This window comes from Apodemus sylvaticus, chromosome 2 (genome assembly GCF_947179515.1).
Source record: "Apodemus sylvaticus chromosome 2, mApoSyl1.1, whole genome shotgun sequence".
Classification (NCBI taxonomy): domain Eukaryota; kingdom Metazoa; phylum Chordata; class Mammalia; order Rodentia; family Muridae; genus Apodemus; species Apodemus sylvaticus.
The window spans coordinates 157,863,548-157,935,636 of record NC_067473.1 but is presented as its reverse complement, the minus strand read 5'-3'; the positions used below and the strand labels follow the sequence as shown (position 1 = coordinate 157,935,636).

The 72,089-nt window shown below is 37.1% G+C and overlaps 1 protein-coding gene across 1 annotated transcript; it reads left to right on the top strand.

The window, feature by feature from the left end:
• The first annotated feature begins 13,143 nt into the window (after positions 1-13,143).
• LOC127678099 (vomeronasal type-2 receptor 26-like) lies at positions 13,144-53,391 on the top strand. Its single transcript, XM_052172903.1, has 6 exons — positions 13,144-13,361; positions 14,528-14,825; positions 20,335-21,144; positions 32,590-32,814; positions 37,537-37,660; positions 52,499-53,391. The coding sequence occupies exons 1-6, from the start codon at positions 13,147-13,149 to the stop codon at positions 53,389-53,391; spliced, it is 2,565 nt and encodes an 854-aa protein (XP_052028863.1). The 5' UTR covers positions 13,144-13,146.
• The last annotated feature ends 18,698 nt before the right edge of the window (positions 53,392-72,089 follow it).

The window sequence follows — 72,089 nt, the reverse complement described above, 5'->3', positions numbered from 1 at the left end:
TCCACTTCTCAGTGTGTATATACCACAGTTGTTCTTTTGTGACTGAGATACCTCACTCAGGAAGATATTTTCCAGATCCTTCCATTTGCCTTCAGATTTCATAAAGTCATTGTTTATAATAGCTGGTTAGTATTCTATTGTGTGAATGTACCACACTTTGTCTATCCATTACTCTGTTGAGGACCATCTGGGGGGTTTCTAGCTTATGGCTATTATAAATATGGCTGCTATGAACATAGTGGAGCATGTGTCCTTATTACATGTTGGAGTATGTTCTGTGTATATGCTCAAGAGTGGTATAGCTGGGTCCTTAAGTAGTACTATGTCCAATTTTCTGAGGAATGTCCAGACTGATTTTCAGAGTGGTTGTACCAGCCTGAAATTCTACCAGAAATAGATGAGTGTTCCTCTTTCTCCACATCTTTACCAGTATCTGCTGTCATCTGAGGTTTTGATCTTAACCACTATGATGGGTGTGAGGTACTTCCTGTTATTTTTTGTTGTTGTTGTTAGACATAGAATTGTATATGTGTGACTATCTTCTTTTGGGTTTCTTTAAAGAAGATTTATTTCTTACTTTATTTAGGGTGTAGTTTCCTGTCTTGTGTTACAGTTTTCCATTCGGTATTCTTTGTAAGACTGGATTTGTGGAAAGATATTGTGTAAATTTGTATAGTAATTGAAAAATTTGCTGGGTATTATAGCCTGTGATGGCATTGATATTCACTTAGGGTCTGTATGACATCTGTCCAGGCTCTTCTGGTTTTCATAGTCTCTGTTGAAACTTTTGATATAATTCTGATAGGTCTACCATTATGTTACTTGACATTTTTACTTTTCTGCTTTCAATATTCTTGTTTTGTGCATTTGATGTTTTGATTATTATGTGATGGGAGGAATTCTTTTCTAATCCAGTCTATTTGGAAATCTGTAGGCCTCTTGTATGTTTATGGGCATCTCCTTCCTTAGGTTAGGGATATTTTTTCTACAATTTTGTTAAAGATATTTACTGGACCTTCAAGTTGGGATTCTTTGTTCTCTTCTATACCTATCATCCTTACATTTGGTCTTCTCATTGTGTCCTGGATTTCCTGGATGTTTTCGGTTAGGAGTTTTTGTATTTTGCATTTCTTTCATTGTTGTGTCAATGTTTTCTATGGTATTTCATGCACCTGAGACTCTCTTTTTTATCTCTTGTATTCAGTTGGTGATGCTTGCATCTGTGGCTCTTGATCTCTTTCCTAGGTTTCCAAACTCCAGTGTTTTCTCCCTTTGTGAGGTCTTTATTGTTTCTGTTTACATTTTTAGAACTTGAATGGTTTTTGTTCAATTCATTTACCTCTTTGGTTTTGTTTACCTATAATTATTTAAGGGATTTCTGTGCTTCCTTTTTAAGAGCTTCTACCTGTGTTCTTCTGTATTTTTTTAATGGGGTATTTCTGTCCTTCTTAAAGTCCTCTATCATCATTATGAGGTGTGATTTTTAAATCAGAGTCCTTCTTTTCCAGTTTGTTGGGATATTTAGGGCTTGTTGTGGTGGGAGAACTGGCTTCTGATGAGGCCAAGTAGCCTTGGTTTTTGTAGCTGATATTGTTGCCCTTGACTTCTGCCATCTGGTTATCTCTGGTGTTAGCTGGTATTATGTCTCTGACTCTAACTTGTCCCTCCATGAATCCTGTGGGTCAGCCTTTCTGGGAGACAATTTCTCTCTGGGAGGAAGTTGTGTATGGCAGCTGTGCAACATGATCAGCTCTGGGTCACAGAAAGAAACCAGGAGTATCATGACCCTGCCTGTTCCTTGGTTCTTCTTTCCTGATGGCTTTGGGAGGGTCCCTCTTTGGCCTGGAATTTGAGCAGAACTGGTGGTTTCACTAGCATGTATTATTATTTGATGTCTTAAACTTAGAAATTCTGACTAGTGTAAGACAGAACCTCAGAGTTGTTTTCATTTCCGTTTTTCTGGTGACTAAGGCTTTTGAAAGTTTCTTTTTTTGAAAGTTTCTAAGTTTTCCATGGCCATTTGAATTTTTTCTTTTGAGGATAATGTCTCAGTTTTTAATTGGGTTATTTGCGCTGTTTAACATCTTGAGTTCTTTGTAAAATTTCAACATTAGATCTCTGTCATGTGTAGGAGTGGTAAAGATACTTTCCTTAAATGTTGGTTAACATTTTATCCTATGGACATTGTCCTTTGCTTTATAGAAACCTTGCAATTATATTAGTTTCCTTTTATCAATTTGTGATCCTAGATCCTGAGTCATTGGTGTTCTGTATTAAAATCATATCAACAGATCCTTTGTTTGGGGTGGGGAGCTTTTAATATCTACTTCTTTTATTTGGTGGTTATAGGGCTATTTAACTAGTTTAACTGATCTAGATTTAACTTTGATAAGCAGTATTTGTTTAGAAAATTATCAATTTCATAAAGATGTTTCCAATATTTGGAGTAGAAGCTTTTGAGGTAAGACTTAATGATTCCTTAAATTGCTTCAGTGCCTATTGCTATGTCTCTCTTTTCATTTCTGATTTTGTTTGTTTGTATTCTGGCTCTGGATAGTTTGGTTAAGTGTTTCACTATCTTGTTGATTTTTGTTTCATTGATTCTTTGAATTATTTTCTTTGTTTCTAACTAACTGATTTCAGCCCCGATTTTGATTATTTCCTGGCTTCTACTACTATTTGTTCTGCTAGCTTCTATTTTCTACAGCTTTCAGGTGTACTTTTAAACTAATGGTATGAGAACTTTCTAATTTCCATTTTGGGGCACTTCATAGGTACTATGAGTTTTCCTGTCAGTACTGCTTTCCTTTTAAAAGTCCCATTAAGTTAGGTATCTTGTGCCTTCATTTTCTTTTTTCTAACATGTATTTTTACTTTTTTCCTTTATCTACATCTCAAATAATATCCAATTTACTTATTGCTCCTACACAAGCACCACAACCCACATCTGCCCTCTTCCCCATCCCCTTTGCCTCAATGAGGGTTTTCTCCCATACACTCACCTTCTCCCTCCTCACTGCTCCAGTATCCACCTATGAAAGGGCATCAAACCTCCACAGGACCAAGAGCCTCCCTTCCCTTTGTTGTCAGACAAGGCTATCCATTCTATTTGCCTCTGTCTTTATGGAGAAATTAAGTCTATTGATGTTGGGAAATATTAATAAGCACTGATTGTTATTTTCTCTAATTATGATGATGTTGTGGTGGTCGTGCTGGTGGTGGTGTGTATGTGTGTTTCTTTATGTTATGTTTCTTTTGTTTTTTCTGGTATAAAATTACTTATTTATTGTGTTTTCCTGGATGTAGTTATTCTCCTTGGGTTTTTCTAGTATTTTCAGTAGGGCTCATTCGTGGATAGATACTGTGTGGATTTAGATTTGTCTTGAAATATCCTTTATTTTCCATCTATGATGCCTGAGAGTTTTACTGGATATAGTATTCTATGTGGCCACCTGTCATTTTTCAGAGGTTGCAAGCTATCTGTTCAGCTCCTTCTTGTTTTTAGAGGCTCTGTTGAATAGTCAGGTATCATTCTGATAAGTCTGCCTTGTATGACCATATTCCCCTTGCTGCTTTTAATATTCTTTCATTGGTTTGTATGTTTCATGTTTTGGTTATTATTTGGTGGTAGGAGGATTCTTTTCGGGTCCATTCTCATTGGTTTTCTATGTATGTTTACAGGCATCTCCTTTGGTGGGAAATTTTTCTACTATGATTTTGTTGAAAATGTTTTCTGGGCGATGGAGGTGGGATTCTTTTACTTCTTCTATTCCTAATATTCCTGGGTTAGGTCTTTTCATGATATCCCAACTTTCTTTTCTAAAAAATTGTATTTATTGAATATCATATTTATTTACATTTCCAATGGTAAAACCTTTCCCAATTTCCTCCCTCAAAAACCCCCAACCCCTCCTCCCATCCCCTGCCTCCTCTTATATGCCCTTCCACAGAATCCACTCCCACCTCCCTGACCACCATTGATTTCCCTTTGATGTGGTATCTATTGAGCCTTAACATGGCCAAGGACCAATACTGCCACTGATGCCCAACATGGCATTCCTCTGCCATATCTTTGACTGGAACCACGTGCACCCTTTGGTTAATGGTTTAGTCCCTGGGAATCCTGGGGCATCTAAGTGGCCAAAATCATTGTTCTTTGCATGGGGCTGTAAACTCCTTCAGCTCCTCCAGTCTGCCTTCCAACTCCTACACAGGGGACCCCATGCCCAGTCCAGTGATTTAATGCTAGCATATGCCACTATATGTTTAAGACTCTGACAGGACCCCTCCGGAGTCAACCATGGCATGCTTATTTTGGTATACACTTCTTGTCATTCATAGTAGTGTTGAGTTTTGGTGACTGTTTATAGGATGAATCCGCAGGTAGTTCAGTCTTTGTGTGTCCTTTACTTCAGTCTCTTTGTTGATTCTTTGTATAGTTTTTTTTTTTTTTCATTTAGTTGATATCAGCTGTGAGTTTGATTATTTTCTGCTATCTACTTCTCTTGGGTGTATTTGCTTCTTTTTGTTCTAGAGCATTCAGGTGTACTGTCAAGATGTTAGTATAAGATCTCTCTATTTTCTTTTTGAAGGCACTCAGAGATATGTGTTTTTCTCTTAGCACTGCTTTCACTGTGTCCCATAAATTTTGGTATGATGTGTGTTCATTTTCATTACATTCTAAAAAGTCTTTATTTTCTTTCTTTATTTCACCCTTGAGCAAGCTATCATTGAGAAGAACGTTGTTCAAAGTCCATGTGTATGTGTTTTCCATTGTTTTGTTTGAGCTTAAGACCAGCCTTAGGCCGTGGTGATCTGATAAGGTCCATGGAATAATTTCAATAATTCGGTATCTGGTGAGGCATGTTTTGTGACCAATTATATGCTAATTTTGGAGAAGGTACAATGAAGTACTGAGAAGAAGGTATATTCTTTTGCTTTAGGGTGAAATATTCTATAAATATCTGTTAGATCTATTTGTTCCACAACTTCAGTAAGTTTCACTGTATATCTGTTTAATTTCTGATTTGTCCCTTTTGGAGAGTGGGGTGTTGAAATCTCCCACTATTTTTCATTGGGGTGCAATTTGTGCTTTGACCTTTATTAAAGTTTCTTTTAGGAGCATAGATGATCAGAATTGAGAGTTCATCTTGGTAAACTTTTCCTTTGACCAGTATGAAGTATCCCTCCTTCTCTTTTTGGACCACTTTTGATTGAAAGTCAATTTTTTCCTATATATAAATGGCCACTCCAAATTGTTTCTTGGGACAGTTTGCGTAGAAAATTGTTTTCCAACCTTTGACTCTGAAATAGTGACTCTCTGTGTAACTGCTGTGGGTTTCTTGTCCACAGAAAAATGTTGGGTCCTGTTTACATATCCAGTCTGTTAGTCGATGTGTTTTTATAGAGAAATTGAGACCATTGATATTAAGAGATATTAAGGAAAAGTGATTGTTGCTTACTGTTATCTTCTTAATTAAAGGTGAAATTCTGTTTATATAGCTACCTTCCATTGGGTTTGTGAAAGATTACCTTATTGCTTTTTCTACAGTGTTGTTTCTTGCATTCTGTTGGTATAATCCATACATTATCCTTTGTAGAGCTGCATTTCCGGAAAGGTATTGTGTAAATTTGCGTTTGTCATGGAATGTCTTGTTTTGTCTGTCTACAATAATTGAATGTTTTGCTGGGTATAGTAGTCTGGGCTGACATTTATGTTCTGTATAGCATCTGTCCAGTAGCTTCTGGCTTTCTTAGTCTCTGGTGAGAAGATTGGTGTAATTCTGATAGGTCTGCCTTTAAATGTTACTTGACCTTTTATTATTCTGCTTTTAATATTCTTTTTTTGTTTATTGCATACGTTTGGTGCTTTGATTATTATGTGACAGGAAAAATTTCTGCCCTGGTCCAGTCTGTTTGAAGTTCTGTAGGCTTTTTTCTATGTCCATGGGCTTCTCTTTCTTTTGGTTAGGGGATTTTTCTTCTATAATTTGGTTGAAGATATTTACTTGGCCTTTAAATTGTAAATCCTTGCTCGCTTGTATACCTACAATCCTTAGATTTGGTCTTTTCATTATGTCCTAGATTTCCTTGATGTTTTGCCTTACAAGTTTTTTGCATTTTGGATTTTCTTTGACTGTTGAGTCAATGTTTTCTATGGAATCTTCAGTGTCAGAGATTCTTTCTTCTATCTCTTGATTTCTGTTGTTGATACTTACATCTATGACTCCAGAATTCTTTCCAAGAAATTTTATTTTATCTCCAGAGATATTTCGCTTTGCAATTTCTTTATTGTTTCTATTTCCATTTTTAGATTCTGTATAATTTTGTTCAGTTCCTTCACTTGTTTGTTTTTTCCTGAAATTCTTTAAGGGATTTTTGTGTTTCTTCTTTAAGGGCTTTTTCCTGTCATCCCATGTTCTCCTGTCTTTCTTTTAGGGAGTTTTGTGTTGCCTCTTTAAGGTGTCCTACCTGTTGACCCATGGTCTCCCAAATTTCTTTAAGAGATTTTTGTCTTTTCCCAATAAGAGCTTCTACCTTTTGATCTATATTCTCCTGTACTTCTTTAAGGGATTTTTGTGTTTCCTCTTTAAGGCATTCTACCTGTTGATCCATGTTCTCCTGATTTCTTTAAGGGAGTTATTTATGTCCTCCTTGAAGTCCTCCATCAGCATCATGAGATGTGATTTTAAATCTAGCTCTTGCTTTTCTGATGTGATGGAGTATCCATGATTTGCTGTTGTGGGAGAACTGGGTCCTGATGGTGCCATGTTGTTTTGGTTTCTATTGGTAATAATCTTGTGTTTGCCTTTGGCAATCTAGTTATCTCTGTTGTTAGCTGGTTTTACTCACTCTAACTTCTCTGTCCTGCATGCCTATGTGTGTTTCTGTACTCCTGGGATTCCCTTTCTCTCAAATGCCCTACATAGAGCTGTTTTTCCAGAAAGTATCAGGAGATGAGCTCTTCCCTGTGGTAGTCTTGGTAAGGGTTGAATGCCCTGCAGGCTGTTAGTTCTCAAATATCCTGCTGCTGGTGATTCTTGAATGCCCTGCTCCTGCTTGTTCTCTAGAATGTATCAGGCTGTGAACTCTTTCCCATAGCAGAAGTGGCATGGGTCTACCAAATCTGAAGGAACGGGCAGTGGTGGGTGTTGGGGCAAGAGCAGCTCTGGGCCTCTAGAAGTACAGGGTGATTCTTAAGGAATGCCCTGCTGCTGCCAGTTCTCTAGAAAGTATCAGGAAGTGGACTCTTCCCTGTGGCAGAAGTGGTATCAGTCAACCACATGTGAAGGAATAGGGTAGTGGCAGGGGTGTTCTAAATTTTAATAGCCTCATCAGAGACTCTTCCTTTCAGTAATATGAAGAGACCCTTCTTTTCTGTTCTGAGTAGTTTGGTTTGAGGTCTGTCTTATCAGATATTACATTAGCCATGCCTGCTTGATTCTTATTCCCATTTTCTTAAAAATAATTTTCCATCCTTTTACTCTAAGATGGTATCTATCTTTGGTTGTAAGACATATTTTTTGGTTCTATAAAGGGGATAAATTCTGTTTTCTAAGCCATCCTGCTAGTCTCCATTTTTTTTTTAAGTTGGACAACTTTTAGTGATAGTAGTCAATAGTAATATATGTTCCTGTCATTTTTGATTTTGTATTGTTTTCTTGGACCTTTTCTTAGTAACTCTCCTGATAGTGTTCATTTATCTTTGGAGACCTATTGTATATGCTAATCATTCTCGTCAGATTTAAGCTTTACTTCTAGAATCCTGTATAGAAATATTTAGGTATCATAAATTCTTGGTTATTTTTATCATGTAATGTTTGTATTTTTCTTTCAAATATAAGGCATAGTTTTACTATGCAAAATACGCAGGTTGGCAGTTCCGATCTTTCACATTTGGAATTCAAATTCCAGACTCTTCTGCTTTAAGTGTTTCTACTTAATATACAGTCTGTTATTTTTCAGATGGACATGTCTTTATAAGTGACATTACTTGTAACTGTTACAGATTTTAATGCCCTTTATTTTATATTTCAAGTATGTTAGTTATGGTATGTCATGTGAAGTTTCTTTTCTGGTCCTGTCTGTTTTCTGTAAGCCTCTTCTACTTAATTGAACATCTCCTTCTGTAGATTTGGAGAATTTTCTGCTATTACATTATTGATAATTATTGTTACGCTTTGGTTTTGGTATTGTTCTACTGCTTTGCATCTAAAATATACAGATTGGGTGTTTTAATTGTGTTACAAAGTTCTCCTCTTTTGATATTAGTATAGAAATGTGAGTGGTGTGGTGGGGTGTGTGGGAGGGGGGACTGAGGTCTGGGGAAAATGTCTAGTCCATGGCCAAGGGGAAAATGGAGCTCTCATTGCTAGTAAAAGGGATTGTTTTTACCTTTGCAGAGGCAGGCTTGGTGGCTATTTGTGGCTAGAAGTGCATATTGGCCTTATAATGGAGATTAGGCTGCTGATCTGTAGGCAAAGGTCTTCATGACTCTCACAGCAGTTCTTGGTGAAAGAGACAATTCCTGATTCTAATCAGTTTATTTTCATGTGGAAAATGCATTTTTAAAACCATACCTGACTTCTCAGGGTGGGCCTGAGATTAAATACTTGTTGCAGGGAAGAATATCTGGTAATGGAAACTTATTGGCTAAGCTCTCTGGGCCTCTAGGTGCCTCATTACCATTGAGAACTCTATCTTGAGCCTACCTGACCATATGACACTTTCTTCTATGTAAGAACCATGGCACATGTTAAAAGCCAGGAGTCTGGCAAGGCTTGGGAATCACCTAAGTCTCAGGTATGGGCCCACTGAGCCTCCTAGTTGTGATCTGCTCTACCTAACCAAACTTCTGGCATGAGTTAATCTCCCACATGCTACCATAGTTTTAACCATTCTTTTAAATATTTGCTTATATTCTTTGAAATTGTTCTAATTGGGAGTAATTACTCTAGAATATTTTGTTGGTGATTCTTTATACTACCTTTCTATTTTTCAGTCAGGCATTTACAATGTTCAGAAAGTTCAGAGAGTTTAGTTAAGAGTGAGATCTTCTTTTCCTACCTGGGAATTGTATTTAAGAATCCAAACTCTACCCCTAGTTTCTCTCTGAAGTCAGCTACTGTCTAGTGTCAGTTCTACCCTAATCCCTGGTTCATAGTTTGTGGCATTAATTATGGGTGTCACCATGCCTGTGTATCTCCACTGTTTCAACTCTCAACTTCCCCATTGTCCACAGCTTCTGCTCTGATTTGTGAATCACCTTGAATTTGTGTGCCTATACCTGGGTCAATTTTTCTTTACTCCTTGGATCCACAATTTGTGCTGTGTGTTATAGAACTCCACAGCCCTATATCTTCTTCTCTGAGTCAGCCTCAGTTTCCTCCTGGGTTCTGCACTCAACTGTGAGTTGTAGACCTTCCCATACCTCTGAGGTACTCACACTTGATCTACTACATTATCCTATGGGTCTGTTGCTTTCTCTATCAATTTCGAACTCATCATACCTAGATGACTTACTCTGGCCAAGTTTTTTTTCCCTAGGTTTGTAACTACTGCCATTTGTTACTGAATCCCCCAACTCTGACACCTCTTCCCTTTACCTTAGGTCAGCACCCTTTCCTTACTTGACACCATGGCTTCTGCCTCATACTGTGGAGATGCCCTCACATGACTCATCTATCCTGCATCAGCAGTAAATTCTCTTTGCATTGTGGAACACATTCACCTGAGTCTTTGCCCGAGATGGTCTCTGGTCAATTCCCAGTCACTATATCTTTTCCAAAATTATGTTCATTGTATCTTATAGATTAAGGTACATTCCATGTTCTTTCCATCTAACTATCTTTATTGTATTCCTTTTCATGTTCTGTACTCATTTAATTATTTGTTTCAGCTTCCTATTGTTGCCCTTATTACTTTCTTTGGGTACACTTATAATCATTCCTTAGAATTCCTGTTCTAAAATTTTGCCTAAGTCATTTTCACCCTACTGGTGCTTTTGCATTGGGATTTTTGCATCTGGATAGGGTGTTTTTGGCCAACCTTCATCATCTAGTGGCAGTTTGCAATGATTTTCAGTGAGAGCTATAGAGCTGAAGAAAAAAGAAAAGCCCTAGCATTAGGAAGGGAAATGAAACAATCCTATTTGTAGATGGCTTTATCTCATATAAAAAAGACCTTAAGTTTCCACAAAAACTACCAAACCAACAAAGAAACAAAGAAATAAAACCTCTAAGATATGATAACCCATTAAGTTCTTAAGTCAGCATGCATATCAATACCTTGTCAGTTATAAGCATATTTGAGAGAGAAGTGAGGAAAACACTTTTACTCACAATTGTTTCAAAATAAACATGCCCAAATTTTTGTTATAAAGGAACTAGAAGCAATAAAAACTGTAGATATTGTGTTTTGTTTAATCAATTTATTAAATATTCTACATCAATTTCTAATCTTTTTTCTCTTCCAAGTTTACTCCAACTAATACCTCTCTCCACTCCTCCTTCATTTTTTATTAGAAAAGGGCAGGCCCTTCATGGTTAGTAACAAGCCATGTCATATGAAGTACATTAAGAATAGATATCTTCTTTTTTTTTTACTAAGGCTTCACAAGACTATTCAGTAGGGGGAAAGGGTCCTATTTGTAGGGAACAGAGTCTGAGACATCTCCTGCTCCCAGTGTTAGGAGTCCATTGATGATGAAACTACACAAATGGAACATATGCAGAGAGCCTGGGTCAGTTCCATGCAGGTTGCTTAGTTATTTGTTCAGTTGTTGCCTTTGACTACTATGTTAGTTTATTCTGTGAGTTTTTCATTATAGTATTCTTGTTCCCTCTAACTTGCCACCTTTCCTTCCCATCTTCTGCAGGATTCACCAAGCTCCTTTTAGGAATTGGATGTGGATCTCTGCATGTGTTTCCATTAGTTGCAAGGCAAAAACCCCTCCCATAGCAACTGAGATGTACATCTATCTATCTATCTATCTATCTATCTATCTATCTATCTATCTATCTATCTATCTATCTTTAATATAGATATATTAATATATCCAGTAAAATACTAATAGGTGAAGGAAATTAATAAGTCTTTTCAAAACCTGAAAATGGATATAAAAACAATAAAAAATCCTCACACTATAGATGAATCCTTGAAAGGAAAAATATAAGAAAACAGGAATTTCAGATGCAATCGTTACCAATAGAATTCAACAAACTGAAGAGAGAATCTGAAGTATAGAGGCTATGATTTATAAAATTGGTACATTTTTCAAAGGAAATGGTGAACATAACATGTTTCTCACATAAACTTCCAGGAAATCTGGGAATGAATGAAAAGATAAAACCTAAGAATAACAGGAAGAGAACATATAAAGATTCACAGATAAAATGTCCCAAAAATATGTACAATAAAATCATGGAAGAAAATTCAGCTTAACTAAAGAAAGGGTTGTCTAAAAAGGTAAAGAAGCTTACAGAACACTAAATAGCTTGAGCCAGAAATTAAAATCTCTCTATCACTTAATAATGAAAGTATTAAATATACAGAAGAAACAATATTAAAAGCTACAAAGAAAAATGATCATGTAACATATAAATTCCAACCTATTAGAATTATACTTTTCATCTTTACAGAGACTCTAAAAGACAGAATGGTCTGGAAAATTGTCATTGAGACTTTAAGAGACAACAGATGGTAGTTAAGGCTCCTATATCCAGCATAACTTTCAATCACCATAGATGGAGAAAAGAAAATATTTCATGAGAAATCTAAAACTAAACATCCTTCCAGAAATCCATCCTTACACAGAATACAAGAACAAAAATTCTAATCCAAGGACATTAACTACATGCACAAAAATGCAGGAAATAAAACACTGCATGGTAGCAAAGCCAAAAAATCTTGAAAGTGCACACGCACACACACACACACACACACACACACACACACAGAAACACACACCACAGGTGCAAACACACACCCCATACCCAAACCTACACACTATCACCACATATATGAAAACAAGAATTAACAATTGATCACCAAATGCACACACTATGTGGATGCCATTAGTTCATGCTGACAGGATCCTGATATAGCTGTTTCCTGATAGTCTCTGCTAGAGCCTGACATGTATGGAGGCAGATACAGACATCCATTCAACTGATCTTAGGGTCCCTAATGAAGGAGTTAGAGAAATGACTGAAGGAGCTGAAGATGTTTGCAACCCCTTAGGAAGAACAATAAATACCAAGCAGAGTCCCCAGAGCTCTCAGGGACAAAACCATCCAGCAAAGAATACTCATGGAGGGAATCATTGCTCCAGCTGCATATGTAGCAGATGATGACATTGTCTGGTGTTAATGGGGGAAAAGGCCCTTGGTCCAATGAATGCTTGATTGCTCAGTGTAGGAGAATGACAGGTCAGTGAGGTGGGAGTAGGTGGGTGGGTGGGGTAGCACACTCATAGAAGTATGGGGTGAGGGGATAGGATAGGACAGATCTGGAGAGGAATCCGGGAAAGGGGATAACATTTGAAATGTAAATACATAAAATATCCAATAAAAATTGGAGTTGATCTTTGACCCGATATAATAAACAGAAATAATATATTCTAATGTAACACTATTTATTTTCCTTAAATACTCTAAAATGATATTGATGTTAAATAACTCAGAGTCTAGTTCTTGCCTAACAAACACTGTGCTCTTTGATGCCTCCTTCAGATGACTCTTCATGACTTAATTTTGTTTCCACTGGTTAGTCTCATCTCAGTGAGTGTACACACCCCACAGGTGTTTTAGAGGACTTCACACATTTTAATTGTGTGTTTTCCTACTGAGAATCAGGATGTCCAGGTGCCAAGTGAGAGATTTCTGAGCCCTAGGAGACTCACAGTGACTCCGTGAAGGGGATATAATCTATGGCTATAATGGTATAAAGTAGATTGGACTCCAGGGAACTGAGGGAGTATTTGGATACTAGTGGGCCTGAACCAGGACAAAACAATGCTTCATAACCTTGATTCACATGGATCAACCAGACAACTTTTACCAGTTTGTTCATGTGCTCCCAGGGATGAATAGTCCAAGATTCTCAACTGAACATATATCTGGGTTTTATCTATTATTTATCAATGTTATGAAATTATGCATTGCTTTCTCTCTCCTGATTGTCCTCATTGAAATTCAGGAACAAATTTCTTGTTTCTCCTTAAGTATACCTGCTTCTCCTGGCTACTATCAAGATGGGCATTTTGTTATTGGAGGACTCTTTTCCCTCAGAGTGACTGCTAGAGACAATAGAATTAAATTTGGCTTTAATGATGCAATGGCTATACCGGAAGCTGTTATTGTGTAAGTGTTTGACTTCTCTCTTAAAAAAAAAAATAGAGTTTCAGGATTTCCTACATATAAATGAAACATATTGATCTGACTATACTCTGCTGTTTCCCTTGCAATGTCTCCTGACTTCAACTTTATGGGTTCTCTCTGTCTGTCTCTCTTTCTTTCTCTCAGCCTCTCTCCAATTTTAACATTCATATAGGCATGCCAGTACTGCAGGAGTATAGGACATTATCTAGAATCTAGGCCAGCTACTAGACTAACCTCCTAATGAAACTGACTGTCCCTACCCCAGTAGCCACCAAAGGCCAATAGCTACTCAGCCATGACTCTGTGTATCTTTCCCCTACACATGCTGAATTCTCTTAAATATGTAAGAAGTTTTTGAAAGCACTTTGCTGTCAAAACAAATTTGTCTTTTTAGTTATTTAGTGTAGTTTATTGAGAAGATTTTAGTGTTCCTTTTAAATTCACACTTGACACTATTTTTTTCAGTTGCTATCGTTGATCAAGCACTGTGTATTTTCCTGAAGTTTATCTTAATCTTTGAAGTCTGCATAAAAACTAAGTTTTAATATTTGCTATTTCCCACATGCTTTACTCTTCCATTATATTTCTCAGACACAAATTGTACAATAAATATTGAAAAATGTACATTTGATAGTATGTGGTGTTGCAAAAGTTTAATCCCAAAACTTGAGGAGCAGAAGGAGTGTATCTTTCTGTGCCTGAGTTTAACCTAGACTACATAAGGAGTTTAAATTAAACCTTGGTTGAATAAGCAAGATGCTGTCTCAAAAAAATTCAAAAACAAAATAATCGATTTAATAACAAGTAGTATTATGAACCTTCTTTTTAGCACAATTATCTCTATATTGTTAATATTGAGTAGACTGCCTGTTTCTTGGAATATCATGGACAATTTTATATGAATTAAGTTCTTATAAATAAAAATTCAGAATTTGAGAGGTAGAATGAAAGGAGCTACATAGAGAAAAGAGGGGGAGGTAAAGAATGTAGTTATATATTTTATTTATTACATTAAATATATAAATTTATATAAATAATAAAATTTTATAAATTAATATAAACAATAATTAATATAAACAATAATTAATATTAACAATAATTAATATAAAAAGAACACAAAAAATGATCTTTCTAATTTTTCCTCCCAGGAATCTCACCAAAAATTATCAGCACATGTTGGCAATGTTTTTTGCTATAGAAAAAATCAACAAGGACCCAAATATTCTATTCAATATGTCCCTGGGATTCTATCTCTACAATGTTGACTTTTTTGAAACAAAGGCCATGGAAAGTTCTATGGCTTTGCTCTCAGGAGAGAGTCCCCCAATTCCTAACTACAGCTGCAGGCCTGAGAAGACTGATAAGCTGGTTGCAGTGATAGGAGGCATTTCAACAGGAATATCAGCTCAGATCTCCAGAGTTCTAAGTCTCTACCATGTCCCACAGGTACACAAAGCATCTTGCTTCCTAGGATAAAGATAGTAAGACAGTAATAAATGCTAATTAATCCAGTTATTGATTATTGATATGTATGAGACTGCTTAATAATTTACTATTTTGTTATCAATTTTAGCTCTGAAGTATAATATATTCTTAACATGAAATAATATTAGTAAAATAAATTTAATTTCAAAACTTTAAAATTGAAAAAAAATAAGTAAAAGTAATAACAACCTGTATTCTTACCACTCCAAGAAAATTTCTTTTGCTCTTTACCCTTTTTAATACTGTCTTTCTTTTGTATCCAGTATTTGAGCATCACAAAGCATGAAGGTTATAATAATTCTATGCACATATGTACACAGTAACTACTATGAACATATTTCTGATTATTTTACTGTGGTATCAGCTCAGATTGCCATATCAGATTCTTTTATACTAAGAAGCATGGGTCTGACTTACTCTGGCTGGACATTTGGACTGTTTGTAATTTTCTCCTGTTAATAGGAAAGTGTTTACTTTTGTCTTTGCTTAAAAATCTTTCTATTGATCAGTAATTATTTCTTATAAACAATGCTAGATAGGCAGCATTTATAAGATAATTGAATCTTAATTAGTCATAAACATGGAAAGGTTTACTTAGAAAGTTTGCAAATAACAGTGATCCAGTATTTAATGTTTCCTTCTATCCTCAGTGAAGTAACTTAAATCTTAGTAAAATGAATGAGGCTGCCATGCTGTATAATTTTTATTATCAATTTTTACCTAAAAAAATTGTTTTTTGTTTATTTTTAGATACATTCTTACTATGCAAATTTGCCCAGTCTTGAACTTCCTTTGCAGCCCAAGATAGCATTAGGGAGATCCTCATGCCTTTGCTTGCCCAGGGCTGGGATTTTAATCATACTCCATAATGCTTGAATAGACTTTTATTTTTATAAGATTTTATGACTTATTTTTTAAAATATTTGTCATTTTTATTTATTTACATTTCAAATGTTTCCTCCTTTCTCAGTCTAAGCTCCCCAAATCCTTCATCCCATCCACCTTCCCCTTTGACTCTAAGAGGGTAATTCTGCAACCACCCACCCCCTCTGGCCTCACTCCTCTAGCATCCTACTTTACTGGGACAACAAGCCTCCACAGGACCAAGTGCCTCCCTTCCCTTCGGTGCCAGATAAGGCATTCCTCTGATACATATACAGTAGGAGCCATGGAACCGCCCATGTATATAACTGTGTCCATGGGATATATGAGGTGTCCAGTTAGTTGATACTGTCCTTTATAAGGTGTTGCATCCCTTTCAGCTCCTTCAGTACTTGCCCTAACTCTTCCACTGAGGTCCCCAGGTTTAATCCAATGGATGGCAGTGAGATTCTGCCTCTGTCTTCTCTAGGTGCTGGCAGAACCTCTCAGAGGACAGCTATACTAGCTTGAGGGTAGTTCAGTGATGCCATCCCTCTACTTGGGGCCCTGTCGCTTTGGATAATTCTAATTCAAAGGAATTCTGTAGTTTTTGGCTAATATCTATTTATCACTGAGTATATACCTTTTGAGTATGTTCTCTTGAGTCTGGGTTACCTCAACCAGGGTGATATTTTGTAGTTCTGTCCATCTTCCTGTAAAAGTCATGTTATCCTCCTTTTTAATAGTTGAAATTCAAATATTTTTCTTTCATCTATGGCTAGCTGGTTGCCTGTGGCTACTGAAACTTATGCACATAGCCTAACAAAAGTTAAATATACTCACAATGTCCTGAGACATTTTTATCATTTTTTTTTTTTTTTTAGTAATCCCCTCACACTTCTTAAGCATGAACTGTGGAACAGGCAGTGCTGTATTGTAGACCATATTCTATTCATGTTTCTTTGATTTTATCATGTTGGCATTTTTGTTAGCGTTTTTCTATGTAGAATAAGTACACCATTTCTAGTGTATGTAAATGAATCCCCAATATATGCAAATCATTCCAACTTTACCTGTGACAGTTAATCCCTTCTTTCAATTTCCTCTCCAGCCTAAGTACTGTATGTCTGTTCACATCTAGTTCTGTGTGTTAGGTCCTCTGTATGCTGAATCTTACATCTTTCTTTCTTGACTAATTTTCACATTTTCAGAGCACATTCTTGAGTTGAAGAAAATTTACAAAGGTTGTTCTGTGGCGGGTTTTCATTTGACTTACCTGGATAGTAATTCTCAGCAGGTTTATTTAGTTATCTATTTTTACTTTCAGGTTTTTTTCTCCACATTTTAAAATTTCTCCACCTAATGCTGTTCTCTCTCTGAGTCTTCCTCTCCCCCTTTCTGTCTCCATCTCAGTGTCTGTTCCTCTCTTTTTCAGTGTGTTTGCCTGTGGGTTTGTGTATGTGTACATGAGTGTGTGCTTGTGTTTGACCATGTGTGTGTATGTGTGTATGTGTGTGCGTGTGTGTGTGTGTGTGTGTGTGTGTTTGTATGTGTGTGTGTGTTTATATGTGTGCATGCTCATGTGGGTATGCATGAGAGTATGTGTGTTTGTGTGGTATGTGTCTCATATATGATGTATGTCAGGACTGTGTAGGTAGGTATCAGGACAACTGACATTCTTCCTTCATCACTTTCTCTACTGTTGTTTGAAATCAGATTACTGAATGAGAACCTTGAGATTTTGAGCTGATTGTTCAGACATTGATTCTCTTTTTGCATGTACCTGCTTATGTGAGCATTGTTTATGATTTTTTGTGAATATTGGTTACTCTGTGCAACATATGTAACTCATGCCATTTTTCTTATTCTCTTTGATTTCTAATACTGAGGATTTATGGCATCATGGAGGTTCCATAGTTGTTGTTCTGTCTCTCTCTGAGTCTCCCTCTCCCTCTTTCTGTCTCTATCTCAGTGTCTGTTCCTCTCTTTTTCAGTCTGTTTCAGTGTGCCTGTGGGTTTGTGTATGTGTGCATGAGTGTGTGCTTGTGTTTGACCATGTGTGTGTATGTGTGTATGTGTGTGCGCGCGTGTGTGTGTGTTTGTATGTGTGTGTGTGTGTTTATATGTGTGCATGCTCATGTGGGTATGCATGAGAGTATGTGTGTTTGTGTGGTATGTGTCTCATATATGATGTATGTTAGGACTGTGTAGGTAGGTATCAGGACAACTAACATTCTTCCTTCATCACTTTCTCTACTGTTGTTTGAAATCAGAGTACTGAATGAGAAGCTTGAGATTTTGAGCTGATTGTGCAGAAAGCTCTAGGGATTAACCTGTTTCCACCCTGCTGTGTTAGGTTAAAAGCACACATAGCCATGTCTGACTTGTTATGGGGATTCTGAAGATTCTACTGTAGGCCCTTCAGCTTGTAAAGTATGCAGTTCAAACCCAGTAAGCCACCTCTCAGCGTCATGATTATATATATAAAATGTTTGTGTGTGTGTGTGTGTGTGTGTGTGTATCTCCTACAATGTAATGGATTTGTCATAAAATCTTCATACATGTATAGCATTATACCTCTGAGGCAACCTCATCCAGGCCTGTTCACTTTCCTGCAGACTCTGAGGTGCTGTCACTCCACATTCTCAGCCACCAGTGAAGGTCAGTGTTAGATGATCAGTTCTCTCCAGAGAAGACAGTCTGCCACAGCCTTCTGAGTCATAGGAAGTGACAAAGTCTAGCTCTTCAGTTTTTTCATCCCATATCCCTGAGGAACAGCATCTTCCTGAGAGTCACACCTGGATTGGGGCCCAATGTAACCTGGACTTGTCCTGTGAAAGACAGCAGGTCTTTCCAGAAGATACCCTTGCCTTTTTGAATGTCATTTGCTACACTTTAGACATACTTATTTTCAGACATATTTTTTAAAGTTATGGTTTAAAAGTAGTTTATACAGATTTTTAGATATATGTCGACTTAACATATTTTACTAATTAAGAAAACAATTAAAATTATATAGCACACACACACCACATACCACCCTCCCATAATAATGTAATTTTATATCAATAAACTCAGATAAAGTTTGTGAATCCCATGAAACAAATTAATTAATAAAACATAATTTTATAACACATATAGTATCGGTATTTGGTGTGTGTGTGTGTGTGTGTGTGTGTGTGTGTGTGTGTATGTGTTGGTGGGAGCTCTCCAGTACTATCCTGACCTAGAGCAGGTATTTGCACAGCTGATCTCGCTTTCAAGACCACAGTGTCTTTGGGTCTCTAGAATTCAAGAGGTTGCTGAGGAGCTGGAGAAGCAGGCTTGAACCCAGCACAGGGCCATTTATCTATTTAAATTTCTTACTTTTGTTCATTTACTAAATATTGAATATTTCTTTATACTACTGTTTCCTTCCTCAAAGTATTCATGTTTTCTTCATTTTGTGATTTCTTGTTTTGTATTACTTTTTCTTCTCCCCATCCACGCGTTTCTCCCAATTAATTAACATAGATATTGAGTGTCTGTATTCAATTATCATGATTTTGGAGCCAATAAGTGAAATGTTAACTAAACATCTAAACTTAGATGCCTGGGGAGTAGTCAGTTCTTAGAATGAGGTCATGAACTGTGATTTAGAGCATGACTTAGTGGACATCTGATTTTAGGAGATTAATTTTTAGGGAATTTGTGTGGAAAGGAGACCAAGTTCCAGGCTGAGCCATGAACACCGGGATATTGTGATACCAGCAGTGAAAAAAGAGATAGAAGATTCAGTAAGTGACAGTGATCGTGTTGGCCAATCCTTGGAAATATACTTCCAGACTAAAGAAAGAATCCTGGAACTCATAAAAGAGCATATATTTAGGAAAGGACTGGTTTTTTTTTTCCAGTATTAGATTAAGGCAGGTGAGTCATTCCATATTGCAGATTAGGTAATTAATGCTCTAGCCTGCTCCTTATCCCAAAGGTGATGCCCTAAAGTCTATAGGAATGACATTGTAGACAACTCAACTGAGGTTTTCTGGTAAAAAGGATAGCAACATGATTGGGTGACCAGGAGTTCCTATTAGAAGAGACTGTATAACAATCACTGAGGTAGAAAGTCAGCCTCCTATCCTAAGCAAGCTTATTTCAAGATATTGACTATGGATTAAAAGAGAAAAAAGACTTAGAAACTTCAATAGTGGATTTTACAATGCTCCATAGATTCCATATTTTTTTTATTTATTTGATTTTGGTATTTTTTTTTGTAACATTAAGTAAAAGGCCTTTAGTGTTAATGTTTCTTCACTTCTATTATCAGGAAGATGAAAGTTTTGCAGTAGCAGATTTGCAAATGGTTGTGTTTGACTGGTATTATCTAAATGGAGATCAGGAGAAAGACACTCTGTGGCCTTTTTTCATATGTTCTATAAAAGGACAAAGGAAAAGGTACATTTTGCATGTGCTGTAAAGAGTAAGTGACATAAGTAACAAATTGGTATTACTTAGTAAAGTTATTTAACTGTTCAGTTTCTCCTGAGTGCATAAGCAGAAAAGGCAAACCAAATCACTTGAAAATAAATCTAATTGTCGTGATTTATATAGTAACTTTCTTTCTGTTCAGATCAGCTATGCTCCTTTTGACGTGAGTCTTGAGACCAGAGTCCAGCTCCAGTCTCCTTACCAGTTTCCTGTATACAATGCAGCTCAGTACCAAGGAATTATTCAACTGCTGCTCTACTTCACTTGGGTCTGGGTTGGTCTGGTGGTTCCAGCTGATAGGAGGGGAGAACTCTTCATGAAGGAAATCACAGAGGAGATGAACAACCATGGAATTTGTGTTGCATTTGCAGAAAAGGGTCCAGTATTTCCTTCTTTTGGTGACATAGGCTGGTACCAATTAATAGTACATCTCACATTGACACGTGTTGTCATTGCATTTGGTGACACTCATGATTTTCTGACACTTGTCTCTCTCATTATTTCCGTTGATACTTTTGGTAATATCTGGATCACAACTTCTGATTGGTATACTATAATATTTCCCTTTAATCAAAATGTAATTTATACATATTTTGGTGGAGCATTATCATTTTCAGTTCACATGGATGAAATTCTGGGATTCAAGGATTTTCAAAGAAGTGTTCACCCTAAAAAATACCCTCATGATATCTTTATCCAGCATGTGTGGTCGATTTTATTTGAATGTCCACATTTGTATGAGCATGGAGTCAGGAAACTAAGTCAATGTGAGCAAAATGGCAGCCTGAGCACAAGATCTCTGAATGTTTGGGATATGAATACCTCACCCTTGAGCTACAAAGTCCATGTAGCTGTGTATGCCATTGCCCAGGCACTTCATGAGGAGCTGTCACTCAGAGTGAATGGAGACTCATTGGATCAAGGTGGACTCCAGGCTCCTCTCCCATGGAAGGTAACGATAGCCATGTTAATGCTCTCCTAAAGTATTGGGCCCTGAGTTTTAATTTCTGCATTTTGATTCATGATCTGTCATAGTTAGTGTTAGATAAACATTTCTTATGCTAGCATGCTTCTTTATGTTACTATCTCCTTCTCAAAGTATTCATGTATATTCAGTAGCATAAAGTAGCATAAAGAAATAGTTAGGAAAAAAACATGTCATAGAGTTTAAAGTTGAGCTAACATTTTGATCAGAAAACAATATGTGCATGCTGTTGAAAATGATATTTATTGTTTAAGCAAATTGAAACAATAATATTTAGGTTATTTAATTTTCACATTTTTATTACTCCTTTTAATGTTCTGTGAAGTAATGGTAATACACAACAGAGGAGATTTGTACAAGTATAAATGTGGCATATTTTAAGAATTTCAGGTACACTTGATGCCAAAAGTTTGTTTTGTTTTGATAAACAGACCCTAGAAGAAGACATAGCTTTTATGAGACTAGACATTATCATGCACGACTGTTTTACAGTTTACTTCTTTGACTTGTTGCTGTTGTTGTGGTCTATTATACTTGGTTCTACCTTAGTTCTCTGCACCAGATAGCTTCATATTCCTTGCAAAACAGGCTGTATCTTTCATAGGTTGCCTCTCATGTCCTGAACCTCAAATTAAACCAGTAATTCATTGGTTGATCAGTCCCACACATTCTGAGCAATCATTTCCTCATTACATCTTGTAGTCAGGACAGATTGTGAGTTCAAGGTCTGATGAATTTGTTGGTGTCAGACATGTACCACTGGAAGCCTTTCCTGCTTACAAAAGATGGCCCGTTCAGGTTCCATATCCTCCATTACTACGTTCTCACTAAGGTGACTTTCATAGGTTTCAGGAAGTTCCATTTCATAGTTTTAACATCTACTCTAAATGCCCTAATATTCCATCTCTCTCTGTGTGTCTCTGTCCATACCCTCTCCCTTTGTACCACCCTTCAGAATCTTTCTCCTTCTTGTTCCTATCTCCACACACACTCTCATCTATCCAACAAATCTTTTGCATTCCCAGGGATATTCATTTGACCAGTCTACCTCCAACCCCAAGAACTCACCTGGTTACTTACACTCTCCAGAGTAGTATTCCATTAAGTAAATGTACCACATTCTCTTTATCCATTCTTCCATTGAGAAACATCGACTTTGCTTCTAGTTTCCTGATATTTTAAACAAAGACATTATGAACTAATTGAGCAAGTGTCCTTGTGGTAAGATGTAGTGTCCTTTGGGTATATGCTCAAGAGTGGTATAGATGGGTCATGAAGTAGATAGATACCCAATTTTCTGAGGACCCATCATAATTATTTCTATAGTCGCTGTACAAGTTTGCCCTCCCTTCATCAATGTAATTATGTTCCCCTGGCTCCATTTCCTTGCCATTATACACTGTAACTTGTAACATTGATTTTAGCCATATTGACATGTGTCCAAGATAAGCTCAAAGTAGTTTTGATTTGCATTTCCCTAATGGATAAGGATGTTGAATATTATTTTTATATGATTCTCACCACTTTGAGATTTCTCTATTGAGAATTCTCTGTTTAACTCCATACCTAATTTTAAAAAATTAGATTTGTGGTTTGTTGATGTCTTGTGTCTTCAATTCTTTATATATTTTGTGTATTATATCTCTATCAGATTTAGAGCTGGTAAAAAATCCTTTTCCATTCTGTTGACTGCCATTTTTTCCTATTGATGTCCTTTGCCTCTCAGAAGCTTTTGCTGTCATGAGATCCTATCTGTGTTCTGTTTAGAAAGTTTCTCCTGTGCTAGAATGTATAGAGTTAAATTTTGGCAGCACATTCCACACTATCTTCCCTAAAGGTCTAGGTTCTCAAATGAAAAACACACACTCAGTCTTTATAATTTAATATGCTTTAAACAGCTCAATGTTTGGGCTACTTGCTAACCTCCATTTGGCTAATCCACCTCCCTCTGATAATCCAGAGTTATTATGTTCATTACTTTTTCTTCTATCAAATATTGGTTTCCAGCAGCTATGTGCATGTAAATTTTCTCATTTAAAGTGTTTTTTCAGGGACACAATTACCATTGATATTACAAGAATTTATAAATATTTTCAATGCTAATCCCTGTTTATCTTCCATAAAGTTCAGTATTCCATCAATTGTGTTTTAATGTTGTGATCATCATTTAGCCTTGATTTTTGAACAGGGCTAATATGGATCTAGTAATATTCTTCAACATGATGATAGCCAGTTAGATCAGCACCATTTTAAAATATTCTTTTTTTTTTCTATTGTGTGTTTATGGATCCTTTATAAAAATAAGGTGACTATACATGTGTCGATTTATTTCTGGATGTACAATTCATTTCCATTGCTCACCATGTCTGTTTTTATGAGAATTCTTTGTGGTTTTCATTACTATAGCACTGTTGTCCACTTTAAAGTTAGGGATGGTGTTACCTCTGGAAGTTCTTTTACTGTTTATTATGTTATTCTCCTGATCCATGAGGGCAGGAGTTCTTTCCTTCTTCTCGTATGTTCCTCAGTTTCCTTCCAAGATTTAAACTTTTTTTCATACTAGTCTTTTGCTTCCTTGATTTGGCTACCCAATAGTACTTTATATTTTGTGGTTATTGTGAAGAATATTGTTTCCCTGATATATTTCTCAGTCTGTCATTTGTATATAGGAAGGCTAATAATTATTTCTTTGAGTTATTCTTGTATCCAGGCACACTACTGAAAGTGATCTCAGCCATACAAGCTCCCTGTAGAATTTTGGGGTTTGCTTATATATACTATCATATTATCTGTAATAATGATGTCTTGAATTTTTATTTTCTTGTCTGCATCCTTTGATCTTTTTTGGCTAACTTTCTATGTAAGGTCCAATTTATTAATAACATCTCTTAGCTCCAGGATTTATTGAGCTTTATTTTTTAATTGTTTTTATTCGATATAATTTATTTACATTTCAAGTGATTTCCCCTTTCCTAGCCCCCCCCCCCCCCGCCACTCTCCGAAAGTCCCGTAAGCCCCCTGAGCTTTTATCAGGTTGACTCATTCATTGGTGATAGTGGGTGGGATATTATAGTCTCCCACTATCAATATGTGAGACTGATGTGTGATTTGAGATTTTCTGGTGTTCCTTTAACAGACTTGGTTTTAGATGTTTGTTGTATAGTTGTTGAGCATTGGGATGTCATATTGGTGGATTTGTCCTTTAATGAGTATGAATGTTCTTTCCCATCTCTTTTGAGTAATTTTCTTTTGAAGTCTATTTTATCAGATGTTAGAATATCTATTATACATTGACTTTTAGGTCCATTTGCTTAGAAATCCTTTCCCCAACCCTTAATCTGATATAACTACTATGTAGATTTTGAGATGTGTTTCATATTTGCTTTGAAAGGTTGGATCTTGTTTGCAGATCTGTTCTGATAGCCTGTATCTTTTTATTGAGGAATTAAGTCCATTGATATTAAGAGATATCATTGACACTTCTTGTTTATGTTGGGTGCCAGAAGTGGTTGTATGTTTGAGTATGAGTGCATGTGTGTTTGTTTTTCTGCATACTTCCCTCTTTTGTTTTTTTCTGCTGTGACTTTATAAATTTCTTATATTTTCATTGGTGTATTTTACCTTCTAGTGTTGGAGTTTTCATTTTAGCACCATCTGTAGCAATGAATTTGTGGACAGATGTTGTTTGAATTTGTGTTTATCACAGAATTCATGTTTTCTCCAGCAATGGTGATTGAAAGTTTTGCTGGGTATAGTGATCTGGGCATCTGTTGTATCTTAGAGTCTACAATGTAATTGCTTATCTGTTTCTAGTCTCCACTGAGATGTTTGTGCAATTTGAATACGTCTACCTGTATATGTTACTTGGCCTTTTCTACTTGAAGTGTTTATTATTCTATGTTCTATATGTTCAGTGTTCTGATTATTGTATAGAAAAGTGAGTTTATTTTCTGATCCAATCTATTTTATGTTCCATATACTTCTTGTACATTTATAGGCATTTTTTTCTTCTTTTTAAGAATTAGGTAATTTTTCTTTTTTGAGTGTGTTAAATATGGGACTTCGAGGTAGGATCTTCTCCTTGTTCTATTCCCATTATCTTGATTTTTATTTCTATTAAATTTGTTCTTTCTCAGTGCCCCATATTTTCTGCATGTTTTATGTCAGGGACACTGACTCTCCCTCTGGATTTCATGTCAACTAGTACACAATCAAATCTTGACAGCTTTTTGTTTGTCTGGTTGAATGTAGTATTTTACTCTAATTTGTTTCTGGTTTACTTTTTATTTTTTTGTAGGATATTTTTTATTATATATTTTTATTTTCTATATTCTTTTTTACATTCCAAATGATTTCTCCTTTCCCAGTTCCCCCCTCCTCATATGTCCCATAAACCTTCTTCTCTCCACCCATTCTCCAAACACCTCTCTCCTTTTTCTCTGTCCTCATACTCCCCTCCAATGCTAGACCAAGCCTTTACTAGATCAGGACCCTCTCCTTGCTTCTTCATGGGAGTCATTTGATATGCTAATTATGCCTTGGGTTTTCAGAGCTTCTGGAAGAATTAATATTCACTTTTCAGAGATTGCATTCCATGTGTATTCTTTTGTGATTGGGTTACCTCACTTAGGATGATATTTTCTAGTTTCAACCCTTTGCCTAAAAAATTCATGAATTCATTGTTTTTAATTGTTGAGTAGTATTCCATTGTGTAAATATACCACATTTTCTATATCCATTCCTCCATTGAGGAACATCTGGGTTCTTTCAAGCTTCTGGCTATTATAAATAAGGCTGCTATGAACATAGTGAAGCATGTGTCCTTATTGCATGCCGGGCAATCCTCTGGGTATATGCCCAAGAGTGGTATAGCAGAGTCCTCCGAAAGTGTCATGCCCAGATTTCTGAGGAACTACCAGACTGATTTCCAAAGTAGTTGCACCATCTTGCAATCCCACCAGCAGTGGAGGAGTGTTCCTCTTTCTCCACATCCTCACCAATACCTGCTGTCTCCTTTCTGATTGGTGTGAGTTGAAATCTCAGGGTTGTTTTGATTTGCATTTCCCTAATAACTAATGATGTTCAGCATTTCTTAAGGTGCTTCTAAGCCATCTGAATTTCTTTGGGTGAAAATTCTTTGTTTAGATCTGTACCCCATTTTTAATAGGGTTATTTGGTTCCCTGGGGTCTAACTTCTTGAGTTCTTTGTATATATTAGATATTAGCCCTCTGTCATATTTAGGGTTGTTGAAGATCCTTTCCCAGTCTGTTGGTTGTCATTTTGTACTTTTGACAGTGTCCTTTACCTTACAGAAACTTTGTAGTTTTATGAGGTCCTATTTGTCAATTATTCATCTTAGAGCATAAGTTATTGGAATTTTGTTCAGGAAATTTTTCCTCTGTAGCTATGTCTTCAAGGGTCTTCCCCAGTTTTTCTTTTTCCTATTAGTTTCAGTGTGTCAGGTTTTATGTGCAGGTCATTGATCCACTTGTAGTTGAGCTTAGTACAAGAAAATATGAATTGATTGTTTTGCATTCTTCTGCATGCTGATCTCCAATTGAACAAGCACCATTTGTTGAAAAGGCTCTCTTTTTTTCCACTGGATGCCTTCAGATCCTTTGTCAAAGATCAAGCGACCATAGGTGTGTGGGTTCCTTTCTGGGTCTTCAATCATATTCCATTGATCCGCTTGCCTGACATTGTACCAATACCATGCAGTTTTTATCACTATTGCTCTGTAGTAATGTTTGAGGTCTGGGATACTGATTCCCCCAGAAGTTGTTTTACTGTTGAGAATATGTTTAGCTATCCTGGGTATTTTGTTATTCCAGATGAATATAAGAATTGCTCTTTCTAGCTCTATTAAGAAAGAGTTGGGATTTTGATGGGGATTGCATTGAATCTGTAGATTGCTTTTGGCAAGACGGCCATTTTAACTATATTAATCCTGCCTGTCCACTAGCATGGAAGTTTTTTCCATTTTCTGTAGTCTTCGATTTCCTTGTTCAGAGATCTGAAGTTCTTGTCATATAGGTTTCTCACTTGTTTGGTTAGAATCACCCCAAGATACTTTATGCTGTTTGTGGCTATTGTGAAGGGTGTCATTTCCCTAATTTTTTTCTCAGTCTGCTTATCTTTTGAGTACAGAAAGGCTACTGATTTGCTTGCATTGATTTTGTAACCAGTCACTTTGCTAAAGTTGCTTATCAGCTGTAGGAGTTCTCTGGTGGATTTTTTTGGGGGGGTCACTTAAGTATACTATCATATCTTCTGCAAATAGTGATAATTTGACTGCTTCCTTACCAATTTGTATCCATTTGACCTCCTTATGTTGTCTAAATGCTCTAGCTAGAATGTACTATAATGAAAAGATATGGAGTGAGGGAACAGTCTTGTCTAGTCTCTGATTTTAGCTTCAAGTTTCTCTCCATTTACTTTGATGTTGGCTACCAGTTAGCTCTCTATTGCTTTAACTGTGTTTAGGTAAGGACCTTGAATTCCTGTTCATTCCAAGACTTTTAGCATGAAAGGATGCTGAATTTTGTCAAATGCATTTTTAGCATCTCATGAAATGATCATATGTTTTTTTTCCTTTGAGTTTGTTTATTTAGTGGATTGCATTGATGGATTTCCTTATATTGAATCATCCCTGCATCCCTGGGAAGAAGCCTACTCGATCTTGGTGGATGATCATATTGATGTGTTCTTGGATTCGATTGGCAAGAATTATATTAAGTATTTTTGCATCAATATTCATAAGGGAAATTGGCCTGAAGTTCTCTTTCTTTGTTGGATCGTTGTCTGGTTTTCATATCACCATAATTTGGCTTCAAGAAAAAGTTCAGTAATGTTCCTTTTTTTTCTATTTTGTGGAATAGTTTGAAGAGTATTAGGGTTAGGTCTTCTATGAAGGTCTGATAGAATTCTGCACTGAAGCCATCTGGTCTTGTGCTTTGTTTGGTTGGGATACTTTCTATGACCCCTTTTATTTCTTTAGTGGTTATGGGACTGTTTAGATAATCTATTTCATCAACTTTTTTGTCTGATATCTTTCTAGGGAACTGTCCATTTCCTCCAGATTCTCCAGTTGTGTTGAGTATAGGCTTTTGTAGTAGAATCTGATGATTTTTTTGAATTTCCTGAGTTTCTCTTGTTATATCTCCCTTTTCATTTCTAATTTTCTTAATTTGGATACTGTCTCTGGCCCTTTGGTTAGTCTGGCTAAGGGTTTATCTATCTTGTTTGTTTTCTCAAAGAACCAGTTCCTGGTTTTGTTGATTCTTTGTATAGTTCTTTGTTTCTGCTTGATTGATTGTAGCCCTGAATTTGATGATTTCCTGCCTTCTATTTCTCCTATTTGAAATAGCTTCTATTTGTTCCAGGGCTTTCACGTGTGTCATTAAGCTGCTAGTGTTTGCTCTCTCCATTTTCTTCTCTTTTTTATTTATTTATTTATTATTATTATTATTATTATTATTATTATTATTATTATTATTTTTGGTGGAGGCACTCAGGGCTATGAGTTTTCCTCTTAGCACTGCTTTCATTGTGTTATTTTTTAAATTTGATTTTTTATGTTCTTTTGTGTTTGATTTAAGAAGGTTACTATCTCATTTTTTCCAGGGTGAGGTTTCCCTCCTTGTATTGATGTTTTCCTCCTATTATCCTTTGTAGGGCTGGGTTTGTGGAACGATATTGGGTAAACTTGGTTTTGTCATGGAATATCTTAGTTTCTCCATCTATGGTGATTGAGAGTTTTGCTGGGTATAGTAGTCTTGGCTGGCATTTGTGTTCTCTTATAGTCTGCAAGAGATCTCCCCAGGATCTTTTAGCTTTCATAGTCTCTGCTGAGAAGTCTGGTGTAATTCTGATAGGACTTCCTTTATATGTTACTCGGCCTTTTTCTCTTACTGTCTTTAATATTCTTGCTTTGTTTAGTACATTTGGGGTTTTGATTATTATGTGATGGGAGGTATTTCTGTTCTGGTCCAGTCTGTTGGGAGTTCTGTAGGCTTCTTTTATATTCATGGGCATCTCTCTCTTTAGTTTAGGGATGTTTTCTTCCATAATTTTATTGAAGATATTTGCTGGCCCTTTAAGTTGTAAAGGCCACTCTTCACTCTCATCTATGCCTAAATCCTTAGGTTTGGTCTTCTTATTGTGTCTTGGATTTCCTGGATGCTTTGGGTTACCAGCTTTTTGCATTTTGCATTTTCTTTAACTGTTGAGTCCATGGTTTCTATGGTATCTTCAACATCTGAGATTCTTTCTTCTAGCTCTTGTATTCTGTTGTTGATATTTGCATCTATGGCCCCAGATTTCTTCCCAAGGTTTTCTATCTCCAACGTTGTTTCCCTTTACAATTTCATAGCTATTTCTACATCTGATTTTAGATCTTGGATGACTTTGGTTAGCTCCTGCACTTGCTTGTTTGTGTTTTCCTGTAATTCTTTAAGAGATTTTTTTTTTGTGTTTCCTCTTTCATGACCTCAGCCTGTTGACCAAAGTTCAACTGTATTTCAAGTGATTTTTGAGTTTCCTCCTTATTGTCTTCTGTATTCTCAATTTCTTTCAATTATTTTTGTGTTTTCCTTGTAAGGGTTTGTAACTTTTGATCCATTATTTTTTAAAGTGATTTATTTATGTCCTTTATGTGATCCTGCAACAACCTCATGACCAGTGATTTTAAATCCAAATCTTGTTTTTCTGGTGTGTTAGGGTATCCAGGACATGGTGTTAATGGATAATTGTTTCCAGATGCTGCCCTATTGCCTTGATTTCTGTTAGTAACATTTTATGTTTGCCTTTTGCCATCTCACTGGTGTTAGTTGGTATTTTTGTCAATGCTGGACTCACCCAGTGCAAGCTGCCTCTTCACAGCTGGCCTCTGGGTGTACAGCTGGACTCCTGCACTTCCTGGAGATGGAGGCTGTGGCCCGGCTGTTCCCAATCCTGAAGTGGAGACCAGAAGGCTGCCGCCAGAGACCTCAGGACTGGATCCTCACCTCTGCAGGGCCAGACTCACCAGAGCTCACTGCTTCCTCCCAGCCAGCCTCTGAGTGCACAGTTGGCCTTTTGCACAGCCGGGTGATGGGGTGCTATGGCCCAGGGTGTTCCCAATCCCAAGGCAGAGACTGGAAGGTTCCTGCTCGAGGCCTTAGGACTCTGTAGCCCAGGCTGTTCCAGATCCTGAAGCAGAGACCAGAAGGCTCCCACCAAAGGCCTCAGGACTGGATCCTCAGCTTTGCAGGGCCAGACTCACCAGAGCACATTGCTTCTTCCCAGCTGACCTCCAGATGCACAGCTGGCCTCTTGTACAGCCTAGAGATGGGGTGCTATGTATTGTTTCTGTTTTAAATTCATGCATTTATTGTACTTACCTTAAATTCACTATTAATCTTTTTAAAAATGTCTATCATGTGAGAATTTTTTATATGGGGCAGTTGACCCCTTTAGTTCATCTTTTTATCTGATTTCTTTAGATTCAATTGAATATCTTCCATTCGAATTTTTCTCTAAGAATATCAGTTATACATAAAATATTCTGGTGGTTTTCAAACGTGTTCAAGATATATTAGCAAGTACTGCTTATCAGTAATGCTGATGTATTTGGGAACTCTTCTGCTTTCTGTTTTCTATCTGTTTTAGCAGTGTTGTCAAGTGTTTCATTCATCTAAAGAAATACCCAGGTAGGGTTGCATTCACTTTGTGGTTTTGAGCAAATTATAGCCTACCACAAAGATAAAGAAGATACAATGCTCAATTTAACTGTGTTATTCTGCTTCTTTGCTGTTCTTGACTGTATGTCAGTTTCATTTTCTAGATAACACACATTTCCTTTTCTGTGAAAGTTTACTTTAACTTTTCTACATGACTGAAACATGAATAAAATTTTACTCTTGAGTATTTTTAAATGTGATCATATTCATTTTCCCTTCACTTTAAGAGGAGAAAATTTTGCTGATTCAAACTTAAAAGTAAAACAAACTCCTCTCTCAAGAATGGACATTTTTCACTTAATTCTTCAGAGAATTGGGTTTTTTGTTTGCTTTTATTTTAAATTATAAGGTCAAGTGTAGTTTTTTTGTATATCTACCATATATAGTCTATTAAAGCAATGTATTCTTTGACAGGTACAACAAGCATACAAATAGAAAATGCTTTTCTTCAACCCCATTTCTCTAAGTCTCTTAGCTCTCTGCATACTCACAGATTCTCCAGTCTCTCACTATCTCCCTATTCTATAGTCATGTCTTTTGATTTGTTTTTTCTTTCATGACCCACTAGAGTTATGACATACAGGGCCTTCCATATGGGCATGAATATGCAGTTATCCAATGAGGCAGAAGGAATACAAAAATGTTGGTATTTCTAATGACAATGACTTCCTCTCCTTTAGAATCTTTTAAATTCTTACATTGCTCATGTGATGGGCTTGACCCTATAAACTTCCTCCCTCATCTGAAGTTAAACATTTTTATGGGCTCAATCTTGTTCTGTTTCTATACAGGCAGACTTAGCTACCATAAGCTCCTGAGTGACATGACCATGTCACACCTAAAAGAGAGTATTTCATGGACCTCCTAACCAGCATCTGATTTGTTCATTCTCTCAATCCCCTCTTTCCCAATGGTTTCTATGATTTGGGAATCCTCTCATGACTGTCCTATTTCAATATGACCAGTCAATATTCATGGCATAGAGAAATTCTCCGATATAATCTGACAATAGCAGTATATCATGTATATAAATATTCAGGAAGAAATCCAATAATGTGTCCTCTTAGCCAAACAGAAGTAGGAGGCACACCTATAGGACTTCTGATCTCCCAAGACATTGACCTAAAATAGGTTTGTAGTAACAGGCATGAGTCTGTCTTATAAGGACATCCACAAAAATACCATGAGCAAGAAGTTGTTTATTCCCATAACAGTTGTGCCAGTATTTCACCAGTATGCATATCATGTCTGGAATGTGGGTATTATAGAATGCAAGGTCTACAGTTGGGAAAAGCCTCTGCTGACTTTACTGAAAAATTGTGGCTTTTCTGAAAATCTCTTATGCAAAAGTTTAAACAACCTTATTCAAATCGTTTTTATATTTCATAATTTTTCAAATAGTTAATTTCAAAATTTAGAATCTGTCTGCCAGAGTCAATACTGAGTGACTGAGAAAAGTTCAGAAATAAAACCTAAATAGTGGTGATAGTTTTGGTGAAAAGCATATATCTATGTCAATGTCTTTGTATAGTCCTACATGCACTAGTCTTATGATAAATATTTGATAAGTGAAACAAAAATCAAAGCCACAGGGCCATACAGTGAGTGAAAGAGAGGGCAATTATAGTATCCAGGTTTATTTGCATCCCAGTGAGTTATACTGCAATTTCTGACAGTTATTTTTTCTTTAAGCTCCATCCATTCTTACAAAAGGGCCAACTTGGAAGAAACATCAATGAGGAGAACATTGTGAACCAGGAAGATTCAGCAACCAAGATTGACATCTTTACTTACCATCCTCTGCAGAGTGGTACCAAAGCTCAAGTGAAAGTTGGCGAGTTTCTGTTTGAATCTAAGAGTGTTCACTATCTTTCCCTAAATGACAAACTCATATATTTGGGTGTATTCAACAATCAGGTGAGTATCTTTAAAGTCAGCACTTGTGGAGAAAAAAAGGAGGAGAGTGTGCAGGTGATGGTGGCAGGAGTTCCTTCATAGGAGAACTCTGGCTTGCAGATTCTGAGGGGATAGGAACACCAGCAGGACCAAACTTATGGAAGGCCGACAGGACAGGAGCTGCAGGCCTAGTGGGCACGGTCATTAGCACAGCCCTGAATACCTGTTATAGGTGAAGCTGTTTAGCTGTGCGGGGGCTCAGCAGGCTGAGTGGAGTCTGGCTTGTATCATTTCCATTCTCTGCTGGAAATGTTGAGGTTTGATCTGTGCTTTTACACTGAAGGTTTAATAAAAGTGACAGTTAATAGATTTATGTTTTATTATTAAAAGACTAAAATGAGAAAGGGAGAAAGAGAAGACAGAGAGATGAGGGACGATCATGACCATGTGAAAGAGAGAATGAAAAAGAGAGGAGAGAGAGAGAGAGAGAGAGAGAGAGAGAGAGAGAGAGAGAGAGAGAGAGAGAGAGAGAGAGAGAGGGGAATGATAAAAGAGAACTTGGAGGGGCAGGAAGTATCCATTTATAGTAAATGTACCCAGGTAACCAAGGGTCAGGGAAAGCCTGCCTGTAGCCAGGTGACTGCAGAGGTGGAGATCAGCCAGAACACTAGGGAATGGGGCATGCCACAACAGGGTTAAGGGAATGTTGAGTGCCATCAGGTTGAGAGTGCCCTTATTTTGTCCTTTCTAATGCTGAATACCTTAACTTTCTGCCTACAAATCACTGTGTTACTGATTCAGTTTGGATTAATTCTTCAGGTGGTTTCATTCTTGTAATGATCAGATACACACATGGCTTACCTAGAAAGAAAAAAGAAAAAAGAAAAGAGGAAAAAGAAATAACATCTTGGGCAGCTATTTGGATGGATCATAGTGGTCAAGGCTGTAGTGGAAGTAACTGCCTTCCGTAAATAAATAAAATAAACACATGTGGATGAAACCATTCTACCCAAATAAGGACTTATAAATATAACTTTCACTTTATGAAGTTAATTGTCATCTCTGAGGCTTACTGCCTCCACCTGCTATCCTAATTCTACTTCAGGATGCTTCTAGACTCCTATTGTCTATTCTAGTTTTAGAACATTTATAGCCTTTGAGACTTAAAGATGAAGAAGCTCCCCATCTCTACGTCTTTCTGAGTTCTGGCTGACTGGTTTAACTTGGGTATTCTGGCTCAATGTCTTCTTCAAGCTGACTGTTTCAATCTGAATTCTCAGTTTCTGATTGAATTTGCTCTGCTTTGCTTCATACTAAGTTTGGCAATATGTTCTAATCTTTTGGCTCCTTCTCAAGTTCTGCTGGTTCTCTCATTACCTGTGTCTAGCTTGTACTCTCTACAACCTCTCTCTGTACAAGTTGTGCATTAAAACTCATTGATCCCCAACCCTCATCCTCTTTATGTTTCTTTTTTTTATTTCATTTGTCAATTCTTTTATTTTTTATTCGATATATTTTTATTTACATTTCAAATGATTTACCCTTTTCTAGCCCCCCCCCCACTCCCCGAAAGTCCTGTAAGCCCCCTTCTCTCCCCCTGTCTTCCCACCTACCCCTTCCCATTTCCCCGTTCTGGTTTTGCTGAATACTGCTTCACTGAGTCTTTCCAAAACAAGGGGCCACTCCTCCTTTCTTCTTGTACCTCATTTGATGTGTGGATTATGTTTTGGGTATTCCAGTCTTCTAGGTTAATATCCACTTATTAGTGAGTGCATACCATGACTCACCTTTTGAGTCAGGGTTACCTCACTTAGTATGATGTTCTCTAGTTCCATCCATTTGCCTAAAAATTTCATGAATTCATTGTTTCTAATGGCTGAATAGTACTCCATTGTGTAGATATACCACATTTTTTGAATCCACTCTTCTGTTGAGGGATACCTGGGTTCTTTCCAGCATCTGGCAATTATAAATAGGGCTGCTATGAACATAGTAGAACATGTATGCTTATTACATGGTGGGGAGTCTTCTGGGTATATGCCCAGGAGTGGTATAGCAGGATCTTCTGGAAGTGAGGTGCCCAGTTTTCTGAGGAACCGCCAGACTGATTTCCAGAGTGGTTGTACCAATTTGCAACCCCACCAGCAGTGGAGGAGTGTTCCTCTTTCTCCACACCCTCTCCAACACCTGCTATCTCCTAATTTTTAATCTTAGCCATTCTGACTGGTGTAAGGTGAAATCTCAGGGTTGTTTTGATTTGCATTTCCCTAATGACTAATGAAGTTGAGCATTTTTTAAGATGCTTCTCCGCCATCCGAAGTTCTTCAGGTGAGAATTCTTTGCTTAACTCTGTACCCCCTTTTTTTTAATTGGGTTGTTTGGTTTTCTGGAAATGCTATGACAAGTGAGTAAAATTTCTGGAGATAGTCCACAATTTTGAGTGGTTGTAATGTGTGCACTCTGAGAGTATCTGTGTGCACCCAGATACTTTGAATTAGATATTGCTCCTCTTTCCTGACAGTATTATGTAGCTTAATTTCTGTGTATTTACTCATTTTATTGGGTACGTTTCCTTCAGAATCAATATGAAGATATACTTTCATGTAATAAAACTGTTTTGATGAATTGATTTTCTAATTGCTGATCATGATTTTAGAGAGCTCCTAAATTGATACAAGTATTCTCAAGGACCCTATAAAATAAAAGTTGCAAATAGAGCTCTTTATACCTTCATGTTTCTTGGATTAATTGTGCCAGGGAAAAAACCAAATGGAAAAAATTAATGATCAATGAGAAAACATTTATTTAATTATAGATCTAAGAAATATCCAATAGGTATTCACTGTGGAAAAGCAACGCCATATTAAACTTTTGCTTTGAACTTATAATGAACTGATACAATGAAACACTGCTTTGAATTTATATACTTTCTGCTGTAATTCCTTTTGTTTTTTTAACATTTTGTGTATGAGGTAATATTTTTTACATAGATTTTTGTAACAAAAAATCTATAAAAACACTGAAAGCAATAATAAAGACTTGGAGTAGCATCTTTCTGCTTCTCCCAATGTGTGTTTGTTTTTCTGTACCCTTAATTTGACATTCTTAATTTCTTTTCTTTTCTTCCTTTCCTTTTTTCTTTTCTTTTCTTCCTTTCTTCATCGATTCTTTCCTACTTTCCTTCATTCCTTTTCCTTCCTTTCTTCCTTCATTCCTTCCACCCCTCTCTCCCTCTTCCCTTCCCTCCCTCTCCCCCTCTTTCCCTCTGTTCTTTCTTTCTTTCTTTCTTTCTTTCTTTCTTTCTTTCTTTCTTTCTTTCTTTCTTTCTTTCTTCCTTCCTTCCTTCCTTCCTTCCTTCCTTCCTTTCTTTTTTATTTACTTCTTTCTGTCTAGGAAAATTTTATCAAAATTTGAGAGTCTTGCCTGCCTAGCAAGAGGTCCCTGAGACAATGTCTAAAGAGTCCAAGTAACTAAGTTTCTTTTCTTAATCAAATCCTTCTGCAGAAGGAGTAAACTGCAAGAAGATATCAGCTCTTGGCCCAGGATACGCAAAACCAAGTTAATTGTCCAAAGCCATCACCTTCTACCACCAGAATAGAGATAATTAAATAGTCAGAAGCCATCAGTTTCTGGGCCCCAGAACAATAAGAGGGTGTTAATGACCAGTGGCCTTCATCCTTTGTCCTTCATCTATCACTGTGTCACACCTCAGTACATGATTGTAGAAGCTAGCACCCTAGCAAATTGCTGTTCTTTCCTGTCTACTCTAATGAGAGTTGGGTGTTTCCTATCTCTGACTCATTCTTTCAAATCTTTCTCTTATTTGTCACCTTGATTGTCCCTCAATTAGAATTAACTTTCAATCATGGGTGCTTTATTCTATAAAGTAACTTACCTTCTTTAGTTGGGATTAAGGATATATTCTGGGACTAAGCTTTACCACAACTAGAAATAGATTTTTCAGTAAATAATATAATCTCAGGGTTAACAGTGTGATTAAATGTCATGTGACAGATATTTCTGTATTTCAATGTAAAATTATATGCACACTCATATACTTATTGATGTAACTATTCACAATGAACATTTCTGTGATGTGATAAAAATAGGTGATATGTAGTAATGTGGAACATTATGTTCATCAGGAGACCTGATAAGTTTTTTCCAATGCAAAACACTGGGTACATCAAGCACCCCAAGACAGGTCTCATATCCAGGAGTAGTTGGGCAGCACAAGAGGGGAATCCACAACACATACATACTTTTATTTGGTTACAGTTTTGTTTTTATTTCTTTTGCTTTTTGCACTGTTGTATTTTATTTTCAAGGTTTTGATGCTTAGTTATTTTGGGGAATGTATTCTGTTTTTTTTGTTGTTGTTGTTGTTTTGTTTTGTTTTTTCTTTTTTTTTCTTTCTTTTTTTTGAGAAAGAACTCAAATTTGGGCAGGTTGAGAGGGGGTTGACGGGACAGAGATGGGAAAAGGGAAGGATATGATCAAAATATATGAAATAAATGAAATAAATGAAAGCAAGAAAATCAATTAAACAATGAAATAAAATAAAGCAACAGTTCAAAAAGAGAATTATGATAGGGAGAAACAGGCAATTTGGCTTCATACTCTCTAAACGTCTGGTACTTCTTTCTTATAGTACACAGATATCCTGCTGAAACTTACCATCTCAATGCTAATACTGAATGTCATGAGCTGACTGCCTGTGCTTGACTCATGTCTCCTATACAGATTCCTTTTTCTAATTGCAAACAAAGTTGTCCTCTTGGATTTAGGAAAACAGAAGACCGTTGGTTTGCATTCTGTTGTTGTGATTGTGTCCCATGTCCAGCTGGAGAGATTACAAATGAAACAGGTATTTATAAAATGGTTCCAAATGTAGAAATTTCTAGAAATGGTTCTGAATGAGGAAATGATGTACCACTAGATAGGGGTGAAAACACAACACCTGAAGACACAGTTATATTTATGTAGCTGACTCTCAATACTTTAAAACAAGATAATGCTGGGTGGAGGTGGCAAAGTTCTTAATGCCAACTCTCAGTATGTGGGTCTCTGAGTTCAAGGCAATTCTGATCCACAGAGTACCATGACAGCCATGGCTGAACAGAGTAACCCTGTCTTGAAAAAAAAGCAATTCTTGATCTTAGAGCATACTCTATTGGTGTTCTCTTCAGGAAAGTTTCCCTTGTACTGATGTCCTCAAGGGTCTTCCCCAGTTTCTTTTCTATTACCTTCTGAGTGTCTGGCTTTATGTGGAGGTCCTTGAGCCATTTGGAGTTGAGCTTAGTACAAGGAGCTAAGGATGGATCCATTCGCATTCTTCTGCATGCTTACCTCCAGTTGAACCAGCACCATTTGTTGAAAAGGCTATCCACTGCATATTTTCAGCCCCTTTGTCGAGGATCAAGTGGCCATAGTCGTGTGGGTTCATTCTTCGATCTTCAATCCTATTCCATTGTTTCATCTGCCTGTCATTGTACCAACACCATGCAGTTTTTAACACTATTGCTCTGTAGTGTTGCTTGATGTCAGGGATACTGATTCCTCCAGAATTTCTTTTGTTGTTATGAATAGTTTTAACTATCCTGGGTTTTTTGTTATTCCAGATGAATTTGATAATTGCTCTTTCTAATTCTGTGAGGAACTGAGTTGGGATTTTGATAGTTATTGCATTGAATCTGTATATTGCTTTTGGCAAAATGGCTATTTTAACTAAATTAATCCTGCCAATCTATGAGCATGGGAGATATTTCCATTTTCTGAGGTCTTCTTCCATTTCCTTCTTCAGAGTCTTGAAGATCTTGTCATACAGTTCTTTCACTTGTTTGGTCAGAGTCACACCAAGGTACTTTGTAATGTTTGTGGATATTGTGAAGGGTATCATTTCCCTAATTTCTTTCTCAGAAGAAATTTCCTGCTTATTTTTTGAGTATAGGAAGGCTACTGATTTGCTTGAGTTGATTTAAACTTGCCACTTTGCTGAAGATGTTTATCAGCTGTAAGAGTTCTCTAGTGAAGTTTTTGGGTCACTTAGGTAGACTATCATATCATCTGCAAATAGTGATAGTTTGACTTCTTCCTTTCAAGTTTGTATCCCTTTGACCTCCTTATGTTGTCTAATTGCCCAAGCTAGTACCTCAAGTGCAATATTTAAAAGATAAAGAGAGAGGATGCAGCCTTGTCAAATCTCTGATATTAGTGGGATCGCTTAAGTTTCTCTCCATTTAGTTTGATGTTGGCTACCAGTTTGCTGTATATTGCTTTTAGAATGTTTAGGTATGGGTATTGAATTCCTGTTCTTTCCAAGACTTTAAGCATGAAAGGGTGCTGAATTTTATCAAATGCTTTTTCAGCATCCAATGGTATTAAGCCTACTTGATCATGGTGGATGATCGTTTTTATGTGTTCTTGGATTTGGTTGACAAGAATTATATTGAGTAATTTTGCATCGATGTTCATAAGGGAAATTGGTCTGAAGTTCTCTTTCTTAGTTGGATCTTCATGTGGTTTTGGTATCAGTGTAATTGTGTCTTCGTAGAAAGAGTTGGGTAGTGTTTCTTCCATTTCTATTTTTGTGGAATAGTTTGAAAAGTATTAGCGTTAAGTCTTCTTTGAAGGTCTGATAGGATTCTGCATTTAAACCATCTGGTCCTGTGATTTTTTTGATTGGAAGACTTTCTATGACCCTTCTATTTCTTTAGGGGTTATGGGACTGTTTAGATGATCTATTTGATCCTGATTTAATTTTGGTATTTGGTATCTGTCTAGGAAATTGTCCATTTCCTCCAGATTCTCCAGTTGTGTTGAGTGTAGGCTTTTGTAGTAGGTTCTGATGATTTTTTTGAATTTCCTCAGTTTCTGTTGCTATATCCCCCTTTTCATTTCTAATTTTGTTAATTTGGATACTGTCTCTGTGCCCTTTGGTCAGTCTGGCTCAGGGTTTATCTATCTTGTTGATTTTCTCAAAGAACCAGCTCCTGGATTCATTGATTCTTTCTATGGTTCTCTTTGCTTCCATTTGATTGATTCCAGTCCTGAGTGTGACCTCATAAACTTAAAAAAGTTTCTGTAAGGCAAATTACACAATCAAAAGTACAAATTGGCAAACAACAAATAGGGAAAAGATCTTCATCAACCTATATCAAATAGAGGGCTAATATCCAAAATATACAAAGAACTCAAGAAGTTAAACCCCAGCAATCCAAATTACCCTATTAAAAATGGGCTACAGAGTTAACAATGAATTTTCACCAGAAGAACTTCGGATGACTGGCTGAGAAGTATCTTTAAAAAAATGCTCAACTTCTTTAGTCTTTAGGGAAATGCAAATCAAAACAACCCTGGGATTTCACCTTACACCAGTCAGAATGGCTAAGATTAAAAATTCAGGAGACAGCACGTGTTCACTAGGATGTGTAGAAAGAGGAACACTCCTCCACTGCTGGTGGGGTTGCAAATTGTTACAATCAGTCTGGCGGTTCCTCAGAAAACTGGGCAAGTCACTTCTGGAGGATCCTGCTATACCACTCCTGGGCATATACTCAGCGGATTCCCCAGCAGTGAATAAAGATACGTGTTGCACTATGTTCATAGCAGCCCTATTTATAATAGCCAGAACGTGGAAAGAACCCAGGTATCCCTCAATGGAAGAATGGATGCAAAACATGTGGTATATACACACAATGGAGTACTATTCAACCATTAGAAACAATGAATTCATGAAATTCTTAGACAAATGGATGGAGCTAGAGAACATCATACTAAGTGAGGTAACCCCGTCTCAGAAGATTAATCATCGTATGCACTCGCTAATAAGTGGATATTGGCCTAGAAAATTGGAATTCTCAAAGCATAATCCATACATCAAATGATATAAATGAAGTACAGAGGAGTAGCCTGGTTCTGGAAAGTCTCAGTGTAGCAGTATAAGGCAAAAATACAACAGGGATGTGGGAAGGGGTGGATGGGAGAACAGGAGGAGGGAAAAGGGCTTATGGTACTTTCAGGGAGTCTCTGGATGGTCTTTCCATCAGACTCTGCTCTAAATTTTGTCTCTTTATCTCCTTCTGTGGGCATGTTTTCTTCTTCCTATAAAGGACCCAAAAATCCATACATTGGTCTTCCTCCTTCTTGGGCATGATTTGATATGGGAAATGGGTCTTGGGTATTCCAAGCTTCTGGGCTAATATCCATTTATCAGTGAATGCATACCATGAGTGTTCTTTTGTGATTGGGTTACATCACTAAGGATGATATTTTCCAGTTCCATCCATTTGTTTAAGAATTTCATGGATTCATTGTTTTTAATGGCTGAATAGCAGTACTATTGGAGTACAATTGGAGTACTATTGGAATATATATATATATATATATATATATATATATATATATATATATATATATATATATATCACATTTTCTGTATCCATTCCTCTGTTGGGGAACAGCTTGGTTCTTTCCACCTTCTGGCTGTTATAAATAGGACTTCTATGGACATAGTGGCGTATGTGTTCTTATTACAGGCTGTAGAATCCCCTGGTATATGACCAGGAGTAGTATAGCAGAGGCCTCCAGTAGTATTATGCCCAGTTTTTTGAGTAACAACCAAACTAATTGACAGAGTGGTAATACCACCTTGCAATCCCACCAGAAGTGGAGGAATGTTCCTTTTTCTCCACAACCTCTCCAACCCCTGCTGTTCCCTGGGTTTTTTTATCATAGCCATCCTGACCAGTGTGAAGTGAAATCTCAGTGCTGTTTTGATTTGCATTTCCCCGATGAATAAGGATGTTGAACATTTATTTAGGTGCTTCTCAGCCATACAGTATTCCTCAGTTGAAAATTCTTTGTTTAGCTCTTTATCCCGTATTTTTACCAGTGTTGTTTGGTTCTCTGGACTTGAGTTCTTTGTATATATTGGATATTAGCCCTCTGTCGGATGTAAGGTTGGTAAAGATTTTTGTTAATTTGGATACTGTCTCTGTGCCCTCTGATTAGTCTGGTTTACCATTTATCTACCTCTGTTGATTTTTTCAAAGAGCCAGCTCCTAGTTTTTTGATTAATTGTATGGTTCTTTTTTGTTTAAACTTAGTTGATTTTGGCCCTGAGTTGGATGATTTCCTGCCTTCTACTCCTCTTCAGTGTATTAGCTTCTTTCTTTTCCAGAGCTTTCAGGTGTGCCATTAAGAAGCTAGTGTATACTCTCTACAGTTTCTTTTTGGAGGCTCTCAGAGTTATAGGTTTTCCTCTTAGCACTGCTTTCATTGTGTCCCATAAGTTTGGCAATGCTGTGCCTTCATTTTCATTAAATTCTGAAAAGTCTTTAATATCTAAATTTATTTCTTCCTTGAGGAAGGTATAATTGAGTAGAGCATTCATCCCGACCCACGGGACCTAGTAAGTCGGGGAGTCGAGGAGACCCCAAGCCTGAAAGAGAAAATGGGAAGGAAAGGAAAGGGAGGTCAAGCAAACAGGGTGTCTTTGTCAAAGCCTCTTTAATGAAATGCAAAACACCTGGTTTTGAACCCACCTTTAGAGGAAGTAGGGAGTGGCTGAAGGGAATGTTAGAGTCACAGAAAGAGGAAAGATCATCCAGGGCAGATGTTGACACTGGCTCGAGGCATCTGCAGTTTTCCTGGAATGCTGGTTCTGCCCAGACCATCCCAGGTGTGTTTGGCCAGGTAAAGAACCGGTTGATCAGCCTTGTGTAAAGAAGGGGGGGGGGTTCAGTTGTAAACAGCAAGGTCAGTGAACTTTCAAGGTGAGGGCTGTTGAAAGTCTGGTTTTCTAGAGTTTGGTCTCCGACAAGCATTGTTCATCTTCCATGTTTATATGGGCTTTCTATTATTTTTGTTGCTATTTAAGACCAGTCTTAATCTGTAGTTATCTGATAGGAGGCATGGAATTACTTCAATCTTCTCATATCTGTTGAGGTCTGTTTTGTGACCAATTAAATGGTCGATTTTGAAGATACGATGAGGTGGTAAAAAGATATATTCTTATGATTTAGGTTGAAATGTTGTATAGATATCTGTTAAATCCATTTGGTCCAAAACTTCAATTTGTTTGACTATGTATCTGATTTGTTTGTGTTCCCCGGTTGGTTCATTGAGGAGAATGGAGTGTTAAAGTCACTCACAATCATTGTGTGAGGGGCAATGTGTGCTTTAGGCTTTAGTAAAGTTTCTTTTATGACTGAGTGTGCACTTTTGAGTATATATGTTCAGAATTGAGAGTTCTTCTTGGTAGATTTTTCCTTTGATGAGTATGAAGTGTCCGTCTGTATCTTTTATGATGACTTTAGGTTGAAAGTTGTTTTTTTTTCCTGTATTATAATGGCTACTCAAGCTTATTTCCTTAGACCATTTTCTTGGAAAATTATTTTCCAGCCTTCTACTATGAGGCAGTGTTTTTCTTTGACAACATGATATGTTTCCTGTATGCCACAAAATTGGGGATCTTGTTTAAGTATCCAGTCTTTTAGTCTATGTCTTTTTATTGGGGAATTGAGTCCATTGATTTTAAGAGATATTAAGGATTAGTGATTTTGCTTCCTGTTATTTTTGATGTTATTGTTATGTTTGTGTAGTTTTCTTCTTTAGGGTTTGTTGAAATTAGATTACTAAGTTACTTTTTGTAGAGTGTAGTTGCCTTCCTTGTATGGGCATTTTCAGTTTATTGTCCTTTTTAAGGGCTGGATTTATGGAAAGATATTGTGTAAATTTGGTTTCATCATGGAATATCTTGGTTTCTCCATCTATAGTGATTGAGATTTCTATAGTGTTCTATAGAGGTTCTCCATCTATAGTGATTGAGGGTTCTGCTGGGTATGTATGTAGTCTGGGCTGGCATTTGTGTTCTGCTAGAGTCTGCCCAGGATCTTCTGGTTTTCATGGTCTCTGGTGAGACATCTGGTATAATTCTGATAGGTCTTCCTTTATATGCTACTTGGCATTTTTCTCTTACTGCTTTTAATATTCTTTCTTTGTTTAGTATATTTGGGGTTTTGATTTTTATGTGATGGGAGGTATTTCTGTCCTTGTGCAGTCTGTTTCAAGTTCTGTAAGCTCCTTGTCTGCCCATGGGTTTTTCTTTCTTTAGATTAGGGAAGAGTTCTTTAATTTGTTGAAAATTTTTACTGGCCCTTTAAGTTGTAACTCTTCACTCTCCTCTATACCTATAATCCTTAGGTTTGGTCTTCTCATTGTATCCTAGATGTCCTGGATGTTTTGGTAACAAGCTTTTTACATTTTGCATTTTCTTTGACTATTGAGTCAATGTTTTCTGTGGGATCTTCAGCACCTCAGATTCTTTCCTCTATCTCTTGTAATTTATTGTTGTTGTTTGCATCTATGGCACCTGATTTCTTTCCAAGGTTTTATATCTACAAAGTTGTCTCCATTTATATTTTCTTACTTGTTTCTACTTCATTTATAGATCCTGGATGGTTTTGCTCAGTTCCTTGATTTGTTTGTTTGCATTTTCCTCTAATTCTTTAAGGGATTATTGTGTTTCCTCTATCAGGACTTCTGCCTGTTGACTCTTGTTCTCTTGAATGTCTTTAAGTGATTTTTGTATTTCGTCTTTATGGGCTTCTATCTATTAGCCCATGTTTTCTTGTATTACGTTAAGCAGTTTTTGTGTTTCCTATTAAAGGTCTTCAACCTGTTGACTCATGTTCTCTTTGTAGGATTTTTTCATTATATATTTTTATTTTCTATATTTTTTGTTTACATTCCAAATGATTTCTCCTTCCCCAGTTCCCCCCTCCCAATATGTCGCATAAGGATACTTCTCTCCAACAATTCTCCAATCACCTCCCTTCTTTTTCTCAGTCCTGGTACTCCCCTACAATGCTAGATCAAGCCTTTCCAGAATCAGGGCCCTCTCCTTACTTCTTCAAGGGATTCATTTGTTATGCTAATTGTGTTTTTTATTCGATATATTTTTATTTACATTTCAAATGATTTCCCCTTTTATAGCCCCCCACTCCCCGAAAGTCCCATAAGCCCCCTTCTCTCCCCCTGTCCTCCCACCCACCTCGTCCCAATTCCCCATTCTCCTTTTGACCTATACTGCTTCACTGAGTTTTGCCAGAACAAGGGGACACTCCTCCCTTCTTCTTGGACCTCATTTGATGTGTGGATTATGTTTTGGGTATTCCAGTTTTCTAGGTTAATATCCACTTATTAGTGAGTGCATACCATGATTCATCTTTTGAGTCTGGGTTACCTCACTTAGTAAGATGTTCTCCAGCTCCATCCATTTGCCTAAGAATTTCACAAATTCATTGTTTCTAATGGCTGAATAGTACTCCATTGTGTATATATACCACATTTTTTGCATCCACTCTTCTGTTGAGGGATACCTGGGTTCTTTCCAGCTTCTGGCAATTATAAATACTGCTGCTACAAACATAGTAGAGCATGTATCCTTATTACATGCTGGGGAATCTTCTGGGTATATGCCCAGGAATGGTATAGCAGGATCTTCTGGAAGTGAGGTGCCCAGTTTTCTGAGGAACCGCCAGACTGATTTCCAGAGTGGTTGTACCAATTTTCAAACCCACCAGCAGTGGAGGAGTGTTCCTCTTTCTCCACATTCTCGATAGCACCTGCTGTCTCCTGAATTTTTAATCTTAGCCATTCTGACTGGTATAAGGTAAAATCTCAGGGTTGTTTTGATTTGCATTTCCCTAATGACTAATAAAGTTGAGCATTTTTTAAGATTCTTCTCCGCCATCCGAAGTTCTTCAGGTGAAGAATTCTTTGTTTAACTCTGTACCCCATTTTTTAATAGGGCCGTTTGGTTTTCTGGAGTCTAACTTCTTGAGTTCTTTATATATATTGGATATTAGCCCTCTATCTGATGTAGGATTGGTGAAGATCTTTTCCCAATTTGTTGGTTGCTGATTTGTCCTTTTGATGGTGTCCTTTGCCTTACAGAAACTTTGTGTATTTTATGAGGTCCCATTTGTCAATTCTTGATCATAGAGCATATGCTATTGGTGTTCTGTTCAGAAACTTTCTCCCTGTACCGATGTCCTCAAGGGTCTTCCCCAGTTTCTTTTCTATTAGCTTCAGAGTGTCTGGCTTTATGTGGAGGTCCTTGATCCATTTGGATTTGAGCTTAGTACAAGGAGACAAGGATGGATCTATTCGCATTCTTCTGCATGCTTACCTCCAGTTGAACCAGCACCATTTGTTGAAAAGGCTATCTTTTTTCCATTGGATGTTTTCAGCCCCTTTGTCCAAGATCAAGTGGCCATAGGTGTGTGGCTTCATTTCTGGATCTTCAATCCTGTTCCATTGATCTGCGTGCCTGTCACTGTACCAATACCATGCAGTTTTTAACACTATGGCTCAGTAGTATTGCTTGAGGTCGGGGATACTGATTCCCCCAGAATTTCTTTTGTTGCTGAGAATAGTTTAACTATCATGGATTTTTGTTATTCCAGATAAATTTGAGAATTGCTTTTTCTAACTCTGTGAAAAATTGAGTTGGGATTTTGATGGGTATTGCATTGAATGTGGATATTGCTTTTGGCAAAATGGCCATTTTAACTATATTGATTCTACCGATCCATGAGCATGGGAGGTTTTCCCATTTTTTGAGGTCTTCTTCCATTTCCTTCTTCAGAGTCTTGAAGTTCTTGTCATACAGATCTTTTACATGCTTAGTAAGAGTCACCCCAAGGTACTTTATACTGTTTGTGGCTATTGTGAAGGGGGTCATTTCCTTAATTTCTTGCTCAGCCTTCTTATCCTTTGAGTATGGGAAGACCACTGATTTGCTTGAGTTGATTTTATAACCTGCCACTTTGCTGAAGTTGTTTATCAGCTGTAGGAGTTCTCTAGTGGAGTTTTTTGAGTCACTTAGGTAGACTATCACGTCATCTGCAAATAATGATAGTTTGACTTCTTCCTTTCCAATTTGTATCACTTTGACTTCCTTATGTTGTCAAATTGCCCAAGCTAGTGTCTCAAGTACAATATTGAAAAGATAAGGAGAAAGGGGGCAGGCCTGTCTAGTCCCTGATTTTAGTGGGATTGCTTCAAGTTTCTCTCCATTTAGTTTGATGCTGGCAACCAGTTTGCTGTATATTGCTTTAATATGTTTAGGTATGGGCCTTGAATTCCTGTTCTTTCCAAGACTTTAAGCCTGAAAGGATGCTGAATTTTGTCAAATGTTTTTTCAGCATCCAATGAAATGACCATGTGGTCTTTTTTTCTTTGAGTTTGTTTATGTAGTGGATTGCATTGATGGATTTCCATATAGTGAACCAACCCTGCATCCCTGGGTTAAATCCTGCTTGATCATGGTGGATGATCGTTTTGATGTGTTCTTGGATTTGGTTGGCAAGAAATTTATTGAGTATTTTTGCATCAATGTTCGTAAGGGAAATTGGTCTGAAGTTCTCTTTCTCAGTGGGACTTTGTGTGGTTTTGGTATCAGCATAATTGTGGCTTCGTAGAAGGAATTGGGTAGTGTTTCTTCTGATTCTATTTTGTGGAAGAGTTTGAAGAGTATTGGTGTTAGGTCTTCTTTGAAGGTCTGATAGAATTCTGCACTGAAACCATCTGGTCCTGTGCTTTTTTTTTGGGTGGAAGACTTTCTATGACTCCTTCTATTTCTTTAGGGGTTATGGGACTTTTTAGATGATCTATTTGATCCTGATTTAATTTTGGTATTTGTTATCTGTCTAGGAAATTGTCCATTTCCTCCAGATTCTCCAGTTGTGTTGAGTATAGGCTATTGTAGTAGGATATGATGATTTTTTTGATTTCCTCAATTTCTGTTGTTATATCCCCCTTTTCATTTCTAAGTTTGTTAATTTGGATACTTTCTCTGTGCCCTTTGGTTAGTCTGGCTAAGGGTTTATCTATCTTGTTGATTTTCACAAAGAACCAGCTCCTGGATTCATTGATTCTTTCTATGGTTCTCTTGGTTTCCAATTGATTGATTTCAGCATAGAGTTTGATGATTTCCTGTCTTCTACTCCTCCTGGGTGAATTAATTGGCTTCTTTTTGTTCCAGGACTTTCAGGTGTGTCGTTAACCTGCTAGTGTATGTTCTCTCCATTTTTTTTTGAGGCACTCAGGGCTATGAGTTTTCCTCTTAGCACTGCTTTCATTGTGTCCCAAAGATTTGGGTATGTTGTGCCTTCATTTTCATTAAATTCTAAAAAGTCTCTGATTTCTTTCTTTATTTCTTCTTTGGCCAAGGTGTCATTGAGTAGAGTATTATTCAGCCTCCATGTGTATGTGGGCTTTCTGTTGTTTTTGTTGCCATTGAAAACCACTCTTACACCATAGTGATCTGATAGGAGGCATGGGATTAGTTTGATCGTCTTATATTTGTTGAGGTCTACCTTGTGTCCAATTATATGGTCGATTTTGTAGAACGTACCATGAGATGCTGAGAAAAAGGCATATTCTTTTGCTTTAGGGTGAAATGTTCTATAAATATCAGTCAAATCCAATTGATCCAAAGCTTCAATTAGTTTTACTGTGTCCCTGTTTAGTTTCTGTTTTCCTGATTGGTCCATTGAGGAGAGTGGAGTGTTGAAGTCCCCCACAATTATTGTGTTAGGTGCAATGTGTGTTTTGAGCTTTAGTAAAGTTTCTTTTACGAATGAGGGTGCCCTTGCATTTGGCGCACAGATGTTCAGAATTGAAAGCTCTTCTTGGTGAATTTTTTCTTTGACCAGCAAGAAGTATCCTTCTGTGTCTCTTTTGATGACTTTAGGTTGAAAGTCAATTTTATCTGATATTAGAATGGCTACTCCTGCTGTTTCTTGTGACCATTGGCTTGTAAGATTGTCTTCCAGCCTTTAACTCTAAGGTAGTTTTTATCTTTGACACTGAGGTGTGTCTCCTGTATGCAGCAAATTGTAGGGTCCTGTTTCCTTATCCAGTCTGTTAGTCTATGTCTTTTTGTTGGGGAATTGAGACTATTGATGTTAAGAGATATTAAGGAATAGTGGTTATTAATTCCTGTCATTTTTGATGTTCTTTTTATATTTGAGTGGTTATCTTCTTTTGGGTTTGATGAAGGAAGGTAACTATCTTGCTTTTTCCAGGGTGTAGTTTCCCTCCTTGTACTGCAGTTTTCCTCCTATTATTCTTTGCAGAGCTGGGTTTTGGAAAGATATTGTGTAAATTTGGTTTTGTCATGGAATATCTTGGTTTCTCCATCTATGTTGAATGAGAGTTTTGCTGGGTATAGTAGTCTTGGATGACATTTGTGTTCTCTTAGAGTCTGCATGAGATCTACCCAGGATTTTCTAGTTTGCATGGTCTCTGGTGAGAAGTCTGGTGTGATTCTGATAGGTCTTCCTTTATATGTTACTTGGCCTTTTTCTCTTACTGCCTTTAATATTCTTTCTTTGTTTAGTGCATTTGGGGTTTTGATTATTATGTGGCGGGAGGTATTTCTGCTCAGGTCCAGTCTGTTTGGAGTTCTGTAGGCTTCTTATATATTCATAGGCATCTCTCTTTAAGTTGGGAAAGTTTTCTTCCATAATTTTGTTGAAGATATTTGCTGGCCCTTTCTGTTGTAAATCTTCACTCTCATCTATACCTATAATCCTTGTTGTATCCTGTCTTCTCATTGTATCCTGGATTTCCTGGATGTTCTGGGATACAAGCTTTTTGCATTTTGCATTTTCTTTGACAGTTGAGTCAATGGTTTCTATGGTATCTTCAGCATCTGAGATTCTTTCTTCCATCTCTTGTATTCTGTTGTTTATATTTGCATCTATGGCCCCTGATTTCTTCTCAATGTTTTCTATCTCCAAAGTTGTCTCCCTTTGTGATTTCTTAGTTGTTTCTACTTCTGTTTTTAGATCCAGGATGGTTTTGCTCAATTCCATCATTTGTTTGTTTGTGTTTTCCTGTAATTCTTTAAGAGATTTTTGTGTTTCCTCTTTCATGACTTCTGCCTGTTGACGCAATTTCTCCTGCATTACTTTAAGGTTTTTTTGCCTTTCTTCTTTATTGGCTTCTATCTCTTGGGCCTTATTCTCCTGCATTTCTTTAAGTGATTTTTTTGTTTCCATTATATGGGTTACTAGCTTATTCATGTTCCCCTGTATTTCTTTAAGCGATTCATTTATGTCCTTTTTGTGTTCTTCTAGCAGCATCATGACCAGTGATTTTAAATCCAAATCTTGTTTCTCTGGTGTGTTGGCATAACCTGGACTTGCTGATGTTGGAGAGTTTGGTTCAGATGCTGCCATATTGCCTAGATTTCTGCTAGTAGCGTTCCTGCATTTGCCCTTTGCCATCTTGTTCTCTGGAGCTAGTTGGTCTTGTCTCTGGCTGGTGTTTCAGCCTCCTGAGAGGCTCTAGGGCTATTTCTGCAACAATGGATGACAGGTTTTCCCCTGTTGCAGATTGCTGATGGGCTCTCCTCCTCGTGTGTGCCCTTGCAGCCCTAGTGTGCTGTGCCCCAGATTGTGTCTGTGAACCAGATGGTGCCCGTTTGCTCCTGCAGGGAGTCCTGAGGGTGTATGCTGCAGGGACCTTTTCTGCATGCTGATCACTCTGCTGGCCAGTGGAACTCCCAACCGGGTTGGTGCACACAAGGCTAGCCTCACTGCTCAGGCACTGAGTCTAGGCAAAAGCCTGGCAGGCCAATGTCCTAGCAAAGTTCCTCTCAGCTGTGAGTGTTAATTGGGTCTGTCAGGTCGCCAGGATGGCAGCGTGCGCGACCTCCCTGAGAGTGCTGGGAGAGTCTGCTGGACTAACAACCTCCTGGCCAGGTAGGCTCACAGATGGCCCACCAAGCAGCCCAGGGCCTGGGGGCAGCCCAAGGCCTGGGGGCAGTCCAGGGCCTGACTGTCTTAGAACCCAGCTATTTCAGCCTAGGACTAGCCTGTTAGCCAGTTTAGCCTGCTAGGACTCTCTGGCTTCCCTTAGGCAAAATGGAGGTGGTGCCGCTCTTACCGGCCCGGGCAAATAACCTCCTGGCCGGGTTTGCACACCGGTGGCCCCCCTGACGAGTCCAGGGCCTGGGTGCAGGCCAACACCCGTTGGGCTTAGACCCCCTCGATGTTGGTCTTGGGTTGTATTTGCGTACCTCAGTCTGTCTGATCTCTGTGGCATCTGAGAACCAAGATGGAGGACAGTCTTTCGTAACTGACTGGTGGGAGGCGGACTTCTGAAGTGGCTTATGTGTGGTGAAAGGCACAGTAAATCTGCCTCTGCTTGCAGCCTGGCTGGCCAGCGATGGCCAGTGGTCGTAGGCACAGGGTCTGCCGGGACCCTGTCAGCTTGGTTCCATTGCTGATGGCCCTTCCTCTCGACCAGCCCCTGCTGCTCTTGCTGCTGCCTCCGCCTGTCCTCCGCACTCTGTGTTTTGTGTTTTCAGAGCTTCTGGGCTAATTATTATCCACTTATCCGAGATTGCATTGCACATATATTCTTTTGTGATTGGGTTACCTTACTTAGGATGATATTTTCCAGTTTCAACCGTTTCCCTAAAAATTTCATGAATTCATTGTTTTTACTTGTTGATTAGTATTCCATTGTGTAAATATATCACGTTTTCTGTATCCATTCCTCCTCTGAGGGACATCTGGGTTCTTTCCAAGTTTTGGCTATTATAAATAAGGCTGCTATAAACATAATGGAGTATGTGTCCTTATTGCATGATGGAGAATCCTCTGGGTATATGCCCAGGAGAGGTGTAGCAGGGTCCTCCGGAAATGTCATGTCCAGTTTTCTGAGGAACTGCCAGACTGATTTCCCTAGTGGTTGTACCATCTTACTATTCCACCAGCAGTGGAGGAGTGTTTCTCTTTCTCCACATCCTTGCCAACACCTGTTGTCTCCTGAGTTTTTAACCTTAGCCATTCTGACTGGTGTGAGGTGAAATCTCAGGTTTGTTTTGATTTGCATTTCCCTAATGATTAATAATGTTGAACATTTCTTAAGGAGCTTCTCAGCCATCGAGGTTCTTCAGGTAAAAATTCTTTGTTTAGCTCTTTATCCCATTTTAATAGTGTTATTTGACTCATGTTCTCCTGTTCCTCTTTAATGGAGTTATTTATGTCCTTCTTGAAATCCTCTATCAGCATCATCTGTTTGTTTGTTCCAAATATGTTTTTCTGCTCATGCTATGGTTGATGGCTCTATATTGATATGCATACAGGTAGGATGAAGTGAACTCAGTGGGGGAAAAAAACAAAATAGAAATAAAGTTGGGAGAAAGAATTATTGAAGGGACAGAGAGAAGGAGTTGCAGGAGGAAGGAATTGGGGGAAGATTTGAAAAAAATGCATGATATGCATATATGATGTTCTCAAGTAATAAACAATATTTGCTAAACAAATGAAACAAAAAGAAAATATTAAACTCTCAAAGTCAAATTTTACTTTCTTTCATGAACAAATATAATTTTTATATTGTCTGATTTCCCCTCAACATCATTTCTACATTTCTCATTCTCTCATATTGTTCAAGTCCACTCATGTTCTGAATATATTATCAATACAGTATATCTGTATTTTTCTCTCAGAAATAAATAACTTATTCATTAATTGTCTTTCAATATCATATTTCAATAAATATATCCACAGACATTTTCTAGAGACTTCAACAATTTCTCTGTGCAAGATATTGGTCTTATAGGTACATTTGAAAATTTATGGGTTGAATGTAATAAAACAATCTGCCTCATTTTCAGATATGGATCAATGCTTCAAATGTCCTGAAGATCAGTATCCAAATAAGCAGAGGAATCAATGTCTCCCTAAAATTATAGCATTTTTATCCCATGAAGATACTCTGGGAGTGGTTTTGGTCTCTGCGACCATTAGTTTATCTGCCATTTCAGCCATGATTTTAGGATTATTCATTCACTATCGGGACACACCCATTGTCAGAGCAAATAACAGAAACCTCAGTTATATCCTCCTTGTTTCTTTAATGCTCTGTTTCTTTTGCTCATTGACATTCATTGGGCAACCCAGAACAGTCACTTGTGTCTTGAGACAAATGATTTTTGGGGTTGTATTTTCTGTTGCTGTTTCTGCTATTTTGGCAAAGACATTCATTGTAGTCATGGCCTTTAAAACCATCAAACCAGGAAGCCCCTTACAAATGTGGATGGTGACCCGACTCTCAAATGCTATAGTCTGCTGTGGTTCCATGATTCAAGTGTGCATCTGTGCAATCTGGCTGGGAACATATCCTCCCTTCCCTGATGTTGACATGCAATCAGAGTCTGGGCAAATCATCCTCTTGTGTAATGAGGGTTCCACCCTTGCTTTCTATTGTGTTCTGGGGTACTTGGGCTTTCTGGCAAGTCTCAGCTTGCTTATTGCTTTTCTGGCTAGAAGGCTACCTGACACCTTCAATGAGGCAAAAACAATCACATTCAGCATGATTGTTTTCTGTAGTGTGTGGATTTCTTTTGTTCCCACTTACCTAAGCTCCACAGGCAAAACCATGGTAGCTGTGGAAATCTTTTCAATTCTGGCCTCCAGTGCTGGTTTACTAGGATGTATGTTTCTTCCCAAATGCTATATGATCCTACAGAGGTCAGGTAGCCATTTCAGAAAGAAGGTATTTACATGAATTCTTTAAGACAAAGGAATTTATTGTGATTTGTGTAAAATGAATCATGTCAGAATATTCAAAAGAGTGGTGTGAAGCCAATGCATTTCACCAGAGAATGGCATCTGTAATTTACTCACCTGTCCCTGCAATCCTTTGAGCTAACTAGATACCATGAAGCCAGGCATCAATGTTTATATACTTCTCTACTAGTGGTGATTTTAGGTATGCTTACTAGATGTTTCTTTAAATCACAGTTTGATTTTTTTTAAATTTTTTAAACAATGTAACAGTACTGGGAATGTTATTTTTAAGAATGAGAGCACATCATTTGTATGGAATAAAAGTAACAGGTGTTTTAAAATGTGATTCTTCTCTGTTAGTCATATGCAGTCTTACTCTTTATATTCAATAAGGTTAATTTCAATGTAATCATGAGTTCTGTAAAAGAAATTTCATGGTTGCTGTTTCTCATTACTAAAGGGCCTGACAAAGAACACAGTTTATCACATAAGTTTCACCGTCTTGGGATGTTTTTGTGCTCTTCTCTATGCTCCGGTGAAACAACATGGATGCAAGATTAGGAAGAGTCCCAGGGGAAACACATAGAGTTTTATCCTGGGGATATCCAAAAGATCAGTGGATAGAGTCTCCTGAGAGATTAAACAGTCACCATGGGAAGTGCTTTTCTCTTTCAAAGTTAGGAGTTTCACATTGTCTTCACAGCGAGAAAGCTGATATCATTTATAATCTTTGGAATCTACTCTCAACGAGAGACTATATTATGGTAAATGTGAGCAGGGACAACAGGTATAAGGCCAGGGATTCAACAGGACTTCGAGAATCATAAAATTTTATATCCTAGACCATGTAATTTTCAGGCATTTTCCTTTATCTAGCAAAGGACTTATTTTAAACATGATTACCAGACCAAGACCAGTTCAAACTCAAGTTGGACCTTGCAACACTGGGAGGGATTATTGCTCAACCATCCTCAAAAACCAGCACAGAAAAGAGTACTTGGCCAAAGTGGTTTTTATCCTGTTCTGGAACAAAGCTTATTTATGTCTTCCTTAGTTTTTAAATCAAGAGTGTGTTTGCACTCTGTAATGTTGGATACGTTACCATCTTAAGATCAAGAAACATTTAGGGTATTTCAAGTGTACCATTTCTCTCATTTATTGCTTGTCTTTCACATAGGCAAATTTATGTCATACTAGACTGAGTTGCTTTTATTTGGCCATAAAAGCAGCACAGAAGATCCCATGGGAATCTTGTTTGATAGCGGTATAGTAAAATTTGTTCCAAAGATATTACTTAATGGACATAGACACTTGGATTCAAAGTGTCTGAAACTGTCCACTCATAGGGTTTTACTACCTTAAAGAGGAAGACATCCCACTCTGAACAGCTTCCAGGCATATGGACACCATAAGTGTAAAGAAATCCCCGTTTCCTAGAACCACATCCTCTCTTGAAGCCATGTATCATAGTGTTGTAAGCCAAGCACAGCCCAGGGGTATTTCCAACTGGATGGCAGGAAGCTTACATCCTGGTTGAAGTTATCTGAAAGAATATGTAACTATTCATGAAATATATGTTGCTAACTAAATCTTTAGACATTCAAGTATGTTGTAAATTGTTACATTTTGTCAATCACTGTATGGTTAATGGAGACTACTCATCATCCAGTAATTTCATAAAACCAATATAAATTTACTGCTTGATTTTTACTTTTAAGTACATGGAGGAATAATGTATTAAAATTTTATAAATTCTTTAGAGAATTTTCATTATATAAACATCATTTTGCAGAACTTTCCATAAGAAATAGTGTAATGATTCCGGTCCAATTTTTCCCTTCTTCAATCATGTTCCCTTACTTGCAGTTCTCTAGAGTGAAGCCTCAGTGTGAGCTTGGTGTTGATCCTTTGGTAGTCCCTTAAGAAGTTATTTTCATGTCTATGCTATACATTGTACAATTGTCAGTTTTCAGTTCATGTAAATATGGCATACTTTATGTATTCTCTGATTTACAGCTATTTTGAAGACAGCTTTAGGAGTTTACACATGTAATCATCTATAATGTAGCTATATTCAGTCTTTTCCACTGAGGAGTATTAAATCTCTGTACAAAAAATTATTTCAATAAGCACCAGATACTCTTCATGATAGAAATTGGAACATTTATCATTTTCCCATCACAAGTAAAGTTTATTCTATTTCTAGATTAGTCTCTTGGTATATACCCATACATATTATCTAGAATTTTTCTTTATAATCATAGTTGTAGTGAGAAATATTAATTTGCCATCACCTACCAAGTTATTTTCTAAATATTATTTGAATAATTCTGTCCTCAATAAAGTCTTTAAAAGATGCAATACTTACTTAGTCATTGTTACAGTTAACTTCCTTCACATTGCGATTATAAAATGGTATTACATTTTGTTTTAATTTATACTGAAATGGTAAACAATCAGATTGCAATTTATAACTTTTTAGGAAATTCTACAGGTGCACAATGATATAAAAATAGTTTTCTTTATTCATCACATCTATGAATTTCTGGGCTTCCTCAATACCTCAAATAGTCTTCTCTTTTTGTGGCTGTTCTCTGGCTTCATCCTTCAACATTTTCTTTTCCTTTCTCTCTATCTACTACCTCACAGGATATAACAATAAATAGTATTATTCAATGCTTAATGTCTCTTAAATTATACTTTATATTTTATTTGCGGGAAAGAGCATGATTATCTCTATGAATAACGTTAGCCTCCTAGTTTCTTAATACAATTCTATACTGAGTTCAAATAAAAGTGTTTACAAAATATGACATGGTGTTTTTAAATGTCATCTTCTATTTTAGTGGGAAGCCATATGAATTTCAGTTGGAGTTCAAGTACTGGGCACATATGCTCTGTATTTCCATTGCTTTTTAACACTGAATTAAAGACAGGGTCCACTGCATCCCTTCTGTTTTTACAACATCAACATATAAGTACCTATGCCATGTTTAATGTATCTTACCTTCTCCTCCCATCAGTCCCTTAGTTTTTTGGGGGCCAGATATGACTTTCCTTTCACCATTTAGGTCTTACAATTACCAAACTATTAATTTACATGCAATACTAATTTCTGTATTTTATTATTACTTTTATTTTAATGTTATTTATTCTAATGGTAAGCAGGATGCCACTGGAATTTGTATGGAGTTACACTCAGCCTGTAGATTGCCTTTGCTACAATAATTTTTTTACAATAGTTTTTCCCTGAATACATGAGTATAAGAGGTCTTTGAATATTCTGGTGCCTTCTTTAATTTCATTTCTTCCAATGCTTTAAAGTATTTATTATTGAACTCTTCTACTTTATTGGCTAGGTACAGTCCCAGAAATGTGTTTTTATCAGTTTATTTTTAAGGAATGTTTTCCTGATTTATATTTTAGTATATTTGTTATTGGTTACAGGTGATATCAATTTTTACAATATTAGTTTTGTATCTTGACACTTTTCTAGACTTATTTTTCTATAGTCTTTGTTTACATTCCAAATGATTTCACCTTTCCCGGTCCTCCCCACCCCCATAAATCCCATAAGCCTTCTTCCCTCTGCCCATTCCCCAATCACCCCCTCACATTTCTCTGTCATGGTACAGCAATAAAATGCTATATCAAGCCTTTCCAGGACCAGGGCCTTCTCCTTCCTTCTTCTTGGGAATCATTTGATACATTAATAGTACCCTGAGTATTTAGATCTTCTGGGCTAACTAATATCCACTTATCAGTGACTGCATTTCATGTGTATTCTTTTGTGATTTTGTTACCTTAGATTGATATTTTCCAGTTAAAATCATCTGACTAAAATTTTCATGAATTTATTGTTTTTAATTGTTGAATAGTATTCCATTGTGCATATATACCACATTTTCCATATCCATTCTTTCATTGAGGGACATCTGTTTTCTTTCCAGCTTCTGGCTATTATAAATAAGGCTGCTATGAACACAGTGGAGCATGTGCCCATATTGCCTGCCGGGGAATCCTATGGGTATATTGTAGGTACCGAGACCTCGGAGACTTGTGAAGTCATATAAGCGAAAATTAAGACAATGTATAGGTCTGTTGCCAAGGAAACAGCCTCCATTTACCCAGAATTCCATAGCCCACCTTTACCTGTAATTACTCCATCACTCGTAGATAAGTGGGCAGTATTTCTCCTCATCCTCTTTTCTTTTCTCTCTTTCTCTCCTTCCTTCCTTCCCACCCACTACCCCTTCCCTATCTTAAATAAAGTCCCACGTGGAACTGTTTGGCCTGGTGTATCTCATTGTGGGCCATGTCTCGACCACATACCTGCGGCCCCTGAGGCACAAGCACACAGTGAGCAGACAGGACTATTGTGCAGATACAAACATATATGCCCAGGAATGGTATAAAAGGCTCCTCCTGAAGTGTCATGCCCAGTTTTCTGAGGAACCACCAGACTGATTTCCAGAATGGTTGTACCAGCTTGCAATCCCACTAGTAGTAGAAAAGTTTTCCTCTTTCACCACATCTTCTCCAACAGCTGCTGTCTCCTGAGTTTGTAATCTTAACCATTCTAACTGATGTGAGGTGAAATCTCAGGGTTGTTTTGATTTGGATTTTCCTAATGACTAATGAAGTTGAACATTTCTTAAGGCGTTTCTCAGCCATTCAAAATTCTATAGGTGAAAATTCTCTGTTTAGCTCTGTACCTACTTTTTAATAGGGTTAATTGGCTCTCTAGAGTCTACCTTCATGAGTTCTTTGTATGTGTTGGATATTAGCCCTCTGTGGGACATAGGGTTGGAGAAGATCTTTTTCCAATTTGATGGTTGTTGTTTTGTCTGCTTGACAGTGTCTTTTGCCTTACAGAAACTTTATAATTTTAGGAGGTGCCATTTGTTACTTCTTGATCATAGAGCATAAGTTATTGGTGTTCTGTTTAGGAACTTTCCCCATGTGCCCATGTCCTCAAGGGTCTTCCACAGTTTCTTTTCTATTAGTTTCAGTGTGTCTGGTTTTATGTGGAGGTCCTTGATCCACTTGGAATTGAGCTTAGTACGAGGAGACAAGAATGGATAAATTCGCATTCTTCTGCATGCTGACCTCCAGTTGAACCAGCACCATATGTTGAAAAGGCTATCTTTCTTTCCACTGGATAATTGTAGCTCCTTTGTTGAAAATCAAGTGACCATAGGTGTGTGGGTTCATTTCTGGGTCTTCAATTCTATTCCATTGATCTACCCGTCTGTTACTGTAACAATACCATGCAGATTTTAACACTATTGCTCTGTAGTACTGCTTGAGGTCCTGTATACTGATTCCCCCAGAATTTCTTTTACTGTTGAGAATAGTTTTAGCTATCCTGTGTTTTTTTGTTATTCCAGATGAATTTGAGAATTGCTCTTTCTAACTCTGTGAAGAACTGAGATGGGATTTTGATGGGGATTGTATTGAATATGTATATTGCTTTTGAAAAGATGGCCATTTTTACTATATAAATTCTGCTAATCCATGAGCATGGAAGATTTTTCCATTTTCTGAGTTCTTCCCTGATTTCCTTCTTCAGAGACCTGAAGTTCTCTTCATAGAGATCTTTGTTTTGTTAGAGTAGCACCAAGATACTTTATATTGTTCTCGGCTATTGTGAAAGGTATCATTTCTCTAACTTATTTCCCAGCTTGTTTTTCCTTTAATTATAGAAAGGCTACTGATTTGCTTGAATTGATGTTATAACCAGCCACTTTGCTGAAGTTGTTCATCAGCTGTAGGAGTTCTCTCATGGAATTCTCTGGCGAACAGCCTATGGAACCTTGTGAAGTTGGAATGAATGTACTTTTTCATTATGATATAGATTTACCTACATGCCTGTAGGAGTCAAGGAGTGGCCTGTGGTAGTTTAAATAAGAATAGTTGGCTGGCCTGAGGTGGCAAACCCCTTTAATCTCAGCACTTGCTAGAGCTAAGTGTATCTCTGTGAGTTCAACGCCTGCCTGGTCTACAGAGTGAATTCCAGGACAGCCAAGACTAGACAGAGGAACTCTGTCTCAAAAGACAAAGAAACAAAACAACAACAAAAACAAAGAAAGCCCCCGCAATAGCCTAACATATTAAATGCTTGATCATTTTGGGTCACTTAAGTATACTATCATCTGCTAATAGTGATAGTTTGACTTCTTCCTTTCCAATTTGTATCCCTTTGGCCTCCTTAAGTTATCTAATTTCACTAGCTAGAACTTGAAGTACTTTATTGAAAAGATATGGAGAGAGGGGGCAGCCTTGTCTAGTCTCAGATTTTAGTGGGATTGCTTCAAGCTTCTCTCCATTTAGTTTGATGTTGGCTACTGGTTTGCTGTATATTGCTTTTACTATGTTTTTATATGGGCCTTGAATTCCTGTTCTTTCCAAGACTTTTAGCATAAAAGGATGCTTAATTGTATCAAAAGCCTTTTCAGCATCTAATGAAATGACTGACCCATCCAGCAGGTCCATTTATTCAGGGTTCTCAAGAGGTGCTACCTGAGGGTCAAAAGGGAGTGGGGAGAAAGGAGACCAGGCAGTGTTCAGATGTCGAGATCTCATTTAATGTGTGGGAGGCAAATGGGTTTTAAGGCTGACAGAGAAGGAAGTGACATTTACACAATAGTAAAAAGGGGGAAGGGCAGAGGTATCCTTGGCGACCGAGGCAGGAAGCAAAAAGGTCATCTGGTGGAGACACCTGGTGTTTAAGCTGGCGGGGGCATTCCATGGTTTTTCTCGGAATCTTCTCGCACCATCAACTCATGGGAACAGCTCTTTGTTAATTGTTCTTCTTTCTCAGCATCTGTCACCTTAGGGCTGCGAGTAAGCATAAGTCCAAATAGCTCAGGACGGTTCCCCACATCTTCCCCCTAATTCTTTTTTAGAAGACCGAATGGTCTTTGTGGGAAATGGCTGGGCGGAGGGTGTCTAGGCTGTAAATGTGTAGCCCCCTCTGTCTTAGGATCGACCTCTTGATCCCCAGCCTTACCTGTCATAGGGTTACCTTGTCATCCTCAAGGCCCCATGTCTTAGGTTGGTCAGGGGATAGAGGAAGTTGCCCGTCATTGAGAACGCTACCTTGGGCAGAATCATCTAACCTCCAGAAAAGCCCAGGGATGAAAAATTGGGGGCTGAGCACGTTATTTTAAGAGATTTTGAAAATTGTGCTCCCTGAGGTCGGTGTAGAAGAGGCTTCTTCCTGGTCGTTCTGTGCCTTCGGATCCCCAGCCTCTCCAGTCTCCAGCCGATGGTATTGTACTGAAAGATAATTCTTAGGCAGGGTAGAATCTATTTGTGATTTAATAAAGTGGGTTAATCGTCTCAAGGACCAGGGACCATAGAGATTAATAGCAATAATCCTATAAAGGGCCCAAGGATAGAGGGTAATAAGGAAGAAAGCCATGGGGATGTGGAGAACCAGTTTTTATACCAAGACTCCTGTTGTTTTTGTTTTCTTCTGTGTTTCTCTAAACTCTCTTTTACTCTCCTCAGACTGTCATATACCAGTCCTGTCTTGTATACAAAAACACAGCACTCTTCCCTTAAGGCTGCACAAAGTCCTCCATTTTGTAGGAAGAGCAAATCAAGACCTCTCCTATTCTGTAATACTACATCTGATAAGGAGGCAACAGAGTCTTTTAAACTGGCTAAGCCATCTCTGAGATTGACCAGGTCCTTATCAATGGCAGCACTAAGTAAATGATATTGTTGTCGATTGTGTTGAGAGGTAACAAGAGAGGCAATGCCTGTGGATGTCTTAAAGAAAATAAATGGCTGGCCATATTCTATCTGGTCTACATTTGAAATCTGTAAAATTTAAATATATGGCCTTTTGAAACCCTGAAGGGGGCAATCAGCAGTAGCCAATATCTCCCCTTATAATTTGTTTAATTTTTAGATAAATAAAATTGCCATGCAAAGAGGGATGTTGAGGCCATAGTTATCTGTGGTGTCAGCATTAGTAAGAAGCATCCAAAGGTGTTGAGGGTTATGGCCATTTTCAATGATTATAATCAGCATAGATTTTTTGTCTCAGCATACTCTGGCAGCTAGCATGTTCCTTCTGCATCCTGCAGAAAAACCACAAAAATGCCCTCCTCTCTACAATCGGAGAGATCACTAGCATTATTTTTAAAAAAAAAAAAATTTGTGGTATATAGAGATGTGATTCTCCCCTCTTTTATTATAAAAATATTGTTGCAAAGTTCTATGGGTTTGTTCTATAATATCTTGTCTTTGCGAATTATGAGGAATCTCAGTAATCTCAAATGACTGATTATAATAATTAGTTATAATATTTGTCTTAATCTGATATGGAACATTTAGTATAAAAATAACATATGTAATGACTAATTTTATTTTATATTTTATTTCTTATGTTAAAATAGTTATAACTAGAAAGCTTGAAAAGCTGTCAGTAGTCATATGTATATTTTTTATTAATTTTTTGAATTGTATTTGTATAAATAATTGTAAAAGTTAAGAATTAGTAGCATCAAAAAGAAACAATTTCAAGCAATTGTAAGCCATATATGTATATTGTTAATATAAAAATCAAAGGTTTGATTTTTAACATTTTAAAAAGAATAGCTACAGCACCCAATTCAATTATCTGTGCTGAAGCAAGAGGACACTCAAAGGAATAAACATGTGATATAATTATATGAGCTTTACTCTCATAGTAGATGTATTTTTATAGGATGCATGTATAAATCCATAACAATATAAAAACTTTTATAGAGGCAAATTTTTAACAATTTATCTTTTAGATAACAATTATTAATTTTGTCAAAAAGGCTTGTCATGTAATAGATTAACAATTAATAATAATCAATTTGATTGCTGTTTAAAATAAGGAACAAACATTTTTTACCTTGAAAACAGAGGTTTAGGTCTTCCACGGGCAAGCTTAAGATGAGGTTAATACAGGACAAATCCAAATAATATATCCCACTCAGTTCAAGAGTATAGGGGAATTCCAGAACAGGGAAGTGGGAAGGGGTAGATGGAGGAAAAGAGGGAGGGAAGAGGGCTTATGGGACTTGCAGGGAGTGGGGACCCAGAAAAGGGGAAATCATAATCCCAGCCTCCCAAGTGCTGGGATTAAAGGGGTATGCCACCACTGCCCTGAATTTGGAGACTTTTAATGACTGCTTCTAGTACTTTAGTAGTTGTAGGAGGATTTAACTAGTTTACCTGATCTAGATTTAATTTCAGTGAATAGTGTTTGTCTAAATAAATCATCCATTTCATTAAGAGTTTTCCAATTTCTGGTGTACATTCTTTTGAAGTAAGACTTAATGTTTCTTTAAATTTCTTCAGTAGCTATTGTGATGTCTCCCTTTTCCTTCCTTCCTTTGTTTGTTTGGATGGTGGCTCTCTGTCCCTTGGTTAATTTAGTTAATCTTGTTGATTTTCTCAAAGAATAAGCTCTTGGTTCCTTGATTCTTTGTCTTGTTTCCTTTGTTTTTAATTAATTGATTTTAATTTTTTGATTATTTCCTGGCTTCTACTCCCATTCGGTATCCTAACTGCATTTTATTAGAGCTTTCAGGTGTACTTTTAAACTGCTCATATGTGAACTTATAATTTCTTCTTGGGGGTATTTTACAGGTGCTATGAATTTTCTACTTAGCACTGCTTTCCTTTTTCCCATTAATTTAGTTATATTGTGTCTTCATTCTCGTTTGTAAGATTTATCATTTTTGTTTTTATTTTTTCCTTCGTGTTTTTTTATTAGTCCCTCCATTTGTTTACATCTCAAAGGATATCCCACTTCCTGGTTACCCCTACACAAATCTCCCATCCCACATCTGTGCTGTCCCCACCTCTACTTTGTCTCTACGAGGGTGTTCCACCACTCATCCACCCTCTTGCACCTCACTGTTCCAATATCCACCACCTATTATGGGGCATCAAACCTCCAAAGAACCAAGGGCCTCTCCTCCCATTGATGACAGACAATGCCATCCTATATGTATATATGCCAGGGGAGATCCGGTCATGTAGGGGTGCTGAGACAGGCTTGCAGTCCCACAGGAGGGACAAGTGCCAACCAGAGACAGCAGGACCAAATAACACCAGAGATAACCTGATGGCGAAAGTCAAGCATAGGAATGTTACCATCAGAAACCAAGGTAACATGGAACCATCTGAATCCAATTCTCACACAACACCAAGTCCTGAATACCCCAAAATACTGTAAAAGCAAGATTTGCATTTAAAATCACTGCTCAAGATTCCGATAGAGGGCTTCAAGAAGCACATAAATAGCTCCCTTAAAGAAATACAGGAGATCACAGGTAAACAGTTAGAAGCCCTTAAAGAACTAGAGGAAAGCACAACAAAACAGGTGAATGAATTGAACAAAACCATGCAGGATCTACAAATGGAGGCAGAAACAATAAAGAAATCACAAAGGGAAACAACTTTGGACATAGAAAACCTAGGAAAGAAGTCAGGAGTCATGTATGCAAGCATCAACAACAGAATAAAAGAGATAGAAGAGAGAATCTCAGATAACAAAATATCCTAGAAAGCATTGAAACAATAGTCAAAGAGAATGAAAAATGCAATAAGCACCTAAGCCAAAATATCCAAGAAATCCAGGACAAAATGAGAAGACCAAACCTAAGGATTATAGGTTTAGAAGAGAGTGAAGATTCCCAACCTAAAGGGCCAGTAAATGTCTTCAACAAAATTATAGAAGAAAACTTCCCAAACCTAAAGAAAGAGATACCCATGAACATACAAGAAGCCTACAGAACTCCAAACAGACTGGACCAGTACAGATATTCCTCTTGTCACATAATAATTAAAACACAAAATGCACTAAAAACTAAAGAATATTAAAAGCAGTAAGGGAAAATGTCAAGTAACATATAAAGGCAGTCCTATCAGAATTACACCAGACTTCTTGCCAGAGACTATGTAAGTCAGAAACCAGACCCTAAGGGAACACAAATGTCAGCCCAGGCTACTATACCCAGCAAAACTCTCAATTATTATAAATGGAGAAACCAAGGTGTTCTATGACAAAAACAAATTTACACAGTAACTTTCTCCAAATCCAGCCCTTCAAAGGACAAGGAATGGAAAATCCCAACAAAAAGAGGGAAACTGTACATTAGAAAAAGCAAGGAATTAATCTTCTTTTAACAAACTAAAAAGAAGAGACACACACAAACATAACTCTACCTCTAACAACCAAAATAACAGAAAATAACAATCATCTCTCCTTAATATCTCTTAATATCAAAGGACTCAATTCTCAATAAAACACATAGATTAACAGACTGGATACATAAGCAGGACCCAACATTGTGTGGTATACAGGAAACTCATCTTAGGCACAAAGACAGACACTACCTCAAAGGAAAAGGCTGGAAAATTTTTCCAAGCAAAGGATCACAAGAAACAAGCTGGTGTAGCCATTCTAATATCGAATAAAATAGACATTCAAACCAAAATAATCAAAAAAGATAAGGAAGAGCACTTCATACTCATCAAAGGAAAAATCTACCAAAACGAACACTTAGTTCTGAAAATCTATGCTCCAAATTCCAGGGCAAACTCATTCATTAAAAAAAAAAAAAAAAAAAAAACAACTTTACTAAAGCTCAAAGTACACATTGCACCCTTCACAATTATAATGGGAGACTTGAACATCCCAGTCTCATCAACTGACAGATCAGGGAAAGAGAAACTAAACAGAGAAAAAGTGAAGCTAGCAGAACGTATGAACAAAATGGTTTTAACAGATATCTATAGAACATTTTATCCTAAAATGAAAGAATATACCTTCTTAAAAGCACCTCATGGTACCTTCTCCAAAGTTGACCATATACTCAGTCACAAAACAGACATCAGCAGATATAGGAAGACTGAAGAAATTCCAATCAATCCCTCAGAACAACAACAGACTAAGGCTGGTCTTCAATAACAAGAAAAACAACAGAAAGCCCACATACACATGGAAACTGAATAACATTCTACTCAATGATAACTTATTCATGGAAGAAAGAAAGAAAGAAAGAAAGAAAGAAAGAAAGAAAGAAAGAAAGAAAGAAAGAAAGAAAGAAAGAAAGAAAGAAAGGAAGAAAGAAAGAAAGAAAGAAGGAAAAAAGGAAAGAAGGAAGGAAGGAAGGAAGGAAGGAAGGAAGGAAGAAAGAAAGAAAGAAAGAAAGAAAGAAAGAAAGAAAGAAAGAAAGAAAGATATTACAGATTTTTATGGTTCAATGAAAATGAAGACACAACAAACTCAAACTTACAAGACACAATGAAAGCAGTGTTACAAGGAACACTCATAGGTCTCAGTGCCTCCAAAAAAGAAGCTGTAGACAGCATACACAAGCAGCTTGACAACACATCTGAAAGATCTACACCAGAAAGAAGCAAATACACCCAAGAGAAGTATATGGCAGGAAATAAGCAAACTCAGGTCTGAAATCAACAAAATAGAAACAAAAAGAAGTATACAAAGAATCAACAAAGCCAGGAAGTGGGTCTTTGAGAAAATCAACAAGATAGAGGAACCCTTAGCCATACTAACCACAGGGCAAGAGACAATATCCAAATTAACAAAATCAGAAAACAAAAGGAGAAGCATAACAACACAAACTGAGGAAATAAAAAAAAAACTGCAAGAGAACTGGAAAGTCTATATGAAATGAACAATTTTCTAGATAGACACCAAATACCAAAGATAAATTATGATCAGATAAACCAGTGAAATAGTCCCATTACCCCTAAAAAAATAAAAGCAGTCATTAAAATCCCCCTCCCACAAAAAAAACCCAGGACCACATGGGTTTAGTGCAGAATTATATCAGACCTTCAAAGAAGACTTAATACCAATATTCTTCGAACTATTTCATGATATAAAAACAGAAGGAACACTTCCTAATTCATTCTATGAAGCCATAGTTATGCAATGTATTCTCCCTTTGAAATGTAATGGTTTCTGTCTAATCTACTTGCTACTGGTCACAATTTCCTTTCATAGAGGATTTGGTAAGATTTTTTTCTATTTCTATCATATTTATTGTACCAAATAGATTTTTAAAATGGGTTGAGTACATATTACCTTTAGATTCAGAAGATATCATATATAATTAAGAGGCCTTTAAACACTATAAATTATTTTGATAACTTAAAAAAATGTCATCATTGTGTTGTATATTTTAAAATAAATTTTATTAGTTTAATAATAAAAAAATGAACTTTTGGGGGAATCACCATCCCTGACATCAAACTGTATTACAGAGCAATAGTGATAAAAACTACATGGTGTTGGTACACAGTTGGGCAGATAGATCATTGAAAGAGAATTGAAGACCCAGAAATGAGCCTACACACCTATGGTCACTCGATCTTTGACAAAGGAGCTAAAAGGTTCAAGTGAAAAAAAGACAGTATTTTCAACAAGTGGTTCAAATGGAGGTCAGCATGTATTAGAATGAGAATTGATCCATTATTATCTCCTTGTACAAAGCTCAGGGCCAAGCAGATCAAGTACCTCCTGATAAAACCAGATACAATGAAGAAACAAATACAAGAGAATGGGGGAAGGATTCTTGAATACATTGGCACATTTGGAAATTTTCGTGAACAGAACACCAGTGACATATGCTCTAAGATCAAGAATCAACAAATGGGACCCCATAAAATTGCAAAGATTCTGTAGGGTGAAGGACACTGTTAAGAGGACAAAACAGAAACCAACAAATTGGAAAAAAAGATCTTTACCAATCCTACATCTGACAGAGGGATGATGTCCAAAATATACAAAGAAATCAAGAAGATAGACACCAGAGAATGAAATAACCCTGTTAAAAAATGGGTCCCAGAGCTAAGCAAAGAATTCTCATCCAAAGAATACCGAAAGGCTGAAAAGCACCTAAACAAACCATCCAAAAGATGTTCCAACATATAACGACACATGCTCCATTATGGTTATAGCAGTCTTATTTATAATATCCAAAAGCTGGAAAGAACCCAGATGTCCTTCAACAGAGAGGAATGGATACCGAAAATGTGGTACATTTATACAATGGGATAATACTAAGTTATTAAAAACAATGATTCATGAAATTTTCAGGTAAATGGATGGAACTAGAAAATATCCTGAGTGAGGTAACCCAGTCACAAAAGATCACACATGGAATATACTCACTTATAAGTGGATATTAGCAAAAAGGCTTGGAATACTCAAGATACAATTCACAGGCCACAGAAAGCTAAAGAAGAAGGAAGACCAACATGTGGGTGATTCAGTCATTAGAAGGAGGAACAAATACCTATAAGGAGGAGATATGGAGACAAAGTATAGAGGAGAGACTGAAGGAAAGGCCCTCTAGAGACTGTCCCTCCTTGGGATCCATCCCATATACAGTCACCAGACCCAGATACTATTGTGCATGCCAAGAAATGCTTGCTGAAAGGTGCCTGATATAACTGTCTTCTGAGAGGCTCTGCCAGAGCCTGACAAATACAGAGCTGGATGCTCACAGCCAACCTTTTGACTGAGGATGGTGTCCCTAATGGAGGAATTAGAGAAAGGACTGAAGGAGAAGAAGGGGTTTGCAGCTTCATAGGAGAAACAACAATACCAACCTACCAGACCCTCATGTTCACAGGGACTAAACCACCAACAAGAGAGTACATATAGAGGGATCCATATGTAGTAGAGCATGAACTTGTCAGACATCAATGGGAGGAGAGGCCCTTGGTCCTGTGAAGGATGGATACCCTAGTGTAGGAGAATGCCAGGATGGGAAATTGGGAGTGGGTAGGTTGGTGGCAGAACACCATCATAGAAGCAGGGATAGGCAGGATGGGACAGCACATTTACAGAGGCGAAACCAGGAAAGCTGATAACATTTGAAATGTAAATATAGAAAATATCTTTTCAAAAATAAATGTGAAAAATAAAATAATCAATTGAAAAAAAAACCACCTGCATTCTGCCTCCCCAAGTTGCCATATCAGTTCTCAAACATTTAATTAAAAAACACATAAACTAGCAGATTGGCTTAGAAAACAGAATTTATCCTTTTCATAGACCCAAAAACATTTCTTACTAACAAGGTAGGTACCATCTTAGATGAAAAGGATGGAAAATGATTTCCTAAGAAAATGAAATTAGGAATTAGGTAGGCATGGCTAATCTAATATCTGACAAGACAGACTACAAACCAAAATTACCAGAACAGATAAGAACATTCTCTTTATACTCTTTAAAGGAAGAGTCCATGATGAGTCTACTACAAGTTTAGAACATCTCCACTAAGCACAAGTGCAGCCAATTTCACAAAATAACAACCATACAGCCACAGATTAATCCTAACACAATGATAGTGAATAACTTCAATACCCTAAGCAATAAATCGGTTATCTAGAAAAAATATTAGCAATGTGTTCTTTGAGCTTTAGTAAAGGTTCTTTTATGAATGAGGGTGCACTTGCATTTGGAGCATAGATGTTCTGGATTGAGAGTTCTTCATGATGTATATTTACTTTGACCAGCAAGTGCCCCTCAGAGTCTCTTTTGATGATTTTGTGTTGAAAGTCAATTTTATCTGATATTAGAATTGCTACTCTGGCTTGTTTCCTGAGACCATTTGCTTGTAAAATTGTCTTCCAGCCTTTTACTCTGAGGCAGTTTGTCTTTAAATCTGAGGTGTGTTTCCTGGTCCAGTCTGTTTGGAGTTCTGTAGGCTTCTTGCATATTCATGGGCACCTCTCTCTTTAGGTTAGGGAAGTTTTCTTCCATAACTTTATTGAAAATATTTGCTGGCCATTTAAGTTGTAAATCTTCACTCTCATCTATGCCTATAATCCTTAGGTTTCGTCTTTTCATTGTGTCCTGGATTTCCTAGATGTTTTGGGTTACAAGCTTTTTGAATTTTGCATTTTCTTTAACCTTTGTGTCCATGGTTTCTATGGTATCTTCAGCATCTGATATTCTTCTATCTCTTGTATTCTGTTGTTGATATTTGCGTCTATGGCCCCTGATTTCTTCCCAAGGTTTTCTATCTCCAAAGTTGTCTCCCTTCGTGATTTCTTAGTTGTTTCTACTTCTGATTTTAGATCCTGGATGGTTTTACTCAGCTCTGAATACCCAAGGCACAATTAGCATAATAAATGTCTCCCATGAAGAAGTAAGGAGAGGGTCCTGATCCTGGAAAGGCTTGATCTAGCATTGGAGGGGAATACCAGGACAGAGAAAAAGGAGAGAGGTGATTGGAGAATGGGTAGAGAGAAGAAGGTTTATGGGACATATGGGGAGGGGGGAACTGGGAAAGGGGAAATCATTTGGAATGTAAGCAAAGAATATAGAAAATGAAAATATATAATAAAAAATAAAATAAAAATATATATGTAAATCTAATGAATAAATTTAATGAATAAATCTATAAAAAAGAAAAAAGTATTGGCAAGGAAACATAGAAATTAAATTATCTTAGAATAAAATAGACCACACAGAAATCTACAAACCGTCTCACTAAATGGTAAAGAACAAAAGATCTCAGCAGCTCGCTAAGTGTTCTCCAAAAATGATCACATATTAGAAAATAAAGGAAGCCTCAATAAATATAGGAAAATTGAAATTGCATCCTGTCATTTATTTGACAAAAATATGTAGGCTTAATGTGATTGTGCCTTGTGTAAAGATTATCCTGAATCATTCAACTCTGATTTCTGTGTTCTAATATCTACTTTAAATTCTTATTCTGAGAATCTTCTGCCTCAGTGATGTATAAATGTTGCCTCCTAATTATTCCCTAATGGGCTAATAAAGCTAGTTGATATGCCACTGATTGAACAGGGGAGAGAATAGTGATGGAATTCCTCCAAGACACAAGGAAGAGGAAGACAGGGAGAGAGAGGGAAAGGTGAAAGGAGATTAACCACAGATAGAGAATCCAGGAGACACCATGTAACAATACCTGGAGCCCAGAAGGCTAGATCAGTACTAAAATGCAAGTATCACTGGGATTTTGACTTGTAGTTAGCCATAGCAGCTGAGAGGATAAAAAATAGTAAATCTGCACAGTTGTTGTGAATTAACACTTAAGTAAATATAATTGTCTAGTAAAATTGTTTGAGACATAAAGAAGACAATTTTAAAAAGCTTTTACTGCTATGTGCTAAGTATCTATATCAAAATATTTGAGAACTCAATGAATAAACTAATGAAAATCATTAAGTCCTTGGAAAAGCATCAGCAAATAAAAACCCAATGCATTAGTTTGGGGGATGATTAGTGAAAAATATGTAACATTAATTATTGTAGCATAAATGGTTCAGAGAGATGAAAATTAGTGTTGAGAAATAACTAGCCAATTTAACAAAAAGTAAAGGAGACTCAAATAAACGACATTAGAGATTATTGTAGCATTCTACCAGAACTATAAGGAATAGCTGATACAAAATTCTTCTCAAATTACTTTATATGATAAAGAATCCTTCCAAAGACTTTTATGCAGATCACATTATCCTTGTAACAAGCCTAGAAAAGACACTAGAAAAGAGAAAATTAGGGTTTCATCTACTTGGTGAATACAGATAAAATTATTGCCAATAAATTACTTGCAAACAGAATTTAAGATCACACTAAAAAGAACATTCCTTATGATCAAGTTGGCCTTTTTGCAGAGTTGCAGGGATGAACCAACATGCATAAATCAATAAATGAAATTTGTCAGCTAAATGGGCTTAAAGAAGGACATTACATGATCATTTCATTATATGCAGAAAGGGCTTCTGACAAAACCCAACAATTCTTCATATAAAAACACAAAAGAGTATAATAATGGAAGGTGCATACCTAGACATGATAAAGGCTATGACAAACCCATCTCCACCACTCTAAAGTTAAAGCATTCTCACCAAGATTAGAAGCAAAGAAAGAATTGTTATTCTTTCCACTTCTATTCTATGTATGGATTGAGTCTTACCTAGAGTAATAATAAATAATAAAAAGTAATAATAAATAATAATAAATAAATAATATATATATGAAAAGATGTCAAAGTATGTTTATTTGTGATATAACTTTACACATAAACACTAAAGACTCTACAAATGACTCACAGAGATGATGAACACTGCAACAAAATAGTAGGCAAAGAAGAATTCCTAAATACTAAGGACAACTAAGAATTAAGTGATAGAAATTACCACACATGGAGAATGTGAGAGACACAGAGAGAGAGAAGGGAGAAACCACACGTACATACATAAACAGACACACACATAGATATACACACAGATACACATATGCACAACACATACATATATAAACAGACACATGCACACACACAGACACACAACACACACACACAACACACACACACACACACACACACACATACTGCCAAACCACCAACATCAAAACAACAGGAAATAATCATTGGTCATTAATATCTCTCAAAATAAATGGACTTAATTTCTTTTTTTAAATTATTAGATATTTGTTTTGTTTACACTTGAAATTGTTTTCCCTTTCAGCATTACCCTACTGAAAACCACTATCCCATCCCACATCCCTGTTCACCACCCCCACCCAATTTCCTGACTTGCATCCATCTATTCTAGGGAATCTAGCCTTCACAGGATCAATGGCTCCTCCGTTCATTGATGTTTGAAATGGTAATCTGCTACATATGT

Coding starts and splice junctions, on each gene's coding strand:
- LOC127678099 (XM_052172903.1), top strand. CDS start 13,147: ATGAAATTATGCATTGCTTTCTCTCTCCTGATTGTCCTCATTGAAATT. Junction 21,145..32,589: donor AGGCTCCTCTCCCATGGAAG/GTAACGATAGCC, acceptor TTTTTCTTTAAG/CTCCATCCATTCTTACAAAA. Junction 32,815..37,536: donor TGGGTGTATTCAACAATCAG/GTGAGTATCTTT, acceptor TCTCCTATACAG/ATTCCTTTTTCTAATTGCAA.